This window comes from Taudactylus pleione, unplaced genomic scaffold, assembly GCF_031769625.1.
Source record: "Taudactylus pleione unplaced genomic scaffold, aTauple2 ptg000184l, whole genome shotgun sequence".
Classification (NCBI taxonomy): Eukaryota; Metazoa; Chordata; class Amphibia; order Anura; family Myobatrachidae; genus Taudactylus; species Taudactylus pleione.
Genome location: NW_028284586.1, coordinates 6,233,225 through 6,294,172, shown reverse-complemented (window position 1 = coordinate 6,294,172; position 60,948 = coordinate 6,233,225). Strand labels below are relative to the sequence as shown.

The 60,948-nt window shown below is 43.2% G+C and overlaps 1 protein-coding gene and 1 pseudogene across 2 annotated transcripts; both read right to left on the bottom strand.

Moving 5' to 3' along the window:
- Positions 1-10,148: 10,148 nt before the first annotated feature.
- On the bottom strand, positions 10,149-47,406 carry GDE1 (glycerophosphodiester phosphodiesterase 1). 2 transcript variants are annotated; one of them, XM_088476217.1, is made up of 6 exons: positions 46,865-47,406; positions 38,194-38,369; positions 32,782-32,887; positions 28,758-28,850; positions 21,274-21,485; positions 10,149-11,876 (listed from the first exon to the last, which is right to left on the bottom strand). In XM_088476217.1, the coding sequence occupies exons 1-6, from the start codon at positions 47,117-47,119 to the stop codon at positions 11,729-11,731; spliced, it is 990 nt and encodes a 329-aa protein (XP_088332343.1). In that variant the 5' UTR covers positions 47,120-47,406; the 3' UTR covers positions 10,149-11,728. The 2 variants fall into 2 exon arrangements, with proteins under 2 accessions (XP_088332343.1, XP_088332344.1); XM_088476218.1 differs by having other exon boundaries at positions 47,226-47,400.
- Positions 47,407-51,042: 3,636 nt separating this feature from the next.
- LOC148519722 (5S ribosomal RNA) lies at positions 51,043-51,161 on the bottom strand (annotated as a pseudogene).
- Between the last annotated feature and the right edge of the window lie 9,787 nt (positions 51,162-60,948).

Sequence of the window (60,948 nt, the reverse complement as noted above, 5' to 3'; positions counted from 1 at the left end):
TCGTTTATGAGGCGATAAGTCATGGACAATGAATTTAAATGAATAATTTGAGTCATCCAACTTTTTTAAAAATATACATAAAACAAGATTTTATCATGGTTTGGGATCGGCCCCTTATCTGCATGAAATTACTATCTTAGTGGTTCAGCATAACAAATTTTTGGCTAAAATGATAAGCTTAACACTTGGTGGCAACAGTATGGGGAAGGCCCTTTAGTAATTAAACATGAGTGTACTTCTTACTGGCATGCACGCCGGCGCTTGATAGATTACAAACATGAGTGTGCACTTTACTGCCATGCACAAAGCCCTGACATCAATACCATTGAGAAGTTTTGTGATGAACTAGAACGGAGATTGCCAGCCAGCTAGGCCTTTTAGAACAACATTAGTGGCTGACCGCATAAATCATTGACATAATGAATGGGCACAAATTACCACATAAACCTTCCAAAATATTGTGAAAATTAAGCCAAGAACAGTAGAAGCTGTTATAGATGAAAAAGGTGGAACAAATCCATATTAAAGTATACATATATTTTAAGAAAAAAACAATCAGATTGGAGGATATAGTAAATATATAGATACAGTGGCGGAACTTATAAATGATGGACCCATGTGCAAAACGTAGCTTTTGGCCCCCCTACTCCATCCAACTCCGAGTTCTAAGTGCAGTGGGTGAAAGGAGGAGGTAGAGGGTGTCAGGCGGAGACAAGAGGTAGACAAAGATGGGCAAGTAGAGGGTGACATGGAGAGGGTGATAGGAAGAGGTGGCAGGCAGTAGGTGACAAAGAAATAGTTTGTACAAGACACATTATACCACACTGTAGTGCCCCCATCATTCTGTTACAATGTAGTGCCCTACACATTATTCCACACTATAGGCCACACACTTTATGCCACCTAAAGTGCACACACATTATGCTACACTGTAGTGCATACAGATTATGCCACCTGTAGTGCCCACAAAATGTAATCACCAGAAGCATCCAGAATTAGCCGGGAGAGCAGCTGTCACAGCTACACAATGAGTCATCCCCATAAGGCTGCGCTGCAGCTAAAATCAAGGTAATAGGAGCATGTGATGGGCTCCTACAATCAGAGCTATGAACATGCTGCTCTGACTCCACTGCAGAGAATACTGGGATTTATTGGCCAGTGCTAAGCCTGACTACACTGTGCCCTGGTCCTTTCTTTGTGTCTCCGCCAACCAACTCAGTCATAGCCTTGATGACTGTCCGGCAACCAGCTGCAGTGCAACCTGCCATTTAAAAAATGGCACAGGGTAGTGTGGACCCCTATATTTTTGGCAGGGAGCAGTGCAGTACTCCAGCCTCAACGCCTGTAGTTACACCTCGGTATATATATATATATATATTACTTTCAGAGTAAAACAATAATCCAAATAAATATAATACTTACCAGATCTTCAAAAAATTATCTTTAAATTTGATTTTCTTCATCATATGTTGAATTTAACAAAATTTAATATCTCCAAATCTTAGAAATCCAATCTTAAAATATTAAAATTTAACTATAAAACTGACCCTAAATTGTGGAACAAATATAAAAGGATGGAATTTTAGCAATCGGTGCTTATTCAAGGATGTAAATTTAAATGGTAGGCAATTCCACGTAGAAATTCCATGATATCCACAATACCCAATTGTGCAACACATGTGCGCAGGGCAGTTTCACGTGCTTTGGTGTCACGTTTTTCTGGGGTGCGAGGAACATTTGCAGTGATTTTTTCGATATTGCATATGGTTACTTGTTGCTCCATCAAGAAACAATTTAACAGTCTGTATACACTCAGTTTCTTCTCTCCAAGTATATTGTTCCAACGCCGGTGCCAGCCCTCTAATTTATTTTGAGTACGGGGAATTCCACCAACTATATTCTCATGGACTGACCACATTGATGGAGGAAAAAGAGGGGGTATTCTGCTTTGACTTCTAGAGCGTTCGCGCAAATGACCAAGAACGTAAGTCTCCTCAAAATAAGTAACAACTGGTGCAGCATTAAGAGGCATATCAGATTTCAGCTGCTCAAAAACTAATGGAATTTCATTTGCGGGCAGGAAGGCCAAAGATTGTAGGTGCCTTAGTTTAAGAGCAAAATCATTATCTTGTCCGTACTGTGTAGACAGGCCTGAAGATTGAATTTTGCGCCATATATTCTGTCCCAGATGAAAAAGACATTTGTGTGTACTGGCTGGAAAATTTATTTTTGCTGCCTGTATAGCTGCAATTTCAAAATCAGTCAATATGAATAATGGAGCAAACTGGATATCATAATCTTGACCATAATCTTGTAAATCTTCAAAAAAACGAGAATAACACTCCTCACTCTTGCTGCTCAACAATCCATAAACGAGTGGAAGAAATCTTTGGGTGTTTTCCTCTTTGCCAACCATTGCATGGATGGTATAAATTTGACGAAATAAAGTAGGACACGTTTTGAAAGTCCCATCCATAATCCAATAGGGAGATTCATGTAGTTTTTTTAAATTATCCTCACTACTGAATAACAAGGTTCTCTCGTTATGGAAAGTGCTGTCTCGACCCAGAAAAGTTAAACCATTAATCTGTTTTAATTCTTCTGGTATTTCAATTTCATCTAGAGAGCTAGGCTCTGCAGGGAAATCAAGTCTATGAACCCTTTTTACCTGTTGCCTCAAAGCTTCCCTGTTTGGCATATATGCAGCACTGCTTGATGGCATTTCTGCTGTCACCCGCTGAATTATTTGCGAGTGAGATTCATTGGTATCCCGGGCCCCCGTTGACTTATAGCTGCCCTAGCTAGAGTGATGTCTGTTTTCTCTGGACTTGGAACATGGTTGTGTGTTCCATGTGTGCATAAACGATGAGTTTCTCCAACTATCATGCTCTTTGCAAAACAAAGACATCTGCCAGTCTTCCGTTTTGTGCAATGCCAGTAAAACACTTCTCCACGCTGACGATTTTTAGCTAGTAGATAGCCATTAATGTTTAAAAGCATACCTCTAGAAGAAGGAACAAATCTAAAGGAGTCTTCGGCCATTGTAGAAGAAATATTGCCTTATCCAAATCAGGAATGAATGTATGTCTTAAATATAAGTGCTGTACACAGCTTTTAATAGGAGTTGAAATAGTGGGAGGGGATTAGTAAACCATTTTAAAATACGTGGTCCAGTTAAAATAGTGAATGATACAAGCAATGGGAGGGATTAATAACATTTACATTTTACAGTCATCATTTATGTATATATTAATTAATTCGTTATTGTTTTGATTTTCAAAATGTATTATGCAGATACAGTGCGGGCGGATACGAAGTACGTGACAGGGCGGCTAGGTTTAGACGAATATAAATAAACGGCCAAGGAAGAAGTTGTCCTGGTTGCACTGCTAAAGAAGGGAAGCACAAGGAAAGGGGCGGCTGAGCTTAGACGAGTAGTAGTACACGCTAATGGGGTACATGATAGGATCGTGTGTTTTTTAGCAGGGTTAGTGTGTGTTTGTGTGTCTGTGTGTGTGTGAGTGCGTCTTTGAGTGACAGAGTGTGTGTGTTTGAGTGACAGAGTGAGTGAGAGTCTTGTAAAGGTGTAAGAATGTAAGCTCTCATGAGCAGGGACCTCTTCCCTCATGTGCTTCTCTTTATATTTTCTTCTACTCTCTACTCCCCATTAGGGCACCTAACACGGGACCGCCAACTCCCGGCAGCTTATTGTGAGTGCTTTAATCACTATTTCAGCAATGTATATAAGTTGTGTCCTTGTCCTGCACTGTAATGTAATGTACTGTAAGTTACTTGTTTCTTGTTCACCTATTAGTTCTATGTACTATGTAAGGCGCTGCGGAACACTTGTGGCGCCATATAAATAAAGCCTAATAATAATAATAATAAAGGCATGGTGGTGTTTAAAGGAATGTCTTTGCCTGGAGCACGCTTGGACTAGGATTGTTTGGAAGCCTGAGTGACAGGGCGGGCAGATACTAAGTAAGTGACAGGGCGGCTAGGTTTAGACGGATATAAATAAATGGCCAAGGTAAAAGTTGTCCTGGTTGCACTGCTAAAGAAGGGAAGCACAAGGAGAGGGGCGGCTAAGCTTAGACGAGTAGTAGTACACACTAATGGGGTACATGATAGGATCGTGTGTTTATTAGCAGGGTTAGTGTGTGTGTGTCTCTTGACCTGTGTGCTAAAGAAGAGATGAACATGGAGGGGGGCAGTTAATGGATCAATATGTAGTGAATCTAGTTATTGTTAACCTTTCATATATGTATTTGTAGATTTCATATATGTCAATGTGCTTATTGTAGATTTTTTATTAGTCTACCTTTATTGATCTCTTTATTGTCGATCTATTTTATATCTAACGAGTCTTTCTATTGTAGATATAAAGAATGTCGATCTCTTTATTGTCGATTTAAAAATCATAGATCTAAAGTATGTCGATCTCTTTATTGTCGATTTAAAAATCATAGATCTACAGTATGTCGATCTCTATATTGTCGATCTTTCTATTATAGATCTACAGACAGTCAATCTCGTAACTGTCTATCTGCAACTGATAGACTTTTGTTGATCTTCTATATGTCTAACTGTGTTATGTCGATCTTGTGTATGTCTAAGTTTGATATAAGGTTATAAATGTCGATCTCATGTGAGTCTATGCATTGTTTTTTCGATTGTTTTGTTGAGAAACAAATGTAATGTCTATCTTGTGAGTTAGTCGATGATGTTATTGTCTATTTTATATGGATGTCGATCATTATTGTATCTGTCAAATTACCATGTCTAACTATTATGTGTCGATCTTATTTTGTCGATCGTTACATTGTCGATCATTTTACCGTCGATAGATACTCCGGCACCCGTAAGCAACAGCCCATGTAATCCACACATGCAAAGAAATCAAACCATAGATGTCCATAAATTAAGTTATCTGTAATAATGTGAAATGACACAGGGAAAAAGTATTAAACACATAAAGAAAGGGAGGTGCACAAAAGCATGGAAAGCCAAAACACCAGCTGAAATCCATCAGTAATTAGAAAGCAATCCTGCCCCTTGTCAGTGCAAATTAATATAAGCTGGTTCAGTCCCAACTGTTGGCCTATAAAAAGGTGTCTCATTACCAAGGTGTCACACAAGAAACATCTCATGATGGGTAAAAGCAAAGAGCTCTCTCAAGACCTTTGCAACCTTATTGCTGCAAAACATACTGATGGCATTGGTTACAGAAGGATTTCTAAACTTCTAAATGTTCCAGTGACCACTGTTGGGACCATAATCCGGAAGTGGAAAGAACATAATTTCACCATAAACTGGCCACGACCAAGTGCTCCTCGCAAGATTTCTGACATAGGAGTGAAAAGAATTATCAAAAAAGAGTTGTCCAAGAGCCAAGGACCACTTGTGGAGAGCTTCAGAAAGATCTGGATTTAGCGGGTACAATTGTTTCAAAGAAAACAATAAGTGATCACTCAACCGCCATGGCCTGTATGCACGCTCACCACACAAGACTCCATTGCTGAAGTAAAAGCATGTTGTAGCACGTTTAAAGTTTGCTGCACAACATTTGGACAAGCCTTTGAAGTACTGGGAGAATATAGTCTGGTCAGATGAGACCAAAATTGAACTCTTTGGATGCCATAATACACACCATGTCTGAAGGAGAAATGGCACTGCACATCACCCCAAAAACACCATACCAACAGTGAAGTTAGGAGGTGGGAACATCATGGTGTCGGGCTGTTTTTCAGCATACAGCACTGGTATACTTCATATAACTGAAGGAAGGATGAATGGAAAAATGTACAGAGATATTCTTGATAAAAAATTTCCTGCCATCTACCAGGATGCTGAAGATGAAATGAGAGTGGACATTTCAGCAAGACAATGATCCCAAACACACAGCCAAGGACACTCTCAATTAGTTTCACAGAAAGAAAATAAAGCTGCTAGAATGGCCCAGCCAATCACCTGACTTGAATCCAATTGAAAATCTATGGAAAGAACTAAAGATCAGAGTTCATAGAAGAGGACCTTCAAGATTTGAAGACTGTGTGGAAGAATTTGCCAAAATCACACCTAAGCAATGCATACGACTAGTTTCTCCAAACAGGAGGTGTCTTGAAGCTGTCCTTACCAACACAGGCTTTTGTACAAAGTAATAGCCCCATTACACTATTTTACTGCATATTTACTGAGAAAAATGTTGATGTGTTCAAAACTCATTTTACCATATATATATATATACACACAAAGGGCCTGATTCAGACCCACTCGCGAGTGGCTGTCCGCTCGCAAGTGGGTCGATGTTATGCACTGAGCATGCGCACGACGGAGGGAGCTCCGTCGTGCGCATGCGCCAGACGCGACGAGCGAAGGAAAGTCCTTTGGTTGTGTCAATGTTGATTGACAGCACGCCCCCTTTGGTGGGCGTGCCGGGGGCGTGCCTCCCTGACGGGGGCGTTCCCACGGGAACGCCTCCCGTCAGAAGCCGGCCCACTGACATCACTAGTGATGTCAGTGGGAGTGATTTTGGCTCGGATAGAGCCAAAATCACTCCGGAGCTTGCGGTTGAAAACCTCAACCGCAGGCTCCGGCTCGCAATTTCGATGGTCGCGATGGTCTCGACCATCGCGGCCATCAAAAAGCACGCTCGTATAGCCTGTGGGTGGTGACCCACAGCTATACGAGCGTCCAGGAGGACGCTCCATGAAAATGGAGCCCGGCCCTCATTCAGAGCGTGCGCTCTGCTCAGAGCGTACGGCTCTGAATGAGGGCCAAAGTCAGGTGCATAAATATTGGGACATTGACAGAATTTTCATATTTTGACCTCTATTCACCACCACAATGGCTTTGAAATGAAACAAACAAGATGTGCTTTAACTGCAGACTTTCAGATTTAATTTGTGGGTAATTACATCCAAATCAGGTGAACGGTGTAGGAATTACAACGGTTTCTATATGTGCCTCCCACTTTTTAAGGGGCCAAAAGTAATGGGACTATCAACTCAAAAGCTATTTCATGGACAGGTGTGGGCTATTCCCTCGTTATTTCATTATCAATTAAGAAGGTAAAAGGTCTGGAGTTGATTCTAGGTGTGACATTTGCATTTGGAATCAGTTGCTGTCGACTCTCAATATGAGATCCAAAGAGCTGTTACTATCAGTGAAGCAAGCCATCATTAGGCTGAAAAATCAAAACAAACCCCCAGAGATAGCAAAAACATTAGGTGTGGCCAAATCAACTGTTTGGAACATTCTTAAAAAGAAAGAACGCACCGGAGAGCTCAGCAACACCAAAAGACCCAGAAGACCACGGAAAACAACTGTGGTGGATGACAGAAAAATTATTTCCCTGGTGAAGAAAAACCCCTTCACAACAGTTGGCCAAATCAAGAACACTCTCCAGGAGGTAGGTGTATATGTGTCAAAGTCAACAATCAAGAAAAGACTTCACAAGAGTGAATAGAGAGGGTTCACCACAAGATGTAAATCATTGGTGAGCCACAAAAACAGGAAGACCAGATTAGAGTTTGCCAAACAACATCTAAAAAAAGCCATTACAGTTCTGGAACAACATCCTATGGACAGATGAGACAAAGATCAACTTGTACCAGAGTGATGGGAAGAGAAGAGTATGGAGAAGGAAAGGAACTGCTCATGATCCAAAACATACCACCTCATCAGTGAAGCATGGTGGTGGTAGTGTCATGGCGTGGGCATGTTTGGCTGCCAATGGAACTGGTTCCCTTGTATTTATTGATGACTGCTGACAAAAGCAGTAGAATGAATTCTAAAGTGTTTCGGGCAATATTATATGCTCATATTCAGTCAAATGCTTCAGAACTCATTGGACGGCGCTTCATAGTGCAGATGGACAATGACCCAAAGCATACTGCAAAAGCAACCAAAGAGTTTTTTAAGGCTAAAAAGTGGAATGTTATGCAATGGCCAAGTTAATCCCCTGACCTGAATCCGATTGAGCATGCATTTCACTTGATGAAGACAAAACTGACGGGAAAATGACCCAAGAAAAAGCAGGAACTGAAGACATTTGCAGTAGAAGCCTGGCAGAGCATCACCAGGGATGAAACCCAGCATCTGGTGATGTCTATGCGTTCCAGACTTCAGGCTGTAATTGCCTGCAAAGGATTTGCAACAAAGTATTAAAAAGTGAAAGTTAGATTTAGGATTGTGTAGTTTGTCCCATTACTTTTGGCTCCTTAAAAAGTGGGAGGCACATATAGAAACCGTTGTAATTCCTACACCGTTCACCTGATTTGGATGTAATTACCCTCAAATTAAATCTGAAAGTCTGCAGTTAAAGCACATCTTGTATTTGTTGCAAATCCTTTGCAGGCAATTACAGCCTGAAGTCTGGAACGCATAGACATCACCAGATGCTGGGTTTCATCCCTGGTGATGCTCTGCCAGGCCTCTACTGCAAATGTCTTCAGTTCCTGCTTGTTCTTGGGGCATTTTCCCTTCAGTTTTGTCTTCATCAAGTGAAATGCATGCTCAATCGGATTCAGGTCAGGGGATTGACATGGCCATTGCATAACATTCCACGTTTTAGCCTTAAAAAACTCTTTGGTTGCTATTGCAGTATGCTTTGGGTCATTGTCCATCTGCACTGTGAAGCGGTGTCCAATGAGTTCTGAAGCATTTGACTGAATATGAGCATATAATATTGCCCGAAACACTTCAGAATTCATTCTGCTGCTTTTGTCAGCAGTCACATCATCAATAAATACAAGGGAACCAGTTCCATTGGCAGCCATACATGCCCACGCCATGACACTACCACCACCATGCTTCACTGATGAGGTGGTATGTTTTGGATCATGAGCAGTTATTTTCCTTCTCCATACTCTTCTCTTCCCATCACTCTGGTACAAGTTGATCTTTGTCTCATCTGTCCATAGGATGTTGTTCCAGAACTGTAATGGCTTTTTTAGATGTTGTTTGGCAAACTCTAATCTGGTCTTCCTGTTTTTGTGGCTCACCAATGGTTTACATCTTGTGGTGAACCCTCTATATTAACTCTTGTGAAGTCTTTTCTTGATTGTTGACTTTGACACATATACACCGACCTCCTGGAGAGTGTTCTTGATTTGGCCAACTGTTGTGAAGGGGTTTTTCTTCACCAGGGAAATAATTCTTCTGTCATCCACCACAGTTGTTTTCTGTGGTCTTCCGGGTCTTTTGGTGTTGCTGAGCTTTCCGGTGCATTCTTTCTTTTTAAGAATGTTCCAAACAGTTGATTTGGCCACACCTAATGTTTTTGCTACAGTATCTCTCTGATGGGTTTGTTTTGATTTTTCAGCCCAATAATGGCTTGCTTCACTGATAGTGACAGCTCTTTGGATCTCATATTGAGAGTCGACAGCAACTGATTCCAAATGCAAATGTCACACCTAGAATCAACTCCAGACCTTTTACCTGCTTAATTGATAATGAAATAACGAGGGAATAGCCAACACCTATCCATGAAATAGCTTTTGAGTTGATAGTCCCATTACTTTTGGCCCCTTAAAAAGTGGGAGGCACATATAGAAACCGTTGTAATTCCTACACCGTTCACCTGATTTGGATGTAATTACCCTCAAATTAAATCTGAAAGTCTGCAGTTAAAGCACATCTTGTTTGTTTAATTTCAAAGCCATTGCATGAATTGTTAGGTTTAGGCACAAGTGGGGGAGGTTAGGGTTAGGCACCCCTAAGGGAGGGTTAGGGGGGGAAATATGGTTAGTTATACTTACCTTATTAGCGATCGGGATCTTCACCCCTGCAGGGCATTCGCTGTCGGATTTGAACCACCGGCCATGCGGCTGGCGGTAATACCTACTACACCCAAATATATTATGTGTAAGATACAATGCCGATAGGTCCTGAGCATGTGCAGAGCCAAAACATGAAAGATACACTATGCAAACAGACCATCAGCCCTACAATGTCTAAGTACACATTTGGGTCAACCCTGTAAACACTATTTATAGACTAGATATATTTTTCTCTAATAAATGTACCTGTCAGACAGCATTAAAAGAATGGTTTGTGCACAAATATAAATAGTGATATTATTACCTCAGAGGTAATGCATTAACCTGACTAGCTATGAGTTGTCTGGCCAAGTTAATTCGAGGAAATCTTTTAAGAATAGTTTTATTTGTACAGTACATATTGATTATTCCAGCAGATGATTAGAGGTAGTAGTACATTACAGGTAATACAGAATATTAGAAGTCTAAGAGTTCTACTCCCATATTAAAGCCCAAGACCACATTTTTAATTTACACTGGACTCTGTACTCAAGGGGACTTCTTACATCTCACATCCGGGGATGTTATTCCTTATAGTATATCATTTACAGTAATGTCTGGATGAGGTAAATCTGATGGTGGATCACAGGAATGAAGAATAGATGATGTAAGTATATTCAATCACAATGCATAAAATAAACTGTGATATGTTATATTCACTCTCTGGCATGGCTGAGTTATGTCCTATAATTACTACGGAAGTGGCTTTATCTCCCAAATACATGTATAAATGCCAACAGTTCATCCTGTACATAAGACAAAACCTACTTCCTGGGAAGGTTGGATATTTTCTTTCTACCAATGTCTAAAATACCAAAAATGTCTATCAAGTGTTAAGGCGAGCACACACATTATACAGTATGTAATACAATTCTGTGCACAATGTCTAGAGAGACCGAGGTTATGGCACATATGCAAATTAGCTTCCACCATATTATTCATATAGTAGCTGTTCTGCGCTTAGTGGGGAAAGAGACCCAACACTGACGTCCAGCCTGTGAGATTCAGTCACCACTAGCAATGTAGAATAGCAACTTACACTAGAACTCCACAGTAATAATGTCCTAAGTAGTCAGTGCCATCACCAAGTCACTATACAAATAAGGGCATCTACTCATAAACAGTCCGGCGGTGCGTTTCCCTGCACTGTATTCACGTATTCACAATAGTTTAAGGTGGCCTTAAAAGAGTGATGTTTTTTGTCAGTATAGGAAACATTTTAACTCTATATTTATGGGATCCTAGACAGGCCCTGAATGGACGCTGTTCTATATTTGGTTTCTCCAGCAAGTAAAAAAAGAAAATCATCCCACATAGAGTTCCCCAAATGGATGCATTACCTCCCAACCATACGCAAGGTAATAACCACAAGAAACTTGTAATTACTTTCTAATCATCCATGGTTGCAATCCTATGAAGATTAGTTTGGCCCACCAATGGCTGCTTCCACTGTGTGTATTTGACAGATTAACTATAACAAGGTAATGAGGCTTTTAAATTTGCAGAGCAGCAATTGGATTTATAAATAAAACCAATCACATGATAACCTACAGGACATGTAGAGCCATAAAATAGCAGCATTGTGCCATAAAGGGAATGGAGAAGTTTCTACTGCATAACATCTGGTAAGTGACAACGATGCACTTTATTCCCCTATTATAGAATGATGGAAGTCCCTGACACACAGACAATAACATCCAAACACACTGATTTAAGTTTATATGATACACAGTGGCTGGGATCCCGCTTTGTGACAAACTCCTTTGGGAGGGTTTCGATTAAAAAAACCTTTGAAAATAGTCTTTGAAGGCCAAACGTCCACAACATAAATACAGTGTAATATTCCCGAGCACTCATCTTCTCAGCATTCAGAAAGCATGGCTGGAGACCGCTCCCTCGTGGACAGGTCAGTAATGGGGGTCACAGTCTTCCACCAGGCTGTCAGTGATATAGTTACTGTGCAAGATGTGTTCAGTATAAAGTTTCTCAGAGGCGCTATTAACTGTCCAAGCCACAACTTCAATCCCTCTCTCGTTCCACTTGTTCACATAATCTCTGCGGAATAAAGAGACAAATTACAATCTAGTCCTCCATGCAGATCTTGTATGTGTGAGAGGGCACATTTTACTTTTGAATTCCAGTAATAGGTCCTCATATTCACCCGATCCCTAGCCATTCCTCTCCACTATGCTACAGGTGTCCACCTATTTTAATAAATTGATCCTGTATCTCCATTCAAAGACATGTCTAGTGAATAATAAGAGTTATGGTAGACATACCTTTGTTAACTCTTTTTCTTCAAGGTCCACAGGAACTACCTTCAGTTATGTGGTTGGAAAGATTCAGGCACCAAACAGTCAAAGCTTAAGTTCCCAGAATGCACTGGTCCTCCTCCATATATACCCCACCCCCAACCACAGGCATTCAGTTTGTAAACAAGCCTAAATGGCAGGAGAAGGAAAGTGGAGAAGAAAGTACAAATTACACTAAAAACACTCTCGCAGAGAGGAGGTAATCAGTGACAAAAAGGAACAGATCCCAACTGAGGCCAAGTGCATCAGGGTAGGCGCCATGTGGACCGTATGGACCTCGAAGAAAAAGAGTTAACAAAGGTAAGTCTACCATCTCTCTTATTTTCTTCTTCACAGGAACTACCTTGAGGATGTCCTAAAGCAGTTCCCTTAAGGGTGGGGACGCTCCTGAGCAGAGAGGATAATCCACCGCCCAAAGGATGCATCCTGGGAAGCAAAAGTATCAAATGCATAAAATTTGATAAAAGTGTGGACAGAAGACCAGATGGCTGCCTTGCACAACTGTTCCACAGAGGCGCCATCTCTAAACGCCCACGATGGTTCCACAGACCGAGTCGAATGTGCCGTCATCGTGTTAGGGACAGGGAGATCAGCCTGTGTATAAACCTGAGACATAGTCATACGCAGCCTTCGAGCCAAAGTCTGCTTGTTAGCTGGCCAGCCTCGCATGTGAAAACCAAATAACACAAAAAGCGCATCTGATTTCCTGATGGAGTTGGTACGATCCACGTAGATACGAAGGGCTCGAATCACATCCAGGGAAGTTTCACCTGTAAAGAATGGAAGAAGGTGGAATGGCGCTAGTATTACATATAAACCATAATATAAATGAAATTGCATAAAACGTTTATTATAAATGTAATTAATACAGTACTGGATATCAATGAAAACAATAATATCAACATGTAAAAATATAATAAATTAATATATATACACTCTGCACCAGGATATGTGTGTTGCCAATCGATATATTATAGCAACTCATGTATCACATAGCTATAAACAATGATACAAAAATAACAATAGAGAAATAATGTGTTAGAATATCTATTCCCAAATAGCTGACAAGATGTGAAGCTCCAGAAAGGTAGCCTGGTTGGGATAAACCAAAAGATTAAATGGATCCGTATATGGTTGATGGTAAAAATGAATTGCAGTAAGTATATAAAAGTCAGTCAATAAAGCAAATTAATCCGGATAGCATATGGATAGTCCTATGTTAAATAACTCACATGTCAAAGCACCCCAAGGCAATGATGGTATGTTGCTCCAGAGAAGGATGCGGTGCCAGCCTGTTGGCAAGAGGCCGGTACGCAGCTGGGGAGTGCCAAGGAGTGTGCGGAGTAGTTACACACGTGTGTACCAGGAGGACTGGCCGCTCCGGCGGTCGTGGGACACAGCCAAAGCCCCGCTGTGAGGGCTGCAATCAGTGTGGCAGTGGGATGTCCGGCAATAGAGTTGCTCTCTCCAGAGAGATGAAATGAAATGATGCAGCCGCATGTGTGTTCACCGCTCTGCTGAGCTGCGGCTAGTAGACAGACTTGGCGTGACAGATGCTGAATTCTGAATGTATAGTCAGCTTTGCTAGTGCACAAAGTAATATTGATCCTTTCTGTAATCCTTAACGCGTTTCACTACATATAGTAGCTTCTTCAAGAAGGCAGAATAGGTGAATGTGCAATGAGTGGCTTTTTAAACCCTTGCTCATTAGTAAATCACCTGTAGGTGTGCACCTATCAATCATAATAGCTGACAGGTGCATGTTGGAGTTTTGTTGTTTAACTGATCTCAATCCAAATCCTAAATGATATAAACTAAACAGAAAAAGGTCTATTTTCCCAATTACTACATATGTATATATATATATATATATATATATATATATATATATATATAGCCCTATCCAATGTTGTGGATATATGAAGTGCCTCATCTAAGATATATGAAGGGTAATCTTTATCAGAAAAATCATTAATTAACACCATGGCATGTTCCTTAAATTTATTGACAGATGTGCAATTTCTACGAATGCGTAATAATTGGCTTTTCGGGACATTATTCAGCCATTTTCTTTTATGGTTACTAGAGTATGGTATAAAACTACAGACGTCAACGGATTTCCTGTTGACGTCTTAATGGTCTTAAAGGTCTTAATGAAAACATTGACCTTGAGTTTATTTAGTGTAGTTCTTGTGTTCCTTTTGCACCCTCTTGTACCAACATTAACATTCTGTTGTTTGACTAATTTGGTGTTTAGGAGTTCTTTATCCGCCACACATATAGATGCTTGATATAATATTATATCTTTTTTCTCCATCCCCATGTCCCATTAGTTTATATATTACCCATTTTTCATCACCCACAGTGTTTAATATATGTGCCTTTGTCATATGGTTTTTGTCTTGTTGTCCGTTTTTTTATTTTCATGTCTACATGCATTATTATATATTGGCCGCGACCATGCCGCTGGTTCACGACCAATTAGTTTTATTACATTCTGATAAATAAAATATATATTTTTTATGTTTAACATTGCACTTTGGATTTTTATACTTTGGTATTATTATAGAAGATCTAGAAATAACTATATGTCTATATGGGAATTTGTGTATTGACATTATATTTATATGTTTATACTTTTTTACAGTTATCAGTGTCAGTAACACGCCAAACAATAGTACTTTTGTAGTAATTTGATTGACTGTACCAGATTCTCTGTATGTAGTAGGATATTACTAATATATATATATATATATATATATATATATATTAATTGGGAAAATAGACCTTTTTCTGTTTAGTTTATATCATTTAGGATTTGGATTGAGATCAGTTAAACAACAAAACTCCAACATGCACCTGTCAGCTATTATGATTGACAGGTGCACACCTACAGGTGATTTACTAATGAGCAAGGGGTTAAAAAGCCACTCATTGCACATTCACCTATTCTGCCTTCTTGAAGAAGCTACTATATGTAGTGAAACGCGTTAAGGATTACAGAAAGGATCAATATTACTTTGTGCACTAGCAAAGCTGACTATACATTCAGAATTCAGCATCTGTCACGCCAAGTCTGTCTACTAGCCGCAGCTCAGCAGAGCGGAGAACACACACGCGGCTGCATCATTTCTTTTCATCTCTCTGGAGAGAGCAACTCTATTGCTGGACATCCCACTGCCTCACTGATTGCAGCCCTCACAGCGGGGCTTTGGCTGTGTCCCACGACCGCCAGAGCGGCCAGTCCTCCTGGTACACACGTGTGTAACTACTCCGCACACTCCTTGGCACTCTCCAGCTGCGTACCGGCCTCTTACCAACAGGCTGGCACCGCATCCTTCTCTGGAGAAACATACCATCATTGCCTTGGGGTGAGCTTTGACATGTGAGTTATTTAACATAGGACTATCCATATGCTATCCGGATTAATTTGCTTTATTGACTGACTTTTATATACTTACTGCAATTCATTTTTACCATCAACCATATACGGATCCATTTAATCTTTTGGTCTATCCCAACCAGGCTACCTTTCTGGAGCTTCACATCTTGTCAGCTATTTGGGAATAGATATTCTAACACATTATTTCTCTATTGTTATTTTTGTATCATTGTTTATAGCTATGTGATACATGAGTTGCTATAATATATCGATTGGCAACACACATATCCTGGTGCAGAGTGTTTATATATTAATTTATTATATTTTTACATGTTGATATTATTGTTTTCACTGATATCCAGTACTGTATTAATTACATTTATAATAAACGTTTTATGCAATTTCATTTATATTATGGTTTATATGTGATACTAGCGCCATTCCACCTTCTTCCATTCTTTGCATTTTTTGGGCACTGTGTGCTCATTGGGAGCGGTGGCATACTCCCAGGTGGCAGGCAGCTGTGTCTATTTTAACTTTATTTACTTTATCTTATAGTTAGTTGGTATACACTCCCTCTTAGTGCTTGGTTATTTTTCTATATCTAAGTATCACCCGTAGAAAGGGCTGAAGACTGAAAGGCCGGAACTACAATTTCTTAATTCATATGAAAACGGAATACCACCTTTGGAAGGTAACCCACCCGTGTAAGGATTACAGCTCTATTCTGATCAAAAATCAAAAATGGGGGGGTGACATGAAAGCGCTGCCAAATCAGAAACTCTGCAAGCTGAGGAGATAGCGAAGAGAAAAAGTGTCTTTACTATCAACCATTTCAGGTCCACTGTCCAAGGTCTCAAAGGAGGGACAAACAGAGGTCGCAAGCGGAGAACACCATGCAAAAATGTTCTAACATCCAGCAGAGGAGAAATTATGCGTTGGAACCAAACTGACAATGCAGAAACCTGAACTCTCAAGGTAGCCAGGCGAAGACCTAAGTCTAGTCCAGCCTGGAGAAAAGCAAGAACTCGGGAGACCCTAAAAACTTAAGGGTCATATTTTCTGTGGGAACACCATTGAAAAAAGGAATGCCAAATCCTGTAATAGATACGGGCAGAGGAAGGCTTTCTTGCCCTAAGCATCATCTGAATCACAGAAGTATAAAAACGCATGGCTTTTAAGATGGAGGACTCAAGAGCCATGGTGTCAAAGCCAGACAAGGTAAATCCGGATGTAGGCAGGGACCCTGTCCTAGCAAATACGACTGTAAAGGAAGTGGATTGTCTATGGACAGGCAGGTCAAATCAGTGAACCAATGTCGCCTGGGCCAAGCCGGGGCTATTAATATCACCCTACTGCCTTCTTGCTTGAATTTTCTGAAAACCTTTGGTAGTAGGGAGACTGGAGGAAACAGGTGTGGCAACCTGAAATCCCACCTCACCGCCAGAGCGTCCACAAAGATGGCTGAGGGGTCTCTTGTCCTGGACCCATACCTGGAGGCCTTGTGGTTGTGACGTGATGCCATGAGGTCTACGTCCGGTAGTCCCCAATTGTCCACCAGGAGCTGAAAGACTTCCGGATGGAGAGCCCATTCTCCGGCGTGTATGTCCTGACGACTTAGGAAATCCTCTTCCCAGTTGAGGACTCCTGGGATGAATATTGCAGATTGCTGGAAGATGGTGTTCTGCCCAAATCAGAATGTTCGCCACTTCCCTCATGGCTGCCGGACTTCATGTGCCTCCCTGATGGTTGATGTAGGCCACTGTGGTCGCGTTGTCGGAATTAATCTGGACCGGCCTGCCCTGAAGGACGTCCTGTGCCAGAATGAGTGCCTTGTGCACTGCACAAAGCTCCATAATGTTTATGGACAGGTGACTTTTCTGAGCCGTCCATCTTCCCTGAAAGGTACGATGACCTGTCACTGCGTCCCATCCACAAAGATTTGCATCCATGGTGAGGAGAACCCAATTTGGGACCCATAATGGGTAACCCTTGTTTAGATGGGCTGTCTGTAGCCACCATGAGAGGGAGAGCCAAACCTCTGGTGAGATGAGGATCATTTGAAACTTTATCAAATGATACTGACAGTTCCACCGAGACAGAATTCATCGGTGCAGGGGCCTGGAATGGAACTGGGCATATGCCACCATGTCGAAGGTGATAACCATGGAACCCAGGACCTGCATTGCTGAATGAACTGATACTCTTCGATTGCGGATAAATTTGCGCACCCGCAATTGTAGAGCCAAAATCTAGTTTCCTGGTAGAAAGATCCTTTGTGCCAGAGAATCCAGTAGCACCACCAGATGTACCATCTGTAGAGTTGGAAAAAGAGAAGACTTTTTCCAATAGACTATCCAGCCATGGTCTTGTAGACAGGCAATGGTCAGCTGGAGATGATGATGTAACATCTCCGGAGACTGCGTCAATATCAGGAGGTCGTCCAAGTATGGCAGTAACCTGACTCCTTGTTACCTGAGATGAGCCGTCATGACTGCCATTATCTTGGTAAACACTCGAGGGGCTGTGGACAGACTAAAGCGCAGAGCCTGAAACTGGTAATGTTGGTAATGAACAGCAAACCTCAGAAACCCTTGATGCAGATACGCATCCTGTATGTCCAGGGAAACCATGAAATCTCCAGGGTCCATTGCCAGCATAATTGACCGTAGGGTTTCCATATGGAACTTGGGTACATGGATAAACCTGTTGAGAGATTTCAGATTCAGAATAGGGCAATGAGACCCATTTGGCTTCTGAATCAATAAAAAATTTGATTAATAACAACTTCCCTGTTGGGCCAGAGGAACGGGGATAATTACCCCCGAAACCAGCAGGGCACAAATAGCCTCTTGAAGGGCCAGGGCAAAGACAGAGTCTGATGGAGGAGTTGTAAAAAAAAAAACTTCTGAGGGGGATGCCTCTGAAACGGATATATCCCTGAGAGACCACCTCTTGAACCCAAGCATCTGTTGTTGTCTGATGCCAGGCGAGGGCCTCCCATCCTGAGAGCCCCCAGGGGGAGGTCTGACCCATCAGGCAGATGGATTATCGTCCAGCTTGGGCGCTAGATGTCTGGCCAACCATGATTTCTTGGTCTGGGGTCTGGCATTTCTGCGGGAATTATCTTGTCTGGAAAGGGACTGTGCCTTTTGCCCCTTCCTTGCGGGCGAAAGGTCCGAAACGAAGATTGCCTATATTTAGAGGTAGTCTCAGATGGCAAAACGGCAGATTTTGCTGCTGCCAAGGTAGCCACTATGTTGTCCAATTCTGGACCAAACAAAATTTTTCCACCAAAAGGCAGAGATTGAAGGGCTCTCTTAGACCCCGTATCTGCCTTCCAGGACCATAACCAAAGGGTTCTGCAGCCACAACTGAAGTTGAAGATACTCTAGAAGCCAGAAGTCCTGCATCAATAACCGCTTCTCCCACATAAGCAGTTGCTTCTTGCATTTGGGAGAGATCAAACAGTTGTTCTTTGGTAGCCTGTGGCATATTGTCTTCCAGAGCTTTTGCCCATTCCTCCATCGCCTTGGCTACCCAGGCTACAGCCATAGCCGGCCGGGTAATAGCTCCAGACAATGAGAAAACTGATTTCAAACATCTTTCAAGTTTCCTATCTATAACATTCTTGAGTGAGGATGCAGATGAAAAAGGTAATGTAGAGCTCCTGATCAATTGTGTCACATGAGCATCTACAGCCGGAGGTACTGCCCACTTAGTAAATTCAGCAGGTGAAAACGGGTACAAAGATGTTAACTTCCTTGTAGCATGAAAACGTCTATTTGGAGTGCTCCATGCTTCAGCCATGAGGCCCGTAAGCTGCTCAGACTGAGGAAAGTAATCCTTTACCACTTTCTGACGCCTAAAGACCGGAGTCTTAGATCTAGGCGGAACTTCCTCTTCCACTATACTAAGGATGAATCTAACCGCTCTCACCAGAGAGGGGACATCCACAGAGGTGGTCTTCCCAAGCCGAGAGAGACTCGGAAGAGGAACCATGTGTATCATCATCTGATGAAGTGTTAGAATCCCCAGGCTGCGCCTGATGGGATACTCTCTTATGCCTATGCTTAACAGTAACTTGCAAGTTTGCTCCACTTGCTGAGCAGCGGTAGATGGTTGAACCATACTCTGAGTTGAGTGAGCATAGGCATCCATCCAGAGAGGATGCATGGGGGGCATATACATAGCAGGATGTAACTGCTGCGTAACCCCCTAGTGGGATGCAGTACCGGAGCTGCTCCCCGGTCCATTAAATGCGACATAACCTGAGACCAAGAGGACGCCCAGGATGGCTCTTGTGCAGGAGCTGGTGTACTGGATTGGTGAGGTAGTGGTCTCCTATAAAAGGGAGCACACAAACCATCCTCTATGAAATCTTGAGAAAACAGGCCAGCTGAACAGGATATACATGACACTAGCACAGGAGCTTTAGACTCCTGATTATCCTTAACCTTTGACATTCAATGAATAAAAGGTATAAGGTATAAATGCAATGCAATGTGACAGTCTTCACAAGTACCACTATTTGTGAAGTACACACCCTGTATAGAGGGTTGAGGAGAAAAACAGTGATAGTTATAACTGATACTCAGAAATAAAAGGCAGTATCAAACAGCAGCTAGCACAAGTCACATACAATGCATATGCAATTAAAATCGCAATGAGCTCTGCATCAACTGACCAACATCCAAGGCTTGGTAGGATGCAGAGCACTATATACCTCACCCAGGGGAGAGGTATACAGGGAGAGAACCCAAACCTTCTGAGAACAACAGCTTCAACAGAGCACCGATGGACGACTCTGAGCGTCTCAAATACCCGAGGCGGATAGGAGGAGCAACCCAGACGCTGGAATACTTTTCGTAGGGTCTGCGTCTGGGGAGGAGCAGCCGGGGGTGAGCCTACCTCCCCTAATTAGCATCAACCTGCCGGGTACACTGGCCTTATGGCAGTAGATGCGTCTACTACCGATCCCCGGCGGCAGACGATAAGGCTCCGGTGGTCTAGTGAGTAGAGTACACGGGGGAGAGGCCAGGCCTTCACTGCTGCAGCTTCCTTGCGTCTCCAGTGTCGAGAGCAAGGACTGCCACGCGCGATTCCCAGTAAACAAGGAACTGCCTTACCTGACATCTCTGTGCGTCCGATTGCAGTCCGGGCCTCCAGCGTCACGGCTAGCTAAGCTCCGCTGTGACCCTCCAAAATCACCAGAGACGTTACTGGTGTTGCGGCATCGGCAGAGGTAGAAGGAGTCGTAGTGCATGTGTCTTATTAAAATGCTCAGCACTGCTAACCCAGTAAAATAGTAAACTAAAACAAATCATAAAATAAAAGCTTGGGACTGTTAGAGCAGTCCCCTGTTCAAAAGGTGCATCTGAACTCCTGCTGAGCACTAAACTAAAAACTGAATGCTTGTGGCTGGGACGGAGTATATATGGAGGAGGACCAGTGCATTCTGGGAGCTAAAGCTTTGACTGTTTGGTGCCTGGATCTCTCCAGCCACATACCCAAAGGTAGTTCCTGTGGACCTTATGGACCCTGAAGAAGAAATCTCCTTGTATAATGCAGAATTAGATGTCAGGGTTTAAATCAAATTGTGCAACGGCTGCATTTTAAGTTATGATGTCATATATTTGCTTGCATCCCAACTATATAAATCAGTATTATTCTACTGGTGCTCCTGTAAGAAATGACTGCTGGCCAGCCACACCGAGTCCCTGTACAGAGCCCTCTACCAACGGTAACATCAACTTACTTTGAGATATAATTCTTCTGCATCAAAAAGGCAGATACTCCACATAGATTCCACAGGATGTTGTGTAATGCCCAATCCAGCAAGACATCCATTGAGACATAGAAGTAATGTTTCATCATAGAGGTAAAACGAGGTTCACCATCCCCGAGGTGGCTGAGGCTCCATGGTCTGTGTGTCAGAGCAGTCACTACATTCATGTCTGCTTGTCTCATCTGCAAACATGAACTCAATTTAGGATGATGTAGAAAGGAGCTCATATGCCACACACATCTCTTTACAGGAGACACAAATACAGCCGGAGCATTATGGAAACCTTTCTACTGGTAACTGTGATTTAAGAGTTTTACTATATTGCATTCTGTAGGTCAGGAAGGTCTGAATTAGCAGATGCCAGCAACACATGTATTTACAATAAAGCAGGGTACACTATGGGCCTGATTCAGCTTGGATCACAGTTGCTTATACGCACGCAATCGGCCGATTGTTGCGTTCTGTGCATGCATCGCAGTGGGCGTGCGCAAACCTGTCATTGCGATTGGGACTGTGGGCCTGATTCAGACCCACTCGCGAGCGTCTGTCCGCGCGGAGGGAGCTCCGTCGTGCGCATGCGCGAGACGTGATGAGCGAAGGACTTTCCTTTGCTCGTAGTGTCTGATCAAAGGGGGCGTGCTGTCAATGTTGATTGACAGCACGCCCCCTTTGGTAGGCGTGCCGGGGGCGTGCCTGCCAGACGGAGGCGTTCCCAAGGGAACGCCTACCGTCAGAAGCCGGCCCCACTGACATCACTAGTGATGTCAGTGGGAGTGATTTTGGCTCTGATAGAGCCAAAATCACTCCTGGCCTTGCGGTTGAGAAACTCAACCGCAGGCTTCTGCTCGCAGTGGCGATGGTCAAGACCATCGCGACCATCATCCTGCACGCTCGTATATGCTGTGGGTGGTGACCCACAGCTATACGAGCGTCCAGGAGGACGCTCCATATTTATGGAGGTGGGCCCTGATACAGAGCGAGCGCTCTGGTCAGAGCGTCCGGCTCTGAATCAGGGCCTGTGATTGCAGTGACCACGTAGACCCATCGCACAGTGATTGACAGGAAGTGCCGTTTGTGGGTGGTGATGGGGGGGGGGTCAGCCGAACGCAGGCGTGCCAGTGCGTTTCAACGCCGTTGCATGGGCATGCATAAACTAATCACGGTGATACCATAAGCAGCCTGAGGCCTCATATCGTGCGCTGAAGTAAGCAAATCCTGAGTGAGGTCTGACCTGCCTTAACTCTGCGTATGGGTCTGATGGTACTCGACTGTACCGATATTTTCACAGTCTTGCTAACCATTACGGATGTGCGTGTAAGGTAAAGTGGGTGTCCTTATGTAGTACTACGGTGGCATTGAGATCGCTATGGATTAGCATACCTTTGCACTGAACTGCGTGCGTACGCTATATATATATATATATATTTATATATATATATATATATATATATATATATATATATCTCTCGTATATTGTGTTAGAAATTATATCATTTTTGGTCAGCGCTCCCAAGATTGTGGTCGACAATTACCATTAGCTGCTACTTTAGGAGGTATCCCAAACTCCTTAATGAGAAACAAATATTTAATTGGGTATGAGGGGAGGAAGAACAGAGGTATGGGTAGAAGTGGGAGGGGAGGGAAGACTGGCAGGAAGGAATCAGAGCGCTTTGTGGTAATTGATGTAATGTAATATGTGGATGTGAATGAATAATCATTGTAATGGATTAATGAATACTTGTTTATGTATACGTATAGAACTACATTTTCTGAAAAAGATCTGGTGGGCAAAAACTGTAGGCAGGTTCTTGCTTAATAATGTCTTAATGCATAGTCCATATGTTCCAAATGTAAACTATTGTCTTAATAGATAATTTATATATTCCGAATACAAACTGGTGGGCAAAAACTTTAGGCTGAAACTTGAAAGTTGATTAGATGCTCCCTGTGACCAATTAGGTGAGATGGCCCGCGACTGTTACTTATACTGATGGGCAAAAACTTTCGTCCGGCTGTTGGATGTAGTTCCCATCGGGCTTGGCACAGACTCCTCAGCATCTTTAAAAATACTTGGTTAGGCATCTTGTGAGGGTTGGTGATTAGTGTGATGTCCCCAATATGTGCAAACCTCAAGGATAATAAAACGCAGTATCGGGGTGATATGGACACAATAGTGCAGCTGGTAAGTGAAGATTTCTGTTTACTTACCCTATGTTGCTGCTGGTCCTTCTACCTCCCGTTAGTCTGCCTCCTTGGTTCAGGTAGCGTGCAAGTAAGGGGCTGGATAATGCTAATAATAGTATTCACTACTTATAAAAAATATACACTTTATTTTACAATATACAGCAAACAAAACAGCCTGCAGATTTAGTAAATAGAAATAATGAGGTAAAAAGTCAATGTCCTGTGTGGGCAGTCCCAACGCATTTCATCCCATATAGGGATACAGAGAGAAAACTAGTGCAGCCCAATACTCCCATATACAAAATACTGAACCTCACATGTCAGCAATATATGTAAAGATTACATACAGAACCTGACGAAAAGAATAGAAGTATCAACCTCCTAGACCTTTCAACATATAGTCTGGAAATGGACAATAACAGCTTAGAATCAGATGACAGCATCTCTATATAAATGTGGTACCTACACCAAAGTGCACCAAGTAGCAGCCGCCTCAACAGGAGACACCGGGAGTCACCCAACTCCCCAACACAAATACTACAATAAAAAATGCCACCCAGAGGCTGGCGCTACAATTCATATAATATAGTCACTGTTATGAGTCTCAATGTTCGTAATAAGCTGATGTTCTTCCAATATAGATCTTCTTAGATTCTACTTTTTCTCGACACCGTGGATATGTGGAGACAACAATAAAATAACGGCAATACCTTCTTTACAACAAAAAGGTCAGATTCCAAAGTCGGAGACCCAACGTACCATACTCACTATAGGTATAGGAGAGTGGAACCCGTAAAGGTAACTTTTAATCCTCTATGTGGGGAAAGGTCATCCTTCACAACTTAGATCCGTGTGCTTCCTCACCCAAAAGTGTCTGGAGGAAATTAATAAGGGCGTACCCAACTCACACTATCACATGCAGCTATGAACTTCAAAAGGTTTCTGTAAAGATGAGCATACCATACTCACTTCTGCGCACACTGGATAACACTCCTAAAGGTATCTATTATGTGTCTCAAAAGGAAAGATTCCTCATGAATTCATATCCACTATTAACATGATGAACATTTATTCCATATAACCAAACAGACAGTGATAAAACAGTCATAAAAACAGTCCAAAGAAGAAATTCAGAAATATCTTATAGGTCACCTTGTAGATGTGAAGTGGACCCAGTACCTTCTTCCGGATAAAGGAAACAGCGGTTCCAAGGTGAGCCAAAGGTATTCCAAAGAAAACATAGTGATAAAAAATGGCAAAGAGAGTCCCATACCGACGCATTTCGACCTTCCTGGTCTTTTTCAAGGTGTACTCTATCTGCCTCCCAAGCTCCATTAAATACCCCTACCACTACCCCTACTAACACTTTGGTTATTAACCATATTATACCATCCATGGCCACATATCTTAAAGGGACATAAGTCTCAGGAGGAGCGGTGAGTGATCTCACTGAGGCTACAGTAACAGCTTGTCTTTCAGGCTCCGATGATCCCTGTTTTTTTGTATGTATATGAAACACAATTGACTCTCTCCAACTATATCAATTGACCAGTATTTTTGCATATATACCATTTTTTTTCAAAATAGTGATCACTATAGAATAAAACAGTATCCTTGATATCCACAATATTGATATTTATTTATTTTCTATAGAAGGTTACCTTATATTGTGGCTAGGAGTATGCTATATTAATAAGCAGCTATTAAATATTGTATTATCTTTTTTTTTTTATAAAAAAGTTGTCAAATAATTGTCAGATAGTTGTGTAAAATTGACAAAATTGTCTTTGCTATAAGCATTTTTAATAAATAGATATTTTATGGTAATGGTTTTGTGAAATTCTTCACAACTGTAGCACTGTGCAAACTACTGTTCTCTTTTTTGACTATTGGGCCATCCACAGCTGCTCTTAGAGGTGATTAGGGAAATGCCTACCTCCCAGCGCCTAGTGAAAATATCTACTCTAGTTGTATCTAAACCATTATTAACCACCAGCAGGGCCTAGACAGTATCAAATATTTTTGGGAACAAGACACAGAGATCGATAATGCACAAACCACTTTCATTTTGCAAGCCATAGAGTTCATCGTCACACATAATTATATGTGGTTCGAGGATGAATTTTTCTTGCAGCGCAGAGGCACAGCCATGGGAACCAAGTCCGCCCCGAGTTACGCGAATCTCTTTATGAGTCATTGGGAGGACCATCACATTTGGATCAATTGCGAGCTTGGGGCGAACTTGGTTCTCTGGAAACGGTATACTGATGACGTGTTATTCATCTGGCAGGGAGGTGAAGCGTCATTACAACAATTCCTTAAACACTTAAACAATAACAACAGGAATCTAGTCTTCACCTCAAACTATAGCAGAATTTCTAGACCTTGACATTTTTATTAGGGACTCCCAAAAAAAATACAATATGAGAGAAGTAGAAGAACCTTTCAATAAACTGAAAGAAAAACCTAGAGAGGAGTTACTGGGCAATTTAATGAAGAAGCAGGCTAATGAAAACAACAAGATCTACTTTATAAAAAAATACACGGGATCATCACAGAAATAGAAAACATTCTAAGATAACACTGGCATATTTTACACATGGACAATAGTCTAAGGGAAATACTACCAAAGGCACCAGATTTAAATCCGGTGCTTTTCGGATTACTACAACAAAAACTAATTCACAACCATTTGAAAACCAGTAAAGATACCAAACAAACCACAATAGAGGGACACATACTGTAGTATCTAGAGGCTTCTATCATTGTGGAAGATGCAAAAATTGCAAATAAATCAATTATAGACGCACGAAGCCCACAGGCCGTTTTCAATCTAAGCAAACAGGACAAGAATTAGGGAGATGTTGACATGCTAAGGAACAATATACAGTGAGATTATGTCCACCGCAAAATGGCCACCGCAATAAATGAAGACAGAAGCCAAAATTATATCTATAGGACACAGAGCATGTGATCGAGTTGTGCCACTCGACTACACGGTGTTATGGCTCAGTGGTAGCCAAGAGGAAAAGTCCTGCTTAGCCTTGAGGGCTGTAATTCCTTGGCTGGATGCGGCCGGGTGGTTGCCTGAAGGGCTGGAGGAGCTGGCTCCAAATGTGGCTTAAGAGCCAATTAGCTGTGGTGCGGCCTTTGGGCCGGTAGCAGCCCCTGGGCTGGATGGGCCTGTGGGCCAGTAAGTGGTGATGTGGCCTTTGGGTTGGTAGCAGCCTTTGGACTGGATGAGGCCTGTGAGCCTATAAGTTGAGTTGCGGCCTTTGGGCCGGTAGCAGCCTGTGGGCTAAATGAGGCCTGTGGGCCTGCTAGATGAGATGCGGCCTCTGGGCCGGTAGCAGCCGCTGGGCTGAGTTGCTGCCTTGAGGGCAGGAAGACTTTGGCAGGATGCGGCCTTGGGCCGAGACACAGTCACTGAGTAAAGCTGCAGCCTCCGGACTGAAGGACTTGGCTAGGAGATGCTGTGATGCAGCCCGTGTCGCCAGGATGACACAAGCGGTCGTACACCGGATTGCGTACTCAGGACGCCCAGGTGCGCTTAATTCCGCCGGGATGACACAAGCGATTGTACACAGGATTGCGTATTGAGGACGCCCAGGTGTGCTTAATGCCGCCGGGATGACACAAGCGGTTTGTATACAGAAAGACGTACTCAGGACGCTAGGTTGCGCACTCTGGACTCTGAGTGCGACCTGTGCCGCCTGGATGACACAGACGGCAGGTAGTGCAGATGCGGACCGTGCCACCTAGATGACACAAAAGGCAGGAACAATAGAGCTGGCTGGATACTGGAACTCGACTGTGAACAGGAGACCAACAGAAACCGGAAACACCGTCATGGAGTGAAGGGCTGGCTAGAATTTAACAAACACAGGGCCCAACCAGAGCAAGCCTCCCTAATGAGAGACTACTGAGCACCTGGGCTGTGCACAGACAGGAGAATCAATTAGTGTGCACCTGATACTGCACACAGTCAGGCAGTAATTCGTGCAGAGCCCCAGCAGCAACCAAGACTGGAACTGCAAACAATATGCTGCTACCACAGATCCTAACAGGAGGAAGGAGGAGACTTCAGCGAATGCTTGCCCGGCATTCACCCCGCACAGCATTGGCAGCGTGGCGGCTTGTGACACACGGGACTAGTAATGTCCCAACAACTATACAGAAAGAGGCCACACATGCGCACTAAGAAGATAAGGACGTCTGTGGATAATGCAAACGCACTGCATGGAACCTGGAATTGCGGGAACCAGCGGGTGCGTGAACATGGATCGTCAGACACAGAGGCTATAAAACTACCAAAGTAAATGAACAGGACAATTTTGCCCTTGAAAAAGTCCCTACTTGGGATGAAACGTGTTGGGTTTGCCCACACAGGACATTGACTTTTTACCTCATTATTTCTATTTGCTCCATCTGCAAGCTGTTTTGTTTGCTGTATATTGTAAAATAAAAGTGTATATTTTTTATAAGTAGTGCATACTATTATTAGCATTATCCAGCCCCTTACTTGCACGCTACCTGAACTATGGAGACAAACTAACGGGAAGTAGAAGGACCAGAGGCTGCACTATTGTGTCCATATCACCCAGATACTGCGTTTTATTATCCTTGAGGTTTGCACATATTGGGGACATCACACTAATCACCAACCATCACAAGACGCGTAACCAAGTATATTTAAAGATGCTGAGGAGTCTGTGCCAAGCCCGATGGGAACTACATCCAACACCTGGACGAAAGTTTTTGCCCATCAGTATAAGTAACAGTCGCGGGCCATCTCACCTAATTGGTCACAGGGAGCATCTAATCAACTTTCAAGTTTCAGCCTAAAGTTTTTGCCCACCAGTTTGTATTCGGAATATATAAATTATCTATTAAGACAATAGTTTACATTTGGAACATATGGACTATGCATTAAGACATTATTAAGCAAGAACCTGCCTACAGTTTTTGCCCACCAGATCTTTTTCAGAAGATTTAGTTCTATACGTATACATATTCAAATAACATTCAAACAAATATCCTATAATACATTACATTGATTATTCATTCACATCCACATTAATTACATTACATCAATTACCACAAAGCAATCTGATTCCTTCCCGCCAGTCTTCCCTCCCCTCCCACTTCTCCCGATACATATGTTCTTCCTCCCCTCATACCCAATTAAATATTTGTTTGTTAAGAATCATAACAGAATATATTCATTTTAAAGTAGGCCAAGATTTTAGGGCAGTTCAGTTTTCACTTACTTTATAAATAACGTTTGGCTCAAAAGAACAGACAATGCTGCTGTTGTAGAGATGGGGAAAGTCTACATACATTTTTCTGAGGGCTTCCGCAGCCTAAGGAAGAAAAACATTGTAGATTTGTGTAACAATAATGCAGAATAACTACTACATACAAATGGCTGTTTGCATGGATGGCAGTAAAAGCCTACTACTAGGAGATGTAAGAGACGTGCACAGATTTATATGAGGGACAGACTGAGCATGTGCTCACTGGGAGGTGACATTTGTGCTCTGCTGCTCTCCTATTGGCTGAAAGCAACGGATGACATTTATAAAACATATTCTAGAAGTAACTGAAGAACTACAGATAACAAAATAATTAGTAGAGTCGGTCATAGCAACCAACCAAGAAAGCTCCACTCAGTATATGCTCAAGCGAAGCATTCTGGAGCCTAGCCCCCGCATCTTACGGCATCTGAAAATGGAGTTGTCTATGGGCTACACTTGGTACAATCTATCGGTAGATGTTTCCTCCGGAACCGTCCCCGGCAATGGGCGTTGAGTATGCCTGGTCTGTAGACAGTGAATGCGCAAAATTGTGGTGGAGTGAAGCCTCCACTCCAATCATATCTTAGGGACGGACTTCTTTCGGAGAACTTGCCCCTGCATGTGCAATTTGATAGATGCCAGTGCTATCATAGCATCCTCCTACGCCATCCTGTGGATTAATAACACACCCAGATCACACTGCAATTGCGATTATGAATAAATGGGCCTCTAGATCCCTCCAATTTACCGTCCACCCCACTCCATATTCGATCCCTCCCACTCAGCGCGACACAGCATTAAAGTGGCAGGTACACTTCTGTGCCTAATTCAGAGATTTACGCCATGCCAATAATTGCGCAGATTGAGCGAGTTTTAGTCATTACACATGCGTGAAAGCCGCTCTGCATACGCGCAATGATTGTTTTGAGATTACGCTCGCACAGAATATTCACTTGCCATGTGAGTGACAGGTAGTCAGCGGTTGAGGGAGGTAACTTTAGCTAGGTGACTGCAGGCGTGTCGGGACCATTGAAATGAAGTTTCATGGGCATGCATAAATTAGCCATTGCAATCTCCTTCGTAACATGAGAACCCTCAGTGTGTCAGGAGAGACTCAGTGTTTGAGACTTCACTTAGAAGATCTGCGTCAATGTCTCCAATGTTTACGCTGCTGACCATCATCGGACAGATTTGAGAAGGCAGCAGTGGGCGACCCTATGCTCGGGTAAGCTTTGGAAGACATTAGCAAATTTTCGCTAATGAGATCCGTAAATTGCGATTGCATTAGTGTAAGTCTCGGGATCAACCCCAGAGAGGACAGACGTGCACTCCATACATGACGTTGTTAAGCACTCTTCACAATTCGTAAGTGTGAACACAGATTAGATCACCGGTGCCAAGCTAGAAGTTAGTCCTCTCTCACATTTTCTGTACACCATATACTTGGTGAATCACTACTCAAATTATTTAGGGACTAAGCTGAAGTTTGGCTGTCACTGTATTGAAGCAAAGAGAACAAAATAACATCTCATCTGCGCTACTGTACTGTAATGGTAGAGCTGCAAATATTTATCATGTTCTTCCAAACCGTAATTGGCAATAATCTCCAAAGTTTCTATAATTAAAATGAGTGTTCAGTCTGCCCCATCCAGCTACTTTATAATGCCACCTTGGCAGGAAAAATGTTCCGGGGAGAACACTGCACTTGAGGTGTGCATAGAAGCAAGCACAGGGTTTGCTGGCTTCTGTGCACACCTATGAAAGGGATCATAATAAAACATGGATATATCTGAAAGGTGAAGGGTATTAGTACGGCTATTGTGACTTTATAATATGTACGAGGGCTGACATAAAAGTAATGAGACTGATTATCTTATTCAGAATCAGGTAACTCCAAAGGATCTGAACATTTTTCTTTTTCAAAGTAGCGTCCTTCACATTCAATACATTTTTTGCAGCGTTTCACCAACGATTCAGAGACATGCAGTAGACTGTTTTGTGACATCACTTAGTGTTGTAGCTGTGGCATTTTTACTTCCTCATCTGTTGAGAACTTCTTTCCGCGCAGTTTTTTCAGGGTTGGGAATGCCCAGAAATCACAGGGCTATATGGAGGGTGTTCCAATGCTGTCCCATTAATTTCAGTCAGTGCTGCCAATGCAACAGCAGCAACATGTGGTCGGACAATGTCTTGGAGCAAAAAATCTGTTTCTTCAGCAAATGTTGTCTTTTCTTCCTCATGGCTCCACGCAAATGGGTTTTCAGGATGTTTGCATAGTATTCACCATTAATTGTCTGTCCACGGGGTACCCAGTAATGTAGTATTATACCGTGTGCATCAAAGAACAGCAGAAGCATGAAGTTATACTTCGAAGGAATCACACCAAATTTTTTGTCCAGAGGCAAATTCGTGTGTTTCCTTACACTGGACTGTTGTTTGCATTTTGGATCATACTGACGAATCCATGCTTCGTCACACGTTATAAATCGATGTCAGGAAATTGTGTATCCTCTCCGACATTCAACTCATCGTTGCATCTACTCTTCTGTGAGATTTCTGAGTACCCACCTGGCACACATGTGATGCATTTTCAGTTCCTTTGTCATAATTTGCTGAACCCGTTCGAGTGAGTTGCCAAGTGACGTCGAAAGTTTGCGTAAAGTTAACCTTCTATAATTTTGCAACATCTCTGCAGCTTTGGCAATGTTAACATCTGTAACCGCTTCATCAGTCACTCGCATATTACCCTCTATAGAGTGCTTCCACCACCAAAATACTGCAGCACGGCTGTTTGCTTGCCGTAACATTTAATTAATTTAATTTTCGCTTTTTCCAAGTTTAACACAAAATTCAATCACACATATCTGATGTAATCTCTCAGACACGTCTTAAGGCGCACAATCCACTTGGCGATGGGGTAACGACAGTACGATTACAACATTGTAATCGTACCGTCGTTCCCCATCCCCTGCAGTGCCTACACTGAACGATTAGTTGTTCAGTGTAGACACCCTCCCTCATCCCCGAACATGGCCAACCTGACATTATCGGCAGATTGACTGGCATGTTCGGGCGATGATTGATGTCGGAAACGACCAGCGGGAGCGCGTATCGCTGGTCGTTTCCGACATTATAGTGCATGATTTGTGCACAATTAATGAGCGATTGCACGATTACGATGTCGTAATTGTGCAATCATTCATTAATATCGCCTAGTGGATGTGCGGCATTAAGATGCATACACGGTACAATCTGTACCACCAACGACTTGAAAGATATCTTTCAGTGAAGGCATCTTGCCACATCTCTGAACAGGCAAAGTTGACCTGCATGTACGGACGATCATAGATATTGTTATCGTTCATGCAGGAACGTGCATCGTTGGTCGTTCACTGCATAAAAACGAATGATATGAACGATATAGCGTTAAACGACATTGTTCATATTCACAGATATCGTACCATGTGTACGCACCATCACTCATCCGCCATGACAAAACGTACAAAGACTAAACAAAGACGACCATGGCAGTCCATTCGCAGGTTTAGGCATAGATGTATGAGCTTCACAATTACCAGAATAGCGTTGCCATGTCTACCTAAGGGACAGAAAAACAGAGGCAGTCTCATTACTTTTCAATCAGCCCTTGTAATAGTAAAATATGGTATGACAAATGTGGCTGTAGAATATGTAGTTTATCGGACTGTAAAAACTGTTGGATATTGTGGGTCTATATTACACTACGTTAGTAAATGGACCAGAGCGTGCATCCTTTGAACATATATTAGTGAAAAGAACAGTCAAGAAGTACCCGATAATTTCCATAAACACACTGACAATATCTGCGTAGCAGATCACACACAGCTGCATCCACTATTTCTGTACAGAAGAACTAACAACCCTCTGTGGGGGATAAATGGTGAGCAGTGTACGGGGTAAAGCATGGTCCCTGCACATAGGATCTCTGCTGGCTCTGGCTGTCAGGTCACACAATTACCTGGGTAGCGTGCCCTTTAACATCAAAGTAAATAATTAGATTGTGCTGCAGACATTCTTTAACCGCCTCTATCAAAGTTGGAACCTTTCCCTCAGTATACAGGTGCCTGCAAGACAAAAGAACACGATTTTTATATAAAACTGTAACTTACTTATTTAGAAAGTAAAACAACATGGTATTGTTCTACTCTAATCTATATGCTGATGTTCATGCAAACAGACAATGTTTTTTTCTTCTCCGCATATATCTGAGTCGCACAGTGCATGCGCCCGAATGTTATATATACAGTGAGGGTGATTCAGCAGAGGACGTAGAGGCTATTGCAGCTGCTAACATGATAGCAGCTGCGATAGCACTAATATGGTAATGCAGTAGAAGGCGTCCTGCCTCCTGCATGCATTACTGATCCGAGCTGCATCCTTGGACACAGCATCTGAACATCTGCGCTACCATAGTCTGGCTGAATGACTACCGATGCTGGCCACCGCAGCTGAAGTAAAAAAGGCCAGGAAATCTCAGTTATCCGACAGAGATCCTGGCTTTTTCACTGCCCCCTCGCCCCAAATCGGTGACATGCCTCCATTTTGAGAAATGGAGGCCATTGCCGCCCCCTCCCCACCAAGAAACGGCAGCATGCTGTCAAACACTAACAGTCGGCTGCCGGACTGTGTCCATGATCACAGACCCGTCATGCACATTTGCAGAATGGATCCTGCGTTTGTGCAGATTTCCGTACATCAGGAATCTGTGTTCAACAGTGCAGGCTGAATCCGTCCCAGAGTCACAGTACAGACTTGGACGCACGGCATCAGAAATGTGAGGGGCGTTCCTGGACGGTGACTGGGAGGTAACGGGGGTGGCTAACGCACAGAGCTGGTGCTGCTTATGGGACTGTTACAGGCGAGTCACAGAAAGCGGCTACGTACAAAGACGTTGAGTCGCTCAAACAAGAGGCCATACTCAGACAGAGGACCTGCACCTGCCATAGGGCTGCTGCAAGTTTCCATGGTGCGACCGATGATGCATGCAGAGACGCACCAGCAGTGATTTAGTGTCTATGGACACTGGCAATGGGCGTATCAGGCATTCGGATGTACACTTGGGAAGAACTTTGCAGCAGCATTAGCACAAAGACACAGAAGTGACTGCGGCAAAAGACACGTCAGCGTCTGACTCAAAATCAGTGTAATTACCGGAGGAAAGCCTCACCTGGTTTTGTTTGCAGCTCTATGCAAGCAGGGCTTCCCAGGTAACCCATGTAGTATTAGCAATAGAACCTCACAGCTAGCTGAATTGCACCCTATGGAACCACAGGGTCAGTGCAATTATCTGCAATGTAAGATTCCAGCCTGATGTATGGGCGATGTGCAGAGTGCAGATATCCAGCACATACAGTAGGCTTACATTTGTTCTCCTGTGCACCCCTTTGAGGCTGCAAGGTAACATGCACAATGTACGGACACTGTAGGGCTCATTGCTGGCGTTCAAACTGTGTCACAACAACATAGCGCCCATACAGTGTGTAGTTATTCGGCTGCCAGTCTCAATCCCGACATCGGAATCATTAGAGGTGGGGGAAAGGGTTAGAGACAAAGGCAAGAAACAGAAACATGTGTAAAAGAGAAAGACATGTAAGGGGCAAGGGGGTCAAGCCCAAAGTACATTCTTGAAGAAGTGGCTGATATGGGGAGGGGATGAGGGAAAATTATAAACGGGGAGATAGCAAAAAAAAAAGAGAGATGTCAAACTGATTAGAAAAGAAGGAGGGGGAAGAGGAGAGGCGAGCCAGTGAAAACCGCTAGCGGGAGGCAAGGGAGGTAGTGTAGGAGTAAGTGGGCGGGGAGACATTGGGTTGAGCAGTGAAATATGTATAAGAAGAGGACAGGATGAGAGGACCAATGAGAGGTACGTTTTGAAGGAGATACCAAGGCTTCCAGGCCACATAAATCTTGTCCCCTATGTTATTTTGGAGGCTGGTTATATATTCCATCTTAGAAACGTACCATATCCTTTAGTTCCCGGTTGAGAGTGCGGGGAGAGCAGTTTCCAGGCCCTTGCGATCTGGTATTTAGCTGCTCAAGAGATATGCAGGATCAGTTTGTTGACCCGCTTAGAGGACTGGCAGACTGGGGCACACAAGAATAGCGAGGCCAGGGTGAGGGAGAGATGCATAGGCACAACTAAAGTTATGAGTGATTTAACCATAGCCTAAAAGTGCGCAATCTGTGGGCAGGCTCACCAAACATGAAAAATGGTGCCTGCCAGGGCACATTGGTGCCAGCACAACTGTGAGACATTGGGGAACATTTAGTATAAACGTTCTGGGACGGGAGTACACCTTATATGAGTTCTTTTTGATGGCAACACTAATGGAGCATTTTGAGATGTTAGACCGAATTGCATCCCAGGGGTGGGTGATCGGGGGTTAAAATGGAGTGGTACAATTGGGATATAGTGCCTCTATCCAAGGGGCGATAGATACATAGACGTTCCAGTGGGGTGGGGATACTGGAGGAAAAAGAAGAAGAAAGGGATGAGTCTACAAAGCTACAAAGCTTTGGATTTGAAGGTACTGAAAAAAAAAAAAAAGAGGGAGGGAGGTAAGCAGTGCCTTTCCTGGATTTCTGCAAAGCATTGGGGGCCAAAACTGCCAGGTACATGCCGAAAGCGAGTAATACCAACTGCTGTCCAGATAGAGGCCATACGAGGGGTTTGGCCCAGAGGCAATGAGGGAGGTTGCCATAAGGGTGTTTGGGGAGAGGGATAAGTACAGAGGTCAAACTTTGTGGCAAGGGAATCCCAAACAGACAGGGTGAGATCGACCGAGGGGACCAATAGGACAGAAGAGGATCTGTTTTTGAGTAAGCCAGGGTTGGTATGATATAGTGTCCACTCTAGCTCTCCCTCTAGGTCCACCCAGCGCATAGTGCCTTTGTGGGAGTGCAAGTCACCAATTGGCTAAGACAGGTGGCCTGATAATATTTGAAGATAGACAAGCGATCTCTTGAAAAGAATTTCCCTATGTAAGCGCGGTTTCCTACAACTCCAAATAAATTTGACAAAAGGAGGTTTGTAGGAAAGCAAGCACCCAAGCGGGAACTGCGATATGAAGGGTTTGGAATAGGTGCAACAGTTTAATGAGGACATTCATCTTAATTGCGTTTACGAGACCTATCCAGGAGATGAAGCATTTGTACCATCTAGAGATGTCCTGCTTAGTAGCCCTGAGAAGGGAAGGGGGAGAGGGGGGATTGGCTTTATATAAGCGTTCACTCATCACAAATTTGAATGCATATTTCAATTTTTTAAACACAAAGGCAGTTCATTTGAAGGATGAACCAATATTCAGGTATGTGTAGTTTATTAATTTACTAGTAACATCAAACATCAAAGGAAGGAACTAAAAAGGCCTAAAATGCAGTCTAGAACGCAAAGTTTTTCTACTTCTTGCATTTACTTTTGTGCAGATTACCGGGTTTATACCATAACAAGACATGGGGTCTGCTGCTGGGAATGCAAACGTCTGCATCATCTGATTGACTAATCAGCTAAATGCTTTCTAGGCACCTCATACCTCGTATTGGTCCCAAATGCAAACACGTGATCTCATTTTGTAGGAAGAGATATTTAAATGAAATTCAAGTGGTGGAGACAGATCATTTACAGGGGAATCCCTGGTTAGCCGCAGAGCCAGGAGTTCCCATTCCCACTAGTGGTGATTGTGTCTCTGCTGCTACTTCCAATGGGAGACCTGATGCACATTCCAGACGCACTATAATTATTATACAGTAGGAAATTTCTAAGCACAATTCTACCACTGGACTCTCACAAATGAAAGCTGTACTGATTTGCACAGTCCAGGAAAATGTGCCAACTTTCTTGTATTATTGTGGTTTCCATCACTTCCTCCAATGGTTATACGTAAGTCATCTTGCTTAGTCTAGAAAGTGTGGGGTATAGGGAAGTCACTGCACTAGTACATATAATAACAACAACAATCGGTCTATATCCTTTGGAGAGAATTTATAACAAATAAAAAAAACATTATTTAATACAGTTAATAAATATATGTACTCCCAAATGATGTTGTCTATAAACAGTGAAGCTGTGTTAGAAAAAAAAACAAACAATAAAAAAACATAAAATTTAGGAAAAATAAAATGTATGGAAAAAGTTGTATTTTGTTACAGTTCTTTCTGTAATAAGTGCACCCTTACGCCACAGGGTGTGATATGTATTACCGCCGGCCGCATGTATCCCGACAGCGGCTGCCCGACAAAGGAGGAAATCCTGATCGTCCTAAAGATAAGTATAAACTAATCTAATTCTACCCCCTAACCCTCATTTAGAGTGCCTAACCCTAACCTCCCCACCCTGTGCCTAACCCTAACCCCCCCCTCTAAGTGCCTAAAACTAACCCCCCCGGGGGGGTGCCTAACCCTAACCTCCCCCCCGGGGTGCCTAGCCCTAACCTCCCCCCCCGGGGTGCCTAGCCCTAACCCTCCCTCCCCCTAGCCTAACCCTAACCTCCCGGGGGGTGCCTGACCCTAAGTCCCCCCCGGGAGCCCTAAACCTAACCCCCCCCGCAGCTGTCCGCTGCGGTGCCCGCTCGATCGGGATGCCGGGCGCTGGTCTCCCAATGTCGGTCAAATAACAGGCTTCTAGATTTAGACGCCTGTCATTCGTCCCTAGTCGGGATTACAGTGTCTGGAAGCCGGTGGTCGGCATTTAGACTGTCGGCTTCCGGACTACATCCCACTCCACAAACTTCTTTCCTTGTGTGGTAATCTAGAAAATGCCAACGCAAGCTGTCCATATCCTCATATTTTAAGGCAACCTTTCAATCATTCAGCGCTAGTAACAAGCTCAGGTTGCATTGCAAATTAAATTGTTAAATATAGACATCTTAGACGCCCGGCCTATCAAGTTATCCAGAGTTACTTATGAAATACTTTTGCTTGTATTTTAGGCTGAGATTTTGTGACTCTAATATTAGCACATTGTTGTCTGCATGTCGCACATACCAGAACTCCTTAGCATGTCCTTCTCACACCGGATAAACAGGATCTGTCTGGCAGCTGATGAAGCTATGTGTGTGCATAAAACTCTGGAGTTATATGTGGATTCAAGCATGGATATCCTTAAAACCTAGAGGGAGATGTATTAACCGCCAAAGCAGCATCAGTGCTGTCCCCGCTGCGGTGGCTGCCGGCTCCAGGGCTGCACGCGGGATCTCGTGACTGAGACACAGCGCATCAGCACTAGGCGAAGCAGGAAGCGTTATAGCGGCACGTTAAGTGCCGCTATAATACATCTGCCCCCTAGTCTCTAATGGCAAAGTTTGGGACACTCTGGCCTAGACGCACAGACGCATGGTCCTTGTTACAATAGCTCTCACATCTGCCCACTCACCTCAGGCGATGTTTAGCTGCAGGATTGAGCTTTCTGATTTCAGCAAACGTAAAGTCACTCAATTTGCCAAAGCCATCCGTTGTCCTTTCCACTGTGTCGTCATGCATGAGAATGGGAACATTATCTTTAGTGAACTCCAGGTCCAGCTCCACACCAGTTGCCCCATTCTGTGCAGCCTGGAAGAACAGAACAGAACAGATTTGTATAGTTTGAATATTCTGGCTGTCAAAGTACTTTAAACAATATAGTAACTTTAAACTAGTAAAAGGTGATAAAGACGGTATACCCAATTCCCATGCAGAAGCAATAAAGAAAAATGTAAACTCAATTTACTTAGCCAACTTAAATGCTAGAGTATGGAACTGGTTTTTCTATTGAAAAGGTTGTTGGGGGGACAGTAGAGGAGTCCCTGGAAAACCAACTGCACAGCAGTCCCTAGGCTCCATCGCCACTTTTACTAGGCAGTAATAGTGTTCCCGCTAGGCTGCCCGACTTTAAAAGGGCAACATACGCCATGCCTTTTTAGTGGCGCCAATTGTAGCCTATGGGCTACATTTTACTAAAAGTACTGGGAGAGGGAACAGACCAAGCATGCGCAGTAGCGTGCACAGCTCCCAGAGAAGCAGCAAGACCTCAATCAGACCTCCCAACAGGACAGGCCACGAGTCCCTAACTAAATGCACTTCAGACTTCTCCACTAGGGATGCACATCGATCTCGGATCTTTTGGAAAGTTCAATTTCCATACACAATATTTTGAGATTTTTTGGGGGGATCACTTCTAGAGACATGGGTGGGTAGATTCACTAAAGTTTCTATAAATGTCCATAGCAACCCATCAGATCTAATTTCTCTATTGCAGGCTAGAAAATTATAGACTGATTGGTTGCTATAGACAACACCTCCACTTATCTGTTTTAGAAACTTTAGTAAATCGACCCCATGATGTATTACTAGAATCGATCCAAAAAACACAATGTTACAGCAGTGATATAATCACCTGGCCCCTGGCTAAACTGCACATGCGCTAACTTATCATTACTGCGCATGTGCAGTTTTTCTCTTATCTCCCCAACTGTGCATGCAACAAAAGATTAAAGATCTTGTAAGGATCAATATAAAATCCACCCCGTCCGTTGAGGACTGAGTATGAGAAGCACTGGTGTAGACTAGGGAGCTTCTACAGTCCTCCAATGAAACGTAGAATTACATCGGACTGTAGTAATTTTTGCATTCAAAATATTATTTATATACTCTCCTGTGGAGCCTAGGGCCTGATTCAGAGCCGGACGCAATTAGCGCTCGCTCGTCCAGAAAATAGGGGTGGCTATTCAAATGAACCGTTCGCTCTTTGTGGTCTGTTCACTCCTCTAGGTCTGAACAAGCGTACAAAACTTGCGGTTGTTTTTTGGGAAACTACGCCCCCTGGCCGCTCGCATCCTACGTCATGTCCGCTATTTATTAGATTAATCGAATACATCGACCAGGGTATGAGCTGCTCGCTATTCTTGTGGTTGGTTTTTGCTACCACAATTTTGCGAGCAGTTCTGGCTATAAAATAACCCAGTGACGTGGTCAATGACGCTGCTGTTTTAATTATGCACACCCATAAAACGCCCGTTTTGACCTTTAAGCACGCCTGCGTTCGGATCTCCACTCCCCGTTTTCAAGCACCTTCCCCTGTTACCACCCACATACGCCTCATTCTGTCACTCAAATTATCAGGCATTCGCTATTTTGCGAGCACATGAATTTCGACCGCACTGACTGGTTCGCGCATGCGTATAACGATCCGTACGCATGAGCAGTTGGGCAGACATCGCTCGGAGCGAACGAGCGGCCGCTTACGAGCAGCTCTGAATCACCCGCCACCCGCCCCCCCACTTACCGTCCCGAAATGCCCATTGAAATTGCATGCATCTCCATGCAATTGCTGCGGTAAACATAGGGACACAGGCACAGTGTGTCTCGACCCATGTGCAGAGTGCTTTACCTGCATCCACCTCTGAATAACCCTCACAGCATATTATCTGAGTATTCCTAGGATAATAAACTGTGTACTAGAAAGAAGGGTATTATACTGTAAGTGCAGGCAGTGTATGTATGTGTATTAGGAGGAGAGAACATGTTTATATACTGTAGGTGCATGCAGTGTATGTACGTGTATTAGCAGGAGATAAGGTGATTACATAAGTGCAGGCACTGTGCGTACTGTATGTATGTACGTATGTACACTACCGTTCAAAAGTTTGGGGTCACTTAGAAATGTCCTTATTTTTGAAAGCAAAGCACTGTTTTTTTTTAACGAAGATAACATTAAATTAATCAGAAATACACTCTATACATTGTTAATGTGGTAAATGACTATACTAGCTGCAAACGTCTGGTTTTTAAAGGAATACATAGGTGTATAGAGGCCCATTTCCAGAAACCATCACTCCAGTGTTCTAATGGTACATTGTGTTTGCTAAGCGTGTTAGAAGACTAATGGATGATTAGAAAACCCTTGAAACCCTTGTGCAATTATGTTAGCACAGCTGAAAACGGGTTTGCTTGTTAGAGAAGCTATAAAACTGGCCTTCCTTTGAGCTAGTTGAGTATCTGCAGCATCACATTTGTGGGTTCGATTATACTCTCCAAATGGCCAGAAAAAGAGAACTTTCATGTGAAACTCGACAGTCTATTCTTGTTCTTAGAAATGAATGTGCATGTGACCACAATAAGCCATACACTCCATAGAGCTGGGATTTATGGAAGAGTGGCCAGAAACAAAGCCATTACTTAGTGATAAAATTAAGAAGACACGGTTTGAGTTTGCCAAAAGGGCGACTCCCCAAATGTATGGAGGAAGGTGCTCTGGTCAGATGAGACTAAAATTGAACTTTTCGGCAACCAAGGAAAACGCTATGTCAGGCGCAAACCCATCACCCCAAGAACACCATCCCCACAGTGAAACATGGTGGTGGCAGCAATATGGTGTGGGGATATTTTTCAGCAGCAGGGACTGGGAAACTGAATTGAGAGAAAGATGGATGGTGCTAAATATAGGGATATTCTTGAGCAAAACCTGTTTCAGTCTGCCTGTGATTTGAGACTGGGACGGAGGTTCACCTTCCAGCAGGACAATGACCTGAAGCATACTGCTAAAGCAACACTCGAGTGGTTTAAGGGGAAACATTTAAATGTGTTGGAATGGCCTAGTCAAAGCCCAGATCTCAATCCAATTGAGAATCTGTGGTCAGACTTGAAGATTGCTGTTCACAAGCGGAAACCATCAAACATGAAGGAGCTGGAGCAGTTTTGCCTTGAGGAATGGGCAAAGATCCCAGGGGCAAGATGTGGCAAGCTCATAGACTTATCCAAAGCGACTTGCAGCTGTAATTGCCGCAAAAGGTGGCTCGACATACTACTGACTTTAGGGGGTGAATAGTTATGCACGCTGAAGTTTTCTGTTATGTTGTCCTAAATGTTGTTTAATTCACAATATAAAAAAAAAAAAACTACTTCACAGTTGTAGGCATGTTCTGTGAATGAAATGATGCACACCTTCAAACAATCCATTTTAATTCCAGGTTGTGAGGCAACAAAACATGAAAAATGCAAAGGGGGGTGAATACTTTTGCAAGGCACTGTATGTGTATTAGGAGGAGAGAAGGTAATTAAATATGTGCATGGAGTGTATGTATGCATATTAGGAAGAGAGGTGATTATGTAGGTGCAGGCAGTGTGTGTATTAGGAGGAGAGAAGGTAATTATATAGGTGCATGGAGTGTATGTATGCATATTAGGAAGAGAGAAGGTGATTATGTGGGTGCAAGCAGTGTATGTGTATTAAGAAAAGAGAAGGGAATAACAAATGTGCAGACGGTGTACGTTTGCATTCAGTATTAGGAAGATAGAAGCAGATTATATACTTTAGGTGCAGGTGGTGTATGTATGCATTTTAGGAAGGAAGTGAGAAGGGAATTATATACTGTGGCGCAGGCGGTACATATTTAGTATGCATATTAGGAAGAGAGAAGCGAATTATAAAGGTGCAGGCAGTGTAAATGTATGTATGCATATTAGGAAGGCAATTATAAAAGTGTAGACAGTGTATATATGTGTATTAGTAAGAGAGAAAAGGATTACGAGGCCTATTTATTAATTTGTGCATTTGCAATTAATTCTGGGCGTGATATTAGCGCCCATGATCGCATTGCAGGATGCGATCATACTGCTCGAGTGTTCTTTCGGGATTTCGGCGGGTGGATAATGATAGGCGTCTGGATTTTGACGCCTATCATTAGTCCCATGCCGGGACTTGACAGTCGGGAAGCCGGCGGTCAGTATTTCGACCGCCGGCTTAATAACTACATACCAGAGAATTATATGGGTGCAGGCAGTGTATGTACAGTATTTGTATTAGGAAGAGAATAATATCGGTGCAGGCAGTGTATGTACAGTATGCGTATTAGGAGGAGAGAAATATATGGGTGCAGGCAGTGTATGGCCCTCATTCAGAGCCGTACGCTCTGAGCAGAGCGCACGCTCTGAATGAGGGCCGGGCTCCATGAAAATGGAGCGTCCTCCTGGACGCTCGTATAGCTGTGGGTCACCACCCACAGGCTATACGAGCGTGCATTTTGATGGCCGCGATGGTCGAGACCATCGCGACCATCGAAATTGCGAGCCGGAGCCTGCGGTTGAGGTTTTCAACCGCAAGCTCCGGAGTGATTTTGTCTCTATCAGAGCCAAAATCACTCCCACTGACATCACTAGTGATGTCAGTGGGCCGGCTTTTGACGGGAGGCGTTCCCGTGGGAACGCCCCCGTCAGGGAGGCACGCCCCCGGAACGCCTACCAAAGGGGGCGTGCTGTCAATCAACATTGACAGCACGCCCCCTTTGATCGGACACAACGAGCGAAGGACTTTCCTTCGCTCGTCGCGTCTGGCGCATGCGCACGATGGAGCTCCCTCCGTCGTGCGCATGCTCAGTCCATAACATCGACCCACTTGCGAGCGGACAGCCGCTCGCGAGTGGGTCTGAATCAGGCCCTATGTACAGTATGCGTATTAGGAAGAGAATTATATAGGTGCAGGCAGTGTATGTACAGTATGCGTATTAGGAAGAGAATTATATGGGTGCAGGCAGTGTATGTACAGTATGCATATTAGGAAGAGAATTATATGGGTGCAGGCAGTGTATGTACAGTATGCGTATTAGGAAGAGAATTATATGGGTGCAGGCAGTGTATGTACAGTATGCGTATTAGGAAGAGAATTATATGGGTGCAGGCAGTGTATGTACAGTATGCGTATTAGGAAGAGAAATATATGGGTGCAGGCAGTGTATGTACAGTATGCGTATTAGGAAGAGAATTATATAGGTGCAGGCAGTGTATGTACAGTATGCGTATTAGGAAGAGAATTATATAGGTGCAGGCAGTGTATGTACAGTATGCGTATTAGGAAGAGAATTATATGGGTGCAGGCAGTGTATGTACAGTATGCGTATTAGGAAGAGAATTATATGGGTGCAGGCAGTGTATGTACAGTATGCGTATTATGGTGCATACACACGATCAGATTTTTCCTTCAGATATGAACGATAACGATTTAAAAATCGTTCAGTCGTTCATATCTGAAGGAAAATCGTTCATATCTGACATGCCTGAACGATGGACGATCAACGATGCGCGTTCCCGTTTGTCAGATAACGATATCTGACATCTGATGGGTTTGCAGTCAGACTTGGACGATTCCATTCATTTTAATGCAGTCAAAAATCGTTCAATCGTTCAAATCGTTCAAATCGTTCAAAACTTTGGTAAAATCGTTCAAATCGTTCAGATCGTTTAACCGTTCAATCGTTCATCTGACAAATCTGACAAGTCTGACAAATCTGACCGTGTGTACGCTCCATTAGGAAGAGAATTATATAGGTGCAGGCAGTGTATGTACAGTATGCGTATTAGGAAGAGAATTATATAGGTGAAGGCAGTGTATGTACAGTATGCGTATTAGGAAGAGAATTATATAGGTGCAGGCAGTGTATGTACAGTATGCGTATTAGGAAGAGAATTATATGGGTGCAGGCAGTGTATGTACAGTATGCGTATTAGGAAGAGAATTATATGGGTGCAGGCAGTGTATATACAGTATGCGTATTAGGAAGAGAATTATATGGGTGCAGGCAGTGTATGTACAGTATGCGTATTAGGAAGAGAATTATATGGGTGCAGGCAGTGTATGTACAGTATGCGTATTAGGAAGAGAATTATATAGGTGCAGGCAGTGTATGTACAGTATGCGTATTAGGAAGAGAATTATATAGGTGCAGGCAGTGTATGTACAGTATGCGTATTAGGAAGAGAATTATATAGGTGCAGGCAGTGTATGTACAGTATGCGTATTAGGAAGAGAATTATATGGGTGCAGGCAGTGTATGTACAGTATGCGTATTAGGAAGAGAATTATATGGGTGCAGGCAGTGTATGTACAGTATGCGTATTAGGAAGAGAATTATATAGGTGCAGGCAGTGTATGTACAGTATGCGTATTAGGAAGAGAATTATATGGGTGCAGGCAGTGTATGTACAGTATGCGTATTAGGAAGAGAAATATATAGGTGCAGGCAGTGTATGTACAGTATGCGTATTAGGAAGAGAATTATATAGGTGCAGGCAGTGTATGTACAGTATGCGTATTAGGAAGAGAATTATATGGGTGCAGGCAGTGTATGTACAGTATGCGTATTAGGAAGAGAATTATATGGGTGCAGGCAGTGTATGTACAGTATGCGTATTAGGAAGAGAATTATATGGGTGCAGGCAGTGTATGTACAGTATGCGTATTAGGAAGAGAAATATATAGGTGCAGGCAGTGTATGTACAGTATGCGTATTAGGAAGAGAAATATATAGGTGCAGGCAGTGTATGTACAGTATGCGTATTAGGAAGAGGATTATATAGGTGCAGGCAGTGTATGTACAGTATGCGTATTAGGAAGAGAATTATATGGGTGCAGGCAGTGTATGTACAGTATGCGTATTAGGAAGAGAATTATATGGGTGCAGGCAGTGTATATACAGTATGCGTATTAGGAAGAGAATTATATGGGTGCAGGCAGTGTATGTACAGTATGCGTATTAGGAAGAGAATTATATGGGTGCAGGCAGTGTATGTACAGTATGCGTATTAGGAAGAGAATTATATAGGAGCAGGCAGTGTATGTACAGTATGCGTATTAGGAAGAGAATTATATAGGTGCAGGCAGTGTATGTACAGTATGCGTATTAGGAAGAGAATTATATAGGTGCAGGCAGTGTATGTACAGTATGCGTATTAGGAAGAGAATTATATAGGTGCAGGCAGTGTATGTACAGTATGCGTATTAGGAAGAGAATTATATGGGTGCAGGCAGTGTATGTACAGTATGCGTATTAGGAAGAGAATTATATGGGTGCAGGCAGTGTATGTACAGTATGCGTATTAGGAAGAGAATTATATAGGTGCAGGCAGTGTATGTACAGTATGCGTATTAGGAAGAGAATTATATGGGTGCAGGCAGTGTATGTACAGTATGCGTATTAGGAAGAGAATTATATAGGTGCAGGCAGTGTATGTACAGTATGCGTATTAGGAAGAGAATTATATAGGTGCAGGCAGTGTATGTACAGTATGCGTATTAGGAAGAGAAATATATAGGTGCAGGCAGTGTATGTACAGTATGCGTATTAGGAAGAGAATTATATAGGTGCAGGCAGTGTATGTACAGTATGCGTATTAGGAAGAGAATTATATGGGTGCAGGCAGTGTATGTACAGTATGCGTATTAGGAAGAGAATTATATGGGTGCAGGCAGTGTATGTACAGTATGCGTATTAGGAAGAGAATTATATGGGTGCAGGCAGTGTATGTACAGTATGCGTATTAGGAAGAGAATTATATGGGTGCAGGCAGTGTATGTACAGTATGCGTATTAGGAAGAGAATTATATAGGTGCAGGCAGTGTATGTACAGTATGCGTATTAGGAAGAGAATTATATAGGTGCAGGCAGTGTATGTACAGTATGCGTATTAGGAAGAGAATTATATAGGTGCAGGCAGTGTATGTACAGTATGCGTATTAGGAAGAGAATTATATGGGTGCAGGCAGTGTATGTACAGTATGCGTATTAGGAAGAGAATTATATGGGTGCAGGCAGTGTATGTACAGTATGCGTATTAGGAAGAGAATTATATAGGTGCAGGCAGTGTATGTACAGTATGCGTATTAGGAAGAGAATTATATAGGTGCAGGCAGTGTATGTACAGTATGCGTATTAGGAAGAGAATTATATAGGTGCAGGCAGTGTATGTACAGTATGCGTATTAGGAAGAGAATTATATGGGTGCAGGCAGTGTATGTACAGTATGCGTATTAGGAAGAGAATTATATGGGTGCAGGCAGTGTATGTACAGTATGCGTATTAGGAAGAGAATTATATGGGTGCAGGCAGTGTATATACAGTATGCGTATTAGGAAGAGAATTATATAGGAGCAGGCAGTGTATGTACAGTATGCGTATTAGGAAGAGAATTATATAGGTGCAGGCAGTGTATGTATGGGTATTAGGAGAGAAGGGGAATACAAAGCTGCACGCATGAATATATATATACATATAGGAGCGAGGAGAAAGATAACTGACCAGGCGAATGGCAGCCAGGGTATTCTCGGGGGCATCGTGTGCCCCTCCTCTGTGAGCGATGACAGAGACCTCGCCCCGGGGCCTCAGCACCTGCAGGGCCCGGGCCTCCGGCACAGGCTGGAACCTGAAGGTGACGAGCAGGAAATAGAGGCCGCAGATTAGGAGGCAGGAGAGCCTGGGGCTGCGGGTGATCAGCAGCAGGAGCAGGAAGATGGAAGTGAGGGAGACCGTCATGCTGCCCCCACTCCACAGCATCGCTGCTCTCAGGGGAAAGAAGGCCCCTCAGACCTGCGAGCACAGCGGACTTTCCTGCTACAGCGGTGGCGGCGGTGCTTGTACATACATCAGCCCCAGGAGTCACCTTTCACCCGATAGTCCTGAGGCGGGGACTCGACGGTGACAGGCAGCAGCTATTACCAGCCATCAGCAACTCTCCGAGCTGCACATACTGCACCACTGTAGGTCTAAGTTATGTCATGTAATGCTAATATATATGTGTGTTGAATAGGGAATCCAGGAGCCCCAAAGGGCCTAAGTTTCAGTACAATAGATTCTTCAGTTTTACCATACTATTAGGACCTAATAGGAAGTATACACTTGGGGGGTTATGTTCCCAGCATTGACGCAATGTGCCATACAGTAACAGGACATCGCATCTACCAGTATCGCAAGAATTTACATTGTCAGCACTAACGTAACTGGCTAATATGTGCGCAACCGGGCATTACGCACAATTCAATGTCCTTCCCCTATGCTTTTATGGCCAGGGTACCCATTTATTAATGATCGCTTTTGCAACACGATCAGGGCATGTCAGTACTGCTCATGGTCGCACTGCAAAAAGAACTTAGGGGCCCATTTATCAAAGTGAATTTGAGGTAAATTTCCCGAAAACACATGTTTTCGGGGGTTTACCTCAAATACTTAGTATCCCCCGGATGTATGAAGGAGGGACCGCAGCAGCTATCTCCGATACCTGCTGCGATCCCTCCATTGCCGCCGGCAGCCGCATCCCCCATAGGTTTCTACGGGGGATGCGATGTTGCAAAATGTATCAATATCGGGAATGCGAAGTATTCCCGATATTGGCCCCAGCAGTTAACGCTATCTTAAGATAACGTTAGCCGCTGTAGTCTATGTGGACTCACTGCATATCAGCCGGCGGAGGGATCTGCCAGATCCTCCGCCGGCAATGGGCGACGCTCAAGTGCAGTCCGCGGGACTGCGCATGCGCAGAAGCCCCGACCGCCCTCCGGAGACATCGCAGGGATGGGCTCTTTCCAGAGCCCGTCTCCCTGCATGTCCCGCATAATACATCCGGCAGATAGGATCGCATTTTGCAATGCGATCAGGGGCGGTACTGCATGCCCTGATCGCATTGCAAAATGCGATCATTAATAAATGGGCCCCTTTGTTTGCGGCTCATCAGTGGTCATCTACAGCCTAGGGATTTGTGACTGCATGGCCGGAAACATAGCTGCAGGTGCTGCATCAGGAAAATGGTGTCAGAGACCCCCGCATATTTCAATATGAACAGAGCCTGAACGTGCTGCAGGTCCATGACTGACTGTCTTGTGTTTTTTTTCAAAATTATGTTCTAATATAGGAAAATATACTATTATCAGTACAAAGTATTTATATAGTTCTAATAATTAGGGGACAGAAAAATATCACTATATATCACATCACATCGATGTGATATATGCTGTAGTGATATATGTAGCCATTCATGTACACTTACCTGTCCGGCGTTTTCCTCCGGTAACTGGCCTTGTTGCAATTGCTGGAAGCAGTGAAAAGACAGAAATATCAGGAGTCCGATTTGTCTCTTCCACCTCCTTTCCACTTCCATTATTAGCGGTTTATTTATAGAGTGTCAGGCTGTAATATCTGGCGCTTTTGATCATCTTTATGCCTGAAATTTAAAAGAGCAATGTTTTACTAGCAAAACACGGCTAGTAAAATCATCACCCTTTTAACTTTCCGGATTTACAACCCGATGCTTTGTAAATAAACCCCATATATGGAGTACCACATGGCTCAGTTCTAGGCTCTCTGATTTTCTCTATCTATACCACTCTTGGAAAACTAATTGGCTCTTTTAAATTTTAGGATCATCTGTACGCGAATAATACCCAAATTTACCCATACTCTCCAGATTTCTCACCATCCGTGTTGTCTTTCTGCTATCTTGGATGTCACCTCAGCACCTCAAACTCAATTTTTCAATAATAGAGTTCATTTTATTGCCAAAGGCAAGTAGCGGTTAACAACTTGACATCTCTATTAGCAACACTACAACAATAAACTATACCCCTCAAGTTCCCTGCCTAGGTGTCATCCTTGACTCAGAACTGACCTTTGCTCCACACATGCAATCTGTATCCAATTCATGTTACCATACCTCCCAACTTATCTACTCCTCAAAGAGGGACACTTTGCGTGCCGCCGGCGCGTTCGCCCAAAAAGAGGCGGGATTATCTAGAAGGGTGGGGCTTCTCTGAAATGGGGCGGGGCCTCACGGCAACCCTGTTCGTGTCAATATAGGGGGCGTGCTCAGCACTCTCCAAGATGCTGGGCAGCCCCCAGGCTCTCCCTACACAGGTGAACAGATGCCGTGCGCATCTGAGGTATGTGCTCTCCCCATCTTCTCCCCACACGGGACACTGCAGCCCGCGGGTGGAACAGCGGGACAGTCCCAGAAAAACGGGACTGTCCGCTGAATGCGGGACAGTTGGGAGGTATGTGTTATGTACTAATGCTGGGCATATACTATACAATTATCTGTCGAATATCTGTACAATCTGGCAAGTTGGAATGAAAACCTGGTAATGTATGGGAGCAAATGACAGTTGATCATATGGTCTTCAACACTGGAAAATGCCCAAAAAACAATTGATCAAATTGGTTAAATTTGTGTGTTTTAACCAATTTGTCTTAACGACCATTTTTGTCTGTTTCCAGCGTTTGTGAGCAAATGGACGATTGCCATTTGCTTCCATACATTACCAGATTTTCATTCCAACCAGCCAGATTGGACAGATAATTGTATAGTGTATGCCCTGCATAAGAAATCATATCCGGAATATGCTCCTATCTCACACAGGGTACTGCAAAAAAAAAATCTTAATTGATTCATTCATTATCTCTTGCATTGATTATTGCAATAGTCTCCTTACTGGTCTTCCAATATACAGACTTTCACAACTATGGTCTATTTTGAATGCAGCGTTTAGACTGAGCTTCGTTCTTCTGCTGCTCTGCTTTGTCAGTCCCTACATTGGATGCCTGTATTTTACTAAATGAAATACTTATGGTTATATATAAGGCTATCGACACCAACATACATTTGCTTGCTCATCTCAAAATAACTCCCAGCTTGACCTCCTCTGCTCATTACTTGCTTCCATTCATTGTTTGAACAACAGAAGGAAAAAAGTAGGGCAAGTTGCTGGGGCACTCTTATAACCCTTTTACACCGGAGCTAAAACCCGGGTTATTGAAGGGTTATCCCAGGCAGCTCCCTGGTGTAAAAGGTGAGAGGGTTGGATCGCCGGGTCAAGTGACCCGGCAATCTAACCCAGGTAAATAGCAGGGTTTAACACGGGCGTAGCCGTGAAACACTGCTGTGAGAACAGCGCACTCCGGGTCATGATGACCTGGAGTGCGCTGCAAGCCGGCCGATTGGTCCGGCTTCAGTGGCGCTTGGAAATGACGTCATCTCCAAGCGACCACTTACACGCCGGAAAAGCCAGGTCTATGCAAACTCGACTCCGGTCTGAGCGGCGCCGACTCGGGAATATCCCGAGTCGGCCCCGGCAAAATTCCGGGTCTGATCCGGATGGGAACCCTGTTCCAACTCCGGGTCAGACCCGGAATTTTGTTTGAAAAGGGGTATTATTGAATAATTGTATATATGATAAAAATTAACTTTAATAAAATAATGCGGTACCATATACATTAAACATAATTAACATGATATAGACCAATCACCTGAAAAAAACAGACTTCATATGATAATGAAATCTGCTGGCGAAATATTAATGAATTCTACATTTTACTAGATAAAACTTGATTGGAGAATGTTAACACTATACAGATATATTTATTGCACTATTGGATATTACTATTACAACGCTTTACCATGTGCAAAAAAACCATCCCAAATGTCTTCTGTTAACCTACAGCACCTGGTATTCCTTACAGGTCTCCCTTCTAGGTACTAACCAGGCCGATTACTGTTTGGCTTCCAAGATCAAACGAGATTGAGCAAATTCAGTAATGTATGGCTGTAGGTATATTTATATAGGGAGAATATGCACCAACATCTGGTCAAAGCAGATATAAATGTAGGACTAGTGCAGTATATAGTCCATTTAATTAATAAGTAAAAAAAAAAGTAATTCATAGGCAAACTTTATTTGTAACACACGGATGTTAGATGTATGCATTATGGCCCTGATTCAGACCCGGTCGCTCTGACAGAGAGCTCGCTCTCAATCTGGGCCGGGCTTTTTTATTTTAGAACGGCCTCCTGGCCGCTCGCATAGCTGTGGGTGACCACAGCGAGCGGCCATGATGATGGTTGCGATGGTCAAGACCATCGCGACCATCGGGCTTGTGACGAGACCCTTGTGGTAGGGTCTCGTGGCCGCAAGCCCCAGAGAGCTTTCGGCTCTAACAGAGCCGGAAGCTCTCCACTGACATCACTTGTGATGTCAGTGGGGCCACACCCAAACGACAGGCGTTCTCATGGGAACGCCTCCGTTTGGGCAGCCACCCCCCCGGCCCTCCCACCAAAGGGGGTGAGCTGTCACTGAACATCGACAGCTCGCTCCCTGTTGCGAGACGCGGAGCGTCGAAGTGCCTGTCGCTATCCGGGTCTCGCGCATGCGCGCGATAGAGCCGACTACGTTGTGCGCATGCGCTCTGGGCCACCATCGACCCGGTTGCGAGCACTCAGCGCTTGCGACCAGGTCTGAATCAGGCCCTATGTCATCATATTATTGATATCTGTATAGCAGCATATATATAGAGATATGTTAATGTCCACATATTACAAATCGCTGAAATCGTCCAGTGTGTATGTACTACATCGTGCAGTGTGCGCTCCCCTGCAGTCAGTCACATCGCCTGATCTTTTGAACATGCAGTCCAATTAGGTGATGCGGTTGACGATCCCGCGTTATCGGGCTGTTGGGCACAATATCACCCAGTGTGTACAGACTGCCCGATATGTCGGCCCATCGGCAGGGGGGCCGTGTGTCGCAACGCTGGGTACACACATCGTTTAGTGTGTACCCAGCTTAACACTAGTCATACAGTATACACACTACACTGTGCAATGGCATATTCAAATTACCCTGCAAACAGAATTTAAATGTCTGCTGTGCCACCTGTGGCCACACCCTTGTAATTGTTGTTACTTGACGTCATAGAAGAATAACCACTATCATGCATTTTTATCATTCCTTATTGTCATAGTCATTACATACTTTTTAAAGTGACAAGATTCCACAGTTATGAATCATAGTGATGAAAGTATGTTGTGCCACCAGTTATCCAGCTGGTGTAACATAAAGTAGGTTTACTTCAGTGAGCCACTTAGAGCTGTGTGGTCAAACCCAGTGTCAGGGCATAATGGTGTGTGGCTATCCAACAGAGGGGGTGTGGTCAACAACCAGAGAGAGCTACTTGGCCAACCATTAGACAGGAAATAGCCTGCAAAGAATAAGGACCCTTTATAAAGGAGGGGTCATGAGGGTATCAGGACTGCCCATTTGAAATGGCTGGGTTGTTAATCTTGGTGTAGTTTCCATAGAAACAAACCAAGCACCCAACTTCATCCATAGTCTTGTTCCACTGGAACCTGACCCCAAGAGTGGGGACCACCGAGATTTCCCATGTACACCTGTGGGTCAGTCCGACCCTGGGCATGTCCTTATCTAAGTAAGTCAGATACTATTCATTTCAGTTTGCTCTCATGCATTAATAGACTACCAGATTAGCAATATCAACTAGATTATTTCTTTTTACAGGACATAAATGTATCACAACTGGATCCTGCTTCCCGTAGTCACTCTTTTACAGAGCATCCATTTTATTCTTATTGGTGTAACTCATGGTGTCTCTCCCCCCATCCAAAATGTAAAAAAATCAAATACGGGGGCATACACAGGATTTTTATGGGAGTGGGGGTGTTTCCACACATACATACAGGGCCAGGAGATGAAAAAAATAGGTGTGGTCTCGCTGGAAAGGGCGTGACACACAATAGTACCCTCAATTCAAATTATGCCACACGGTAGGATCCCTTCATCACATTACACCGCACAGTAGTGTCTCTTCGTCACATTACACAACAAGGTAGTTTGTCCTTTGTCACATTTCGCTACACAGTAGTGCCCCTTTTTCACGTTACACCATACAGTAATGCCCCTTACACATTATGCCACACTGTAGTAATGCCCCTTATAACATTAGGCCATGTGTCCCTCCAGCAGCCTCTTACCTCCGCTCCTCCTGTGTCCGACCAGCAGCGCCATGTGTGCCATCAGCTGCAGAAGCTGAATTAGGTGTCGGGTGGCCAGAGCACTGGCATGCAGCCATTACTGAAGCGGATCTATCCACAATGGGACGTAGTTATGAGACCGGCGGCCGCGATGCCGGAGGTCTCAATATCAACATCCAAAACCTGACATGGGAGTTAAGACAGGCATCAAAATACCGGCACCTATCTTAATCCTGACGCAGGAATGTCAGACCGAACGAAGCAAGCCCTTAGCGTGAGCTACTGGGGGGAGAGTTAGGTTTAGGGAGCGTAGCGGGGTTAGGTTTGGGGGGGGAGGTTAGGGTTAGGCACCCCTAGGGGGGAGGGATAGGCACATCCATGGGAGGGTTAGGTTTAGGGTGCGGTAAGGGGGGGTTAGGGTTAAGCACCCCAGGGGGGAGACATGGTGTGGGCGGAATCACAAGAGCCACTCCGCCCATACCATGCCCCCTGTCTGGGGTCACTGATGATCTTTTTATGTACTTCAGGCTCAGCAGTAGGTGATCCATCCCCGTCGGATGACTGATCTCCGGCACCATGGACGGAACAGGCGCCTGGACTAGGAGCTCCACTGGAACCACACTCGCCATGCCCTGCATCTGGGCAGGGGCTGGCAGACCTGATTACAGCTGCACATTTCTCGTGCGTCTCCCTCTCGCCTCCCTCTCTCTTTCAATGCGATCCGGATGGTGGGTGGGGTTTTATGCTCTGCAGTGGACCGTGCCGGGAGCTTACGTGCGTGCTATGCTTACTGGTTGAGTTGGCGTTGCACCCGTCCCTCCCCCATCGGCGGCACTGGTCGGACCTGGCCATCAGCCCTTCTGGCATTTGCCAGAACTGCCATCCGGCCCTACGCGCACACACACACATATATATATATATATATTTATATATAAAAAATGAACAAAGGGGGTGCACTCACCAATCTTCTAAAATGAGTTTTTATTTCATCTTTTTAAAAAAATTTTTACAGCATCATAGTAAAGCTCCGACGTTTCGGTCCTAGCCATGTGTCAAGGTACAATTCCAAGTAGTACTTTGCATCAATATATACCTGAGTCCAATTAAGAGACTCCTCCCTCACAATCATGTGAGTACAAACATATAGAGACATGAAGACATCATTTGTAATTGTGCAATAATACCAATCAAAGACTAACTAAAAAATGAAAAGTAATGAAAAAAAACATGTTAACAGACACATATATAAAAACAAACCTTACAGGTATAATCGAGCTGCATCCCCCGCTAGCGTGCGTGTCAATTCCCCAAACTTCCTGCCAAGTGGAACGCAAGTCGGTACCATTTCCTGTCAAGTGGCACGCAAGCTAATACAGCAGTCATGACAACCGCTGTTAAGGCTTCCTGCACTTCATCCGTCGATGCTAGCGCCCGGATCAATCAAATCACAAAGTAATATACAAGAACACTAGGGACCCGGTGACGCAGACAAACAAGTATACGTCACCATATAACCCATTAATTTAAATGAAGATGTAACTAACAGAGTTTTCATATATTGACTCATCAAGCTAATATCAATCAGGCAGTCGACATGCACGTCCATCAAAAAGACGCAGCCTGTAAGCAAACCAATGATAAACACCTCCTCATAGATAATATAATGATAGGACAATGTCTATCCATCTGGATTGAATTACATATGCCTAAATTATAATGTATACAAAAACATGGTTTGTCAACATATGTGTCGACATTTTTTAAAAAATTTCAATTATAAACAACCAAATTTAGACACATTAAATAATTAAAAATAAATAACAAATAAACAAACTCCATAGGAAACCCACATTGCCACAACACTCGAAAAAACAAAAAATAAAAAATCAAAAGAATTGTATCATTACAAAATCTGATGATGCACCCCCACTTGAGATCCAAAAATACTTCAATCCAAAAACATCCCAAGGTGTATAGCTTCATTAAGGCCGCGAGGGTGGACCGTATCCAATTTATGTATCCACATCGCTTCTCTCTGGAGCAAGAGTTTGGCCCGATCGCCTCCTCTCTTGGGTGGAGGCACCCAATCGATAATCATGCATCTCAATGTTGCTAAAGCATGCTGTGTTTCAAGGAAATGTCTTGCTACAGGTTTATCAGAAGAACCATTAACAAGCGCGGCTCTAATAGAGGATCGATGGTTAGCCATCCTCTCACGAAGTGGACGTATCGTCTTGCCAACATAGACCAGAGAGCACGGGCACACCAATAAGTAAACCACATGGTCGGAGGTACAGGTGACTCGATGTCGAATGTAGATCTTGGTACCTGTGTGTGGGTGATGAAAAAATTGACCTACCATCATACTCCTGCATGTAATACAATTTACGCATCGAAAGCATCCTGGCTTCACTTGGTTCATCCAAGTTTGAACAGCCACAGCCTTTGTTCTATCAGGACGCATTAGTCTGTCCTCTAAATTCTGGCCACGCTTGAAGCTCATCAATGGTCGTTTAGGTATACAATTTTTTAAAACAGGATCTGTAGCAATAATATCCCAGTGCTTAACCACTGCATTACGGACAATCGAACCAGCAGAGTCAAATGTTGTAGTAATTACAAAAGGATCCTCAATTTTAGATCGCTTTTTCGCATTATAACCTTCACAAAAAATCTTTTTGGCCTTTTGTAAACATATATTCAAATTTTTCAAGTTATATCCTCTTTCAAGGAAACGTTGTCGCATCTCACCGATCTGGACATCTGCCATCTCAGGATCAGAATTGTTCCGAAAAACTCGTAAGAATTGTGAAATTGGCAAATTTCTCTTAAGAGCAACTGGATGATGACTTTTGTAGTTTAAAAGCGTATTACGGTCGGTGGGTTTCCTATAGAGTTTGTAGCCATAGCCAGCATCAGTGACAAAAATAGTAATGTCCAAAAAATTAATTTTGACACTATCATAAGTCATGGTAAATCGTATTGGCGAATCTAGGTGATTAAGACATTCCAACATTTTCAATAAAGAATCCTCAGAATCCTTCCAGATCAAAATAATATCGATAAATCGACGGTAAAAACCGATACTATCTCCAAACGGCGGAATCAGGTAATTTTTTTCGTACGAATCCATATAGATGTTTGCATAGGCTGGCGCGATATTACTGCCCATCGCCGTCCCCGCCATCTGGAGATAGTATCGGTCACCGTATCGAAAATAATTACCTGTTAACGTCATCTCCAATAACTCCATTAGAAACTCAATGGGTGGAGATCCCACATGTGTATTCAAGAGAGCCATCCTAACTGTCATCATTCCCTCCGTGTGGGGAATCACAGTATACAACGACGATACATCGAGACTGGCCAAAAAACCATTATGTATTAAAGGTAAAGACCTCAATTTAGTAATCAGATCTTGTGTATCCCTAAGGTAGCTGTCAGTCCTAATGACACATTTCTGGAGAAAGCTGTCAAGATACTGGGCAATTGGAGAAAACAAAGAATTGCGTGCCGAAATTATCGGACGTCCAGGCGGATGATCAAGGGATTTATGGATCTTGGGCAGTAAATACAAAATCGGACATATCGGATATTCCATTGTCAGAAAGCCAAAAACAGCTTCATTAATCCAACCATTCTTTAACGCACCATCCAAGACCAAATCCAATCTGTTTTTAAAACCCACTATCGGGTCACCAATTAACAATCGATAAGTACCAGTATCTGACAACTGTCTCCTTACTTCAGCGTCATAATCAGTAGTGTTAAGCACAACCACTGCCCCGCCTTTATCCGCTGTTCTAATCGTAATTTGCTCATTTTTACTGAGATCGCGTAAAGCGATTCTTTCAGCTAAAGGCAGATTGTGTCTCACTCTTTGTTGTACACTGAGAGATTCTTGTATACTTTGATCCAATAGCCTAGAAAACGTTATAATGCTAGGGTTTTGCGATGGTGGATCGAACGTGCTCTTCCTTTTAAATACATTACATTGTGTACTAGTATTCTCATTAAATCTCTCCTTCAATCTTAATTTCCGGTTCATTTTATATTTGTCAATACTCCACCTAAAATCGTTATGATAGGTGGTGGGGACAAACGATAAACCCTTCGATAGAAGGTTCATCTCATCTATATTCAATTTATAAGAAGACAAATTTATGACCAAATTTTTTGCGTTTTCGTCGGTTTTCTCCCTCCCTTTGTATTTGCCCCGCCTCGGGTGGGGCCTTCTGCGTTTAAAGCAATGTAAAACTGGGAGCGAGTATTAACCCGTGGTAAGGGTGGTTTAGTGTTGGTTTGCGTGTCAGAGGAGTCCCTATCAGAGGAAGTATAGCTATCAAGTTGAAAATGGGGATTTCTAGATCTTATATTTCTAAATCTATAGGTCTGGTTATCAGTACCTGTCAACCATCGATAGACACGATGTTCCTGATAGTCCCTACTAACTTTTTCAAGTTTAACCCGCTTGAAGGCTATCAAATCTTTCTGATATTTATCTAGTTGTACTTTTAATTTATCAATCCACTGCTCTGAGATATCACCCTGCAAAGTTGTCACTATATTAGGTTTAATGCTTGCAATTTCACCTCTGACTTTTTTTAAATCTACTCCAACCTCTTCAATCACCAACAACAGCAAATCAAAGGAGCACTTATTAAGTACTGTACACCATTTACTACAAAATATGGGGTTATTTCTTCCAATCGTGGGAATATTCTTTATTCTAAAACCACGAGGGATCTGCTTTTTTCGAAAGTAATCAGATAAAAATTGCCCATGGAGTAATAGATCTATTTCTCTCTTCTCTAAGTGTAAAAGTTTGTGGAAAAGGTCGAGAGCACTCTCAGCAGGCAATTTACTGAAATCATTAACCCCAAATAGCACACGCTCAGCATCCTCATCTGTCAGAACCAATTGATCATGCTCAGCACTAAATAACAATTCGGCAGAAACCAAATTTTCCATATGTTTAGCAAAACTACAGTCACCACTATGACTGGCTATGGCAAAAAAATTTTAGCAACAAAAAAAGAAAAAATATAGAAAAAGAAAAACAAACATGAAAAAATCCTTTTTTTTAAAAAAAACACACGAATGTTCTTTAGATGCATATACTCCTTGTTGAAAAAAACTTTGATTTATAAATCACAAGTCTTGAAAATATCCAAAATGTAACAAACACTACGGGTGCAGGACAATGCAAACATTTTTTAAAGTCCAGTATTAGTCCACACTCACGTCTGAAAATCCAATTGCTGGGGTAGCCACCCAAAAGGGATCACCTGTATCCCTGCATACAAAAAATGAACAAAGGGGGTGCACTCACCAGTCTTCTAAAATGAGTTTTTATTTCATCTTTTTTAAAAAAAATTTTACAGCATCATAGTAAAGCTCCGACGTTTCGGTCCTAGCCATGGACCTTTGTCAAGGTACAATTCCAAGTAGTACTTTGCATCAATATATACCTGAGTCCAATTAAGAGACTCCTCCCTCACAATCATGTGAGTACAAACAATACAAACATATAGAGACATGAAGACATCATTTGTAATTGTGCAATAATACCAATCAAAGACTAACTAAAAAATGAAAAGTAATGAAAAAAAAACATGTTAACAGACACATATATAAAAACAAACCTTACAGGTATAATCGAGCTGCATCCCCCGCTAGCGTGCGTGTCAATTCCCCAAACTTCCTGCCAAGTGGAACGCAAGTCGGTACCATTTCCTGTCAAGTGGCACGCAAGCTAATACAGCAGTCATGACAACCGCTGTTAAGGCTTCCTGCACTTCATCCGTCGATGCTAGCGCCCGGATCAATCAAATCACAAAGTAATATACAAGAACACTAGGGACCCGGTGACGCAGACAAACAAGTATACGTCACCATATAACCCATTAATTTAAATGAAGATGCAACTAACAGAGTTTTCATATATTGACTCATCAAGCTAATATCAATCGGGCAGTCGACATGCACGTCCATCAAAAAGACGCAGCCTGTAAGCAAACCAATGATAAACACCTCCTCATAGATAATATAATGATAGGACAATGTCTATCCATCTGGATTGAATTACATATGCCTAAATTATAATGTATACAAAAACATGGTTTGTCAACATATGTGTCGACATTTTTTAAAAAATTTCAATTATAAACAACCAAATTTAGACACATTAAATAATTAAAAATAAATAACAAATAAACAAACTCCATAGGAAACCCACATTGCCACAACACTCGAAAAAAAAAAATATATATATAATATATACACACTCATATAGATATACACACATATATGCACACCCATAAAAGTCACACATACCTTACACACACATATGTCACACATATATTACAAACAAACTTACCTTGCAGCAGTATAAAGAAAAAGTAGTAGGTGGCGCTTGTTAATCGCAACAGAGGATTCATTAAATAATTTATTGGTAATATAAATCTTCAACAATGCATGCCCAACTTTGTAAAACTCCCTGGAGTGGGGTTTAATAATACAGCATTAATAAGAGCATATATTCATCAAACAAAAGAGCATATAAAAATAGCTAATATGTGGCAATGTGAAAGGAGTCTCACTGTCCCTTAGAGCCTCCTGTAGCAGTTATAATCACATGAACTCATCCTTTGCTGTTACTAAATCCATATACTGTAGTTTGAACGGGTGACTGTACGTTATTTGTCTCCAATAGCCGGATAAAAAGTAACAGATTTGTAACAGTATTTTGCGGCTCCAATAATTCTCAGCAGGCCGCCGGGAGCCTCAGCTCTCCAAGTACTCAGTGTCCCAGCAGGGGCAGAAGTATAGGAGACAATGGAGGCGCCTGTCGCCGGGCGACAGCACTGAAGAGGCACCTCCTCCATCACCCACAATAAATTCACCCCATTTAGGGCTGTAAATATGGGGGATAGGGGGGCACCAAATGATAACTTGCCTCAAGGCGTCTGGGATGAACTTACGCCACTGTGTCCCAGTATGTGTTGTGGATAATACTTGGCTCATATAACAGGTGTCAGCGAGTCAACCATAAACGTGAATATTCCTCCCAACGCAGAAGCACGGTACCTCGCTCCACAGGACTCACACGCCGTAGTCCATAAGATGGAAAGTCCTGCAGGTCTTAACCGGTAATATGTGGGGGTGCCAGTAAATGCGATTGAGTTTCACAGATGAGCTCTGCCACAGGGCCGTATCCTTGGCATGTTTTTCCCTGTGGCCAGGCAGCCTTTTCAAGAGGTGGAAGTGTTACCTTGCAGCACATCTGATGGGGAGTGAAGACAGGACCTTAAAGGCTGGCATCACCATATAATTAGGCCCCTCCCCTCACAGTAAAATGCCTCGATTCGTGGGTGAAACGGAAGGGGGCGGGGCCAAATTATGCGATTCTAATGGGAACGCATCATATTGGCTCAGGCTCCTCCATATTGACCCGCATATAGCAGCAATTTGCCGTGAGGGGGTGGGGCTTGAACGTGGTGCTGCCCTACACTGTAGTCTGGCAAAGGGGGGAGTGTGCAGCATTTGGTGTGGTGTCACTCCCTTGGAGTGC

Coding starts and splice junctions, on each gene's coding strand:
- GDE1 (XM_088476217.1), bottom strand. CDS start 47,119: ATGCTGTGGAGTGGGGGCAGCATGACGGTCTCCCTCACTTCCATCTTC. Junction 38,370..46,864: donor CCCTGGCTGCCATTCGCCTG/GTCAGTTATCTT, acceptor CTGTTCTTCCAG/GCTGCACAGAATGGGGCAAC. Junction 21,486..28,757: donor AGCCAAACGTTATTTATAAA/GTAAGTGAAAAC, acceptor TCATGTTTGCAG/ATGAGACAAGCAGACATGAA.